Source organism: Ruditapes philippinarum, unplaced genomic scaffold (genome assembly GCF_026571515.1).
Source record: "Ruditapes philippinarum isolate M1 unplaced genomic scaffold, ASM2657151v2 ctg4186_1_1_1_1, whole genome shotgun sequence".
Lineage (NCBI taxonomy): Eukaryota > Metazoa > Mollusca > Bivalvia > Venerida > Veneridae > Ruditapes > Ruditapes philippinarum.
The window spans coordinates 124,804-196,892 of NW_026862349.1; the positions used below are offsets into that span (position 1 = coordinate 124,804).

A 72,089-nucleotide genomic window follows, 5' to 3' on the forward strand; every position below is an offset into this window, starting at 1 on the left:
CATGGCGCAGCTCAAAAATTTATGAGCTATGAATAGTGGTGGATCTAAATTTTTCAATCACACCTTAGTGCCTATTGTTAACTTACTGCACACAAAAAAAATCATTTTTAATTAAAACTCTTTTATTATGAGAAAATAACTACCCTTTAAGTAACCTTTACAGATGAGTCCTTGTTCATGCAATTGCTAATTCTTAAATTATTGCACTAAAGGGCACATCACTATATACTGGACTACATCAAAAAATAAATTTTTCATTTATGATTGAAAATAAAACAAGGTCTTCTTGCTGTGTCTTTAATTCAAAGGCTTACCAAGCTTAAAGTAGTCTAATAATTAAAAAAAACTGTACTGTTAAAGTTTTATGACAGAGAAAATTTCAGAAAGAAATACTTTAATATTATAATTATAATATATTTAAAGTCAATAAAATACAATTTGAGTAAATGCAATTATGCCAGTACTTATGAGTCAAGGTATTAACTGATCAAATTTGGCTTCAGCCCCTGATGGGGTTTAAACTCCTTCAGCCAGCAGCCCTAAAATTACTCAGTCTGCCGTGTTAACCATTGTGATTAAAATGGCCATGCTGCTTTTTCATGTTATTCATTTTCATTATAGAAAAAAACATATATACACTTGATTAAAATTTAGTAAAAATTTCATTTACATAATGATTTCAATCTATTATAATATAAAATTGTTCATAATGATGAAGCTAAAAATGACTTATTATGAAAATTTTAATTAAGCATGAATAAATATTGGAGGTATTTCGCTTTGTAATGGTAAAGATGGACTGATAAAATATGTAGGCATTTATTTAACAGACGACCATGACTGTACAGTATGTGTTTTATCTACTCTAAAGGTAGTTAATCAATGAATGATTTTATAAATTGCCACTATTGACAATTTGTTGTTACAGAAAAGACAATTTTATCTTCTTACATAGTAATTGACTAAGCTTTCAGATTAGATTTAAAATATTTAGCCACTTGTAGATTGTTTTTTTTTAAAGATGATTCGATACTTTAAATTTTTAAATAAAGCCTGGAGTTTTTTCGTCTTGACAGTCTTAAATTGGTAGTCTGTGTGTGCAGTATTTACTTTAATGTTTTAAATTTAGTTTGTCATTCATAATGCTTTAATGGTGCATGATGAAAGAAAAGTTAAACAAAATTTTAGGGCATTCTGAAACAGTGACTCTCTTCAGGGTTTAAGTTAAAATCTTGAAAGTTTCTGTCTTTTTTTCAAAGTTAATTTAAATTTGGAAATTTTAAAAAGGAAACTGGAATTGTTTAAATTTAAAATTTTTATGGTTTACTTTTATTTCAGTGTGAAAAAAGGATATTTATAGATTAAGAAAGAAATTTAAAAAAAATGGTCATAAAAACCCGGATTGGAAAAAAATCCGCGCTCGCACGAACGTCAAGGGGGTACGAATATCGGAAATCTCGACAAATATTACAAACAACGTGAAGAAGAGACTATTCGGCAGGCAGAAAATCAGGGTCTCCTGAAAACTGCGTCACAAGATTTTCTTTTACAGCATTGCGGAAAACTTGACGGGCGGAGTAGTGTTAAAGATATTTCACAGTTGAGATTTGTTAGGCTATGTGGTGTACATCTGAGGAAAATTGGAGACTTAAGTTACTGTATAAACCTTAGGATATGTATCTTAAATAATAACTTTCTGACAAAAATAGATGGCTTGGCACCCTGTAGACAGCTCATCAAGTTGGATGTGCATAGCAATCAGGTATAGGTCTGATTTTATTATTTACTTAAAATGGTTACAATACAAAATTATGAATATATAAATTCTTCATTTGTGTATTAAGTCCTGAATTTCTTAAATGAATGTCTCAAGTCTTGAGGACATGTCCAGCTTCCAGTTTTAGTACTGTCTAATATTTAATTTGCGGTTTAATCAAGATGTATTACAAGTTAAACCAACAGTAGTATAATGCACAAGTTATTCCAGGTTTAAAGCTGTTTGCCAAAATATTTCAATAAAACCAAACCTGAGAAAAATGTACTAAGATTTTAGAAAAAATAAAAAGGTCCAAGCATCAAGTAATAATTTACATGATATATTAATGTGCCATAAATGATTGATTTTTCAGTTACATTTATAATCATATAATTTCTACTGCATTAAGGGCCCACTAATGCAGTGAAGGCTATAATTTATTAGTATTTTTACCTCATATGGTAATTTATTAACATGAACTGTAAGTTTATAACCATATAATTTCTACTGCGTTAGGGCCTACTAATGCAATAAGGCTGTACGTATTAGTATTTTTACCTCATATGGTAATTTATTAACATGAACTGTAAGTGCTGTTTGGATAAATGTCTAAAATTGCTTCCTTTTAGTTATTTCACAATATTTTACTTTTAAATACATTTTAAAATTTTCATGAAAACTAGATTGAATGAATCTTGAAGTGTGCTGCTTTAAAGGTTAGTTATGTTGTAGTGAAAACTTTGTGTCAAAGACCCATATGGACATTACACTACATATTTATATAGAAAAGTGACAGATTGTCTTGATTTCTTATATCCGTGATGTTTTTTTTACTTTTTTAATTTTTGTAACACTTATATAACATACAATGATGATACTGATTATTGTAATTAGAGATAAAATAAAGGAATTTAAATGTTAAGTATTATGATAATGTCAATGATAAGGGGTGATAGTTATGCTCTGTGCATGGAAAGCTCACTCACTTTCAAGCTTTGTATGAATTTTATTTATTCTAATTGGCGAATAGACAGATGCCGTTGGGCTTAAACATTTTTGATTTGTATATATAATCTTTTCTAAAAAAGTATAGATCCTTGCAATGGCTTTTTCTCCATCTAATAGCAGGGGTTATTTATGTAACTTTCGCCACGGAAAATTCCTGACAATCATGCATTTTTTTCCCCTCTTTTGCAAACAATACTAAGGGCATCAGAGGCTTGACCCTGGCTCCTTCTGAAAAAAAAACACCCCTGCTATTTAGCCTCAATTTAGCAAAGATTATCATTCCTTAAATTTCTTGTTCTCTTTTGATTAAACACTGAAACATTTTAATGCATTTAAATTATTTGGATTCTTTTTCAAACTGTTGGATAAATGATAATTATGATGGTAAAATAAAATTATTAATTCCCTACATGTACCATTTCTGTGTTACATGTCAGTGTCGGAATAATAAATAAAAACTTTAAAGAAAACCTGAGTGCTCTCTGTTAATGAGTCAAATAGTCAGCAAAATTGTTGGCTACTGCAGACAAGTATTTCCATCTTCTTCTGCCCAAATTATGATCACTGTAGTTATATTTGCCTTAAAATCATACAGGATGGCCTGCTCTCATTTTTTTACTGGCAAATTTAAAAGTTAAAATGAACACTGCAAAATTGAATGACAAAAAATATTGTTTCTTCGTATTTCGATCTTTTAGTTTCTTTTTGCCATAATATTTTCTTTTATTATATCTTCACAGTCTATTATAAATTGCAGCTGTCAGATTTACCTGGAATTACGTTCTGGTCAGGGCTACGAAGTTTACGATTTCTCCATCTTCACGACAACCCTCTAGGAAAATATGAGAATTTACAGAATCTCGCAACTTGTCCGAACCTTAATGTGCTCACAATGTACGATACTCCGCTTAGTTTGAAACGTAACTACCGACATCATGTGGTGAACAGCGTCTGGTCTTTAAAAGTGAGTATGAATAAGTTATTTGATATAGTCAGTGAAACCTCTGCAGTGCAACAACTTTTGGGAGACAAAATACAAATGTATATTGGTTGATTTGTTCTAGAGAGGCGTTGCTCTAAGGAGGTGAAATTTATTGTGAAGTCTTACTTTAGGAAGAAATAATACTGTTTTTGTAAAGAGGTTATTGCTTTGTCACAGACTGCTCTGCAGAGTTTGCAATGTATGACATATTGTATAAAATTTCCAACTCTCGACAGAATTATTGAAAAATATATGACTTTTAGAAAGAGTTATTTATGAAACATTTCTTGTTCAAAAATAGTCTACTTATCAGTGGTTTCTAAAGTTTTTTGTTTTTTTAATTGAATTTTAAATTGAAATTCTCATCAATCATTGTTAAATATAATTATTAACACTGTTAAAGGGACTCCACTGAGGTTTTTATGACATGATAGCCATTCGGACTGAAAATATTTTTTCCAGAGAACTGTACCATTTCATGTAGGTTTAATAGACCACTTAAATCTTCATGCAAAATTTCAGATCATTTGTGCACTTCGTTTTTCTGGAATAATTATTCAAATTGTAAAAAAATGACCGTTTAAACGCTTTTCACTCAAATCGGGCTATTATTATCTTAGAAAAGCATAAAATACGATTTTCATTCATTTCAAAGTAAATTTCTTTACTATCTGTTTAAAGTACCCCAGCTCATTTATGTAAGAAATTCAAATGTTATGTTTCTTAAGGCTTATAAACCTCAGTGGAGTCCCTTTAAGACCAAACTAATTAAGTTAAATTTGCTAACAATTTTGAAATACACTGTAAAATGATAATAATGAGATACATATTACCGGTAATCTTTTTGTCCGTACATTTGTATTAAAGATCCTGTAACACATTTTTAGCTCACCTGTCACAAAGTGACAGGGTGAGCTTTTGTGATCGCTTTTCGTCCGGCGTCCGTCTGTCGTCCGTTGTCCATAAACTTTTACTTTAAATGACATCTCCTCATAAACCACTAGGCCAATTTCATCCAAACTTCACAGGAATGTTCCTTTGGTGGTCACCTTTAAAAATTGTTCAAAGAATTTAATTCCATGCAGAACTCTGGTTGCCATGGCAACCGAAAGAAAAAACTTTAAATATCTTCTTTTAAAAAACCCTAAGAGCTAGAGCTTAGATATTTGGCATGAAACATCTTCTAGTGAGTGTCTACCAAGTTTGTTCAAATAAAAGCCCTGGGGTCAAAATTGGCCCCGCCAAAGGGGTCATTGATTTTCCCTTTATGCATATAGTAAAAACTTAAAAAATCTTCTTTTAAAGAACCCAAAGAGCTAGAGCTAAGAAATTTAGCATGAAACATGTTCTAATGAGTGTCTACAAAGTTTGTTCAAATAAAAGCCCTGGGGTCAAAATTGGCCCCGCCCCAGGGGGTCATTGATTTTCCCTATATGCATACATGTATAGTAAAAACTTAAAAAGTCTTCTTTTAAAGAACTCAAAGAGCTAGAGCTAAGATATTTACTATCAAACATGTTCTAATAGGTGTCTACCAAGTTTGTTCAAATAAAAGCCTTGGGGTCAAAATTTGCCCCGCCCTGGGGTCATTGATTTTCCTTATATGTGTATTGCAAAAACTTAAAAAATCTTCTTTGAAAAAACCCAAATAGCTAGAGTTTAGATATTAAGCATGAAACATCTTTTAGTGAGTGTCTACAAAGTTTGTTCAAATAAAAGCCCTGGGGTCAAAATTGGCCCCGCCCCGGGGGTCATTGATTTTCCTTATATGTGTATAGCAAAAACTTAAAATCTTCTTTGTAAAAACCCAAATAGCTAGAGTTTAGATATTAAGCATGAAACATCTTCTAGTAAGTGCCTTCAAAGTTTGTTCAAATAAAAGTCCTGGGGTCAAAACTGGCCCTGCCCCAGGGGTGTCATTGTTTTTAACTATATGTGTATAGTAAAAACTTTAAAAAATCTTCTTTTAAAAAGCCCAATGAGCTAGAGCTTAGATCTTTAGCATGAAACATCTTCTTATGGTTGTCTACCAAGTTTGTTCAAATAAAAGCCCTGGGGTCAAAATTGGCCCCGCCCCAGGGGGTCATTGATTTTCCCTATATGCATATAGTAAAAACTTAAAAAAATCTTCTTTTAAAGAACTCAAAGAGCTAGAGCTAAGATATTTAGCATCAAACATGTTGTAATAGGTGTCTACCAAGTTTGTTCAAATAAAAGCCCTGGGGTCAAAATTGGCCCCGCCCCGGGGGTCATTGATTTTCCTTATCTGTGTATAGCAAAAACTTAAAATCTTCTTTGAAAAAACCCAAATAGCTAGAGTTTAGATATTAAGCATGAAACATCTTCTAGTAAGTGTCTCCAAAGTTTGTTCAAATAAAAGCCCTGGGGTCAAAACTGGCCCCGCTTCAGGGGTGTCATTGTTTTTAACTATATGTGTATAGTAAAAACTTAAAAAAATCTTCTTTTAAAAAGCCCAATGAGCTAGAGCTTAGATGTTTAGCATGAAACATCTTCTTATGGGTGGGGTGGGGGGGGCTTTATACAGGTGAGTGACCTCAGGGCCGGCCCTCTTGTTTTCATGGTTTTATTTGATAAATATGATGCTTAAATTAACATTTGTCAATATTGTCAGTTCCAATAAGCATTATTTATAAAGATATAACCCAATTTAACATTTTATGCAAATAAAGGGAGGTAATTAGAAATTTATTTTCTATAAATTGTAAGTCACATTTTTTTTCAATAAGAAATGAGTGCATATAAATAATTGATTAAATATAATGTGCACAAATATTTGCAGTACACATTTTACATATTCTTTGATGTTTGAAAATTGTTATATTTGCATAATTATATACATATATAATCTTTTGCAAGTGTGGTATACACACAGTAACAATATCAGTCACAAAACATACAGGATCTTTAAAAAAAGAATCCATAAATACATTGTGTTTATTACAAAATACTTTTATACAGGAAATTTCTTAATTTAAATTTAAATATACCGGTACATGACGGATTTTTAGAATGATAAAAAAAAAACAAAAAAAAAAACAAGAAAAAACATTTAAAGCAATAATTGACTGCATAAAAATTATTTTACTATATTCATGTCATTAAATAATGCAAACAAGGATATTCTTCAAAGTGCTTCACAGTGTAAAGAAAATCAAAATTTATGTTTTTTTTCCTGGATTTATAATATTGTGCATGTTAAATAAATAAAATATTGACTTACATTAAATTAAGTTATAAAGTACAAAATCAGTACTTTGAACAATTATTGTTCTAATATTTTATGCCAAATTTTACAAAATCCAATATTCACAACATCAAATTTATTATGAAAAACTATTATACAGATATCTATATTTTTCTATCTTTTTGTAAAAGTCAAATTGTTATTCATTGAAATAGTAGGTAACTGCTTAATACATATAATAGGTCTGGTGCACTACAAAGTGCACTTATGAAGTGCACTAGTAGTGCACTACTAGTGCACTTTGTAGTGTACTAGTAGTGCACATCTAGTGCACTCCTAGTGCACTTTGTGTAACCTTTAGTGTGAACTCAACTGTACTGTTATTTTAGGATAAGATTTATTGAACCTGTTGAATAAAATGTACGGGTAGACTGAGTCAATATGGCTTTATACAGTCAGTTTTTTTTAAAGTCAGTCAATAAAACCAATAAGCTTAATATATTACATATTTTATGTTTATGAAGTATGGAGGTTTTTAATATATTACATTTTTATGTTTATAAAGTTTGGGGAATTTTAAGTGCAGTAAAAACTTAGTGAGCTCATGGTTATATTTTTTGCACATTAAGCGATATTATGCTTTCGATTTCTAATTCTATTTTATCAAGTTTTTGTTTTTTTTATCTATGCAGTTCAAAATATCATAAACTGTGTGAGGTAAATCTATATAGTTTAATATATCATAAAACTGATGTATATTTATTTGATATAACTTTAAGAGTAGTTGTTGAAAGCATTTTTGTTAGAGAGGCTATTTAAATAGTGGAATGTTTCTAGCCCATAATAAAATTGAAGAATTGCTAATTTAACTGTAAATTCACTAGATTTTTATCATATCTTTTTGTAAGACATTGGTTCAACATCATAAAATCTTGCAAATAATTCTGTTGCAAATATTTTAGGCAATAGATATAGAAAATCTTATGCATAATATTTCAGACACTAGATATCTAAATTATGTGACTGTGTCATTATTTTCAGGAACAAGATAACTCAATCATATTTAGTTTGATATTTCATATATACTAAATAAAGATAACTAAATGGTACATACATACATGTGTATGTTTACTATTTCAGGCACTAAATAACTAAATAACTTAGTATGTGTAATATTTCAGGGTCTAGATGACATTTTATGAGTGAGACGAGGGTCTTTCCAATAGAATGGTCTGTAGTTGGACCAATTTTATGAAAAAAGATGTCTCGGTTGAATCACCTAATAAGGATATCTTCCGACCGTAATCAGAGTAGATCAGAATACATCGTCATTCAAAAATCAAACTACAGTCAAACTTCGTTTGCTCGAACTCGGAGGGTCTGTGCAAATTTGTTCGAGAGACCGGTAGCTCGAGCCAACCGAGGTTGAACTATTATCACATAGGAGATAGACCTAAAGGGTTTCCAGTTTATATCGATCAAATGATAAATACGTCAACATAATTGTTTGTTAAGGACATCAGTTCGTTGAATACGTCACTTCTTTTAAATCTAAAGAATTATTATTCCAGTGTTCACAATGAGTATTAATGGTATACTGTGTTAATCTGTAACCGGACAAGGCGCTTAAATGCTTTTTTGCATAATTATGCCCCTTTTTCGACTTAGAAATTCTTGGTTAAGTTTTTACGTTTAAGCTGGTATCTCCATAACAACTGAAGGGAATGGATTGAAACTTCACACACTTGTTCTCTGTTATTATCTTACTTGATTGGCACAAGTCCCATAACTTTGATTTGCTTTTTTGCATAATTATGCCCCTTTTTTGAATTAGAAATCCTTGGTTAATTTTTTGCGACTGTAAGCTGGTATCTCCATAACCAGTGAAGGGAATGGATTGAAACTTCACACACTTGTTCTTTGTGATTATCTAACATGATTGACATAAGTCCCAGAAATTTTTGGTTAAGTTTTTGCGTGTAAGCTGGTATCTCTTTAACTTAACTGAAGGGAATGGATTGAAAGTTCACACACTTGTTCTCTGTGATTATCTTACATGATTGGCACAAGTCCCATAACTCTGATTTGCTTTTTTGCATAATTATGCCCCTTTTTCGACTTATATATATATATACATACTATACTATAGTATATATATAGTATATATGTAATACTTCAGGCTCTATATGACTAAATAAATGTTTTATATTTCAGGCACTAGATAACTATGTTATATCAGATGAAGAGATTATTGAGGATGCCATGTTTGGAGGCAATATTTGCAGCAAAACACCAGGACTTCCGGGTCATGCTTTACCATCATACACCTGATGTAAGATTATACCTTGTTCTGAGTGTTCAAGCAGACTATAAACCTTGTTTAAACTATATCTATGATTTGTATCATAGTTTGGAGACCTTTCTGTTGAAAATGTGTCAGAGTTAAATCATATACATATACATGCACAGTGCGGTAACTGGAGTGCGGGTATTAAGTTACCCGCACTCAAGAGCATGCCCATTGATTGGCTCATTTTTGCTGGGGTTTACATTATTGTGATGGCACTGTAAGAAAGGGAAAGCGACAGAAATATCATATTCAGATGTTCGTTCATTGGTTCCTTTTTGCCGGGATTTCATATTGTGACAACAGGGAACGTGTTTTTATGTTTGACTAATAATTGATACAAAAGAGAAATAACATCAAAACACTCGGCAATTTGATTAATACTCGGGGGCTGCGCCCCCTTGTACAAATCAGATAGCCGAGTGTTTCGATGCTTTTTCTATTACTTGTCTTTATCAAAGTGTTTGCTTTTGGGGATTTAAAAAAACCAAACTATTCATAGTTAAAGGCCCATTATGCCTCAGAAATGCTTTTATCTTTATTTCTCAAAATCTTTAATTTTTATTTTTGATTTCCTGTTTTAGTTTTGAAAATTAGTTACTCATTGGTCATATACCTGAACAATCTTTTTCTAATCTGTTGCTTTTTTGTTATTAGTAGAAGTACAGTGGTTTGGTATTTTGTTAAAATGGAAGAAAAAAATTACGGGTTTATTTACATTTTGCTATTTTCATAATAAATAACTTAACATTCTTCAGGTGACAAGCATCTAAAATGCACTAAGCACCATTATTTATACACTATAAATAATATAAGTAACTTTTTAAAGAAGGAAAAATATTTTCATTTCTGAGGCATTAATATTTGTACCTTTATCTCAATGAACTTTTAAGATTTAATGAGTTAAGTCGCACTTCCTTTTAGATTTCAATTTACTTCTCCAATATAAACTTGTTGACTTGAAATATATATGAATTGAAAGTATTTAAATCTTAATGAGTACCCATGAAGTGTATGAATTACAAACAAGTTTGGAAATCAAGTGAAAAATGAAATCTTTGTATGAGACATTTTCTCATCATAACTCCAGGGTTTCTTAATTACATTTAAATTACACTTCTTTGAATGCTAGCTGAACAATAATAATCATTAACACCTTAAGCTATGTGAGTACAATATAGGGTCCAGTATGAATCTGCACAGGTGTTTTTCCCTTCTTTAGCAGGGGCTGTTATAGGGCTGCTTCCCCAAAGAAAAATCTTTAAAATCATGCAGTAAAGTTTCCCCTTAAATTTAAAAAATATCAAGTTTTTTCTTCCCCTTTTGCAAATATACCATGTAATTTTCCCCAAAAATTAAAGGCAAGACTGCTTTTTCAAACTGTGCAAAAAAGCCCTGCTGCACTTTCATGAAAATTGGGCTGATTCTATACTGTTTAGCTGCTTAATTTTGATATTTCATCCCCTAAATTTGCTAATGGAACATTCCTAATTCAAAGTTGGACAAGACCATTTCACAAAGTCAGCATCATAAGTAAGGCTTGAAGAATTAGCTTAAAATTCCATATGTTTTAATATAGGTATAATGATTTTGAGCAATATTTTGATTACTGTAAATACACTTAATTTCGAGGGCTTGAAATTTCGTGGTAATTTGTCACAAAGGACATTTAAGTGGGTTCTTTCAAATTCTTGGACTGTTTATTTCTCCAAAAAGTAAAATTGTAAATAATGCAATGGAAGATAATATGTTACAGCAAATGAAATGAAATGATCTTTAATTCGTAGATTGACTTATCCACAAAAACCACAAAAATGAGTTCCCCACGAATGATAATGATTTTGCAGTATATATTAGAATAAAATTATTTTTATTAAATTTCAGCACTATACATTTGAAGAAGAGTTAAAGCTTATGCACACTATAGAATGCCGTATCAACAAAATTCTTGCCCACCACTCCCCAGTCCTGATAGTCCAGAGACATATGAGAGGTTTCCTCTCCAGGAAAAGGTTTGCAAAATACATATTTACTTGTTACTCAGTCTAAGTCACATGAGGGCATATTGTCGTCTGCATTATGAACGAAATTTGTATCATTTTTGTGTGCATCTTTATAAATTGCACGGTTCACACTAGTACGATGAAATATTTTAAAGTCTTTAGAGAATAATGTAGAACATAGTTCAAATACATTGAAATATTTTAACGAAGGCCCATAACATTATTGCATAAATTATTATGTAGTCTGCAATGCAAGTAATATCTACTTGTATTTCCATTATATATAATATTGCTTACAGAAAAGAGAATTGACAAAATTGTTAAGAGATCCTGTAACTCAATTTTTTATGATTTTATATTATAAATACTAATGCTCAAATGGAGATCAAGCTCAATATCAAAATTGTAAGTTCTCAAAAGCATCATTTGTAAAGATATTACCGAATTGACATTTCATGTTAATAAAGGGAGGTAATTAGAAATTTATTTCAATACATATTTTACGTAAATCTTCGATGTTTGAAAATTGTTTTAGACGCATAATTATGTATGTAAAATTTCACTTAAGTGTAACAATGTAACAACCTTTAAGAATTACAATATACAGGATCTTTAACTACGTTGAGCTGAGACATAATATCCATGACATCATTATTTTGGTTTATTGACATCACATATCTTGACTTTTTAAGCATTCAGTTTTTATGCTGTGCATAATACGTCAAGTTATAAATGCATCTAGCTGTCCTGTCTCTTTAGTATGGGAACAATATGAAGCGTTTTACTTTTTTGCATTTAAGTAATTTACTCAAGTTTATTATATAATACATAAAAACGGTCCAATGGTTATGCTTGATATTTTATTCTTACATGTCCCACATAAACATGCTTTTATGGGGTTTATTTACTGCTTGGTTTAAAACTATTTAGAAAAATAAAAATGTTTAACATGTTTGAAAGATCCGCAATTTTTTAAAGTATTTTAACACTTTTGAACTAAATACCGTGTTACTGTAATCAAATTTCGCCTTGAATTTTTTTTTTCTGTAACATAATTTTACATGTACAATATATTGATTTGTTTTAGATATGGTTCACAAAGAAGAGTACCAAAAGTAAAATCGGCTGGTGGGACAACACTGCCTATAGTTCCCTCAGATATAGTTCCGCCTCCGCCTAGTTCTTCCCCAGTACCAGATTCAGGTCAACAGGTAAAGTGTTGTTGTTTTTTGTGTTTTTTCAGATACTATCCTGCCTTTAACTTTAGGGTGTCTAGAGAATCTTTAAATTATTAGAAAGTTTGCAGTCACTTAAGTACCAGACAAAACACTAAGTACATGACAGACATTCTTGTACAAAGCAGATGGCATATTTAACCCATAATACCAGTGTAGACCCAAATCACTCAACACAACTATGCACTGTTTATTGTTCTATCACTACTTTTAGTCAGTACTAAATTACAATTATAAGTCTTATAATTGGAATTTTCCCTGAAATAACAAAATGGTTTAGTACATATTGAAAGATTAACAAATTCTGTTTAAGATATTTGGTGAGAAGGTGAGGTAAGGACTTAATTAACAAGTCTTTTTAAGATTAATTGCATATGAGCCGCAGCACGACAAAACCAACATAATGGGTTTGCGACCAGCATGGATCCAGACCAGCCTGCGCATCCGCGCAGTCTGATCAGGATCCATGCAGTTCGCTTACAAACCCTATTACAAGTAGAGAAACTGATAGCCAACAGCATGGATCCTGATCAGACTGCGCGGATACGCAGGCTGGTCTGGATCCATGCTGGTCGCAAACCCATTATGTTGGTTTTGTCATGACACGGCTCATATCATGTTAAGGTCTTAAGACAACTGACAATATTTTCTCAAGCTGATAATGACACATTTACCCTTTCTTTTAGTATTTAAATGAAATTTCAAGATTAAGCAGATGATTCTTTTAGCAGACAACAATTTTACAACCATAGGAAGGCTTAACTATATTTATCCAGTCTGGAAACAGGAAAATTGTACCATTGATTTTCAAATGTTCTGAAAGAATTTTATATATTTTCCATATACATGTGTTTATATTTTTCATATTTATGTATTTATAATTTTTATACACATGTATTTATATTGTCCATATACATGTATTTATATTTCTATGTACATGCATTTATATTTTCCATATACATGTATTTACATTTTCCATTTTCCTGTATACATGTGTAAAATTTATATTTTCTATATACATGTATTATATTATCCATATATAATATATTATGCATTTATATTTTCTATATGTATACATGTATTTATATTTTACATATACATACATTTATATATTCTATATACATTATATCTATATTTTCCATATAAGTGTATTTACATTTTCCATTTTCCAATATACATGACTGTATAAAATTTATATTTTCTATATACATGTATTGATATTATCTATAATTATATAATATATTATGCATTTATATTTTCTATATCTATATATACAATGTATTTATATTTTCCACAAACATATATATATATATATTACAGGAAGCAATTCCATCTGAAGCGGGAACAACGGATTATGATCCTCAAAGACAATCTTCTGCTGCTCCAAGTGAGGCGACATCTTATCAGAGAAGAGAACAAGTTGAGGTGAAACTTGTTTAAAATAAACTTTCACATTTATTTCAACTGAATGAAAATGTAAAGAACTGAATGAAAATGTGAAGAATTTGTATAAAAAATATAAATGAAAAATAGTTATAGTTCTAGATCTATATGAATAAATTAAAAATTTAATGATTTTAAAACCAAAATAAATTAAGAAGCTTTAAAGATGATAAAACTTTAAAGATATTGTTTATATTGCACGATGTACTTTAAGCATTTAATGATGAAAAATTAATTTTGATTTCAATTTCATGTTCTTCAGACATTTTTATGACAAACAATAATTTTAAAAAGAGATTATTATCGCTACTTTAAAACTAATGTCAATTTTTATATGACAGGGTTACCAAGAACCGTATCCAACTCCGATGGGAATGGCGTACGATCCAGACAGTCTGTCAGAGAATCGTGAGGGATCTCCGCGGAAACGCAAGAACTTGCTTATAAACCTGGCAAAGCTTCAGTCTGGAACATTTTCTAGTCTTTACGAGGCCGAACAAATCGCTATAGAAACCGTCCTTCCTCAAGATTCCACGGAGAGAAATGAATTAGCTGTAAAGAAAAAAGGTAGAAAAAAGAAAGATAAAACAGTACAAAGGCGAATTGTAAAGAGTGTTAAGCAGTTCTTCGGACCGGTTGTTGATTCTGCACCGAATGCTGAAGTTGATACTCGCCCTGAAGAAGAAACAGAGGATTTGCCAGTTACAGAATACCGTCTCCGTGGATACAGACCAAATTTTATTTTCTTTGATCCAACCACCGAGATGATTTTAGCCAAACAAGAGGCAGGGCGACTTGTTAGAGATGCTGAAATCGAGCATCATAGAAAGCAACAAGAAGTACCAACACCAAGAGCCAAGCCTGCTAAAAAGCCGATGAACAATGATCAGAGAATTTTCGCCCGAGCTCATGGGACTATGGGCATGTCTTGTTTGTTTGCCGTCCACCAAGCTTATAAAGATAGAGAAAAGGCGGAAAGAACAGCTTCAAAGATGGAGCATATATTAAACATGAGGGATGAAAGGGATCGCGCAAAGGAGAGGATAAAAATGTATCATGACGAGAAAAGAACATCAGCTTTAAAACAACGGGATTTGGAGAGAGCCAAAACATTAGAACAATTAGAAAGACGGGAAATGCACCGACTGAACTATCTTGATAGGAGACATGAACTCAAAAATAAGTCGGCCGATTTGACGAAGTCATTTAAACAAGATTATACATTTATAACGGAGTTTAGTAACCAGCATACATCAGTATCGAATGCTTTAATGAGGCATGACCGACAAGCCAAGGTTGAAGATGAATTACAGAATAAGAGCGACTTTGTTCAGAACGTTAGTTCGACGGACCAGGAGCAGAAGGACATGGTAAAGAAATATTTGGAACATCGGCAACTCATGCGACAAACAGAATCTGCGATGGCTCGAGCTACACTCGATACTCGTATGCTACAGGAAGTAAATGATCGTATGCTGGAGGCTAAAACGCGTGTTGCTCAACAGAAGGCAAGAAGGGACACAGTCCAAGCTTTCTATCCACTGCCTGTGATGACCCCTGTTCCCACGGCAACGTCAGCTCCGCCTCAGTTAGGTGCTCATAAAATGCAGCACTTAGATGGCAACCTGTTTGTTAGTCATGGTCGTATAGGAAAACATCCAACAATGGTTCTATAAATGATATATTATAGGAAAAGTCTTAATTTTATTTCATTATTTGTACCATAAATTTCTTTTGAACTTTACAGAATCGTTAACTGATATTCTTTACTTCTAAAATTTTCATTTTATAAAATTAAAGTCTGTGATATTTTTTAGTATGTGTTAATATTATTTGTACAAGAAAATTCAAATAAAAAATGTGTATTATACAAATGATGTAATAACTAATGTAGAGCTCTTTTTTTGAAAATTCATACCTCATGCAAGTTAGTCAAAATGTACTAATGCTAGCATACTCAAAGCATTTTAACCAAATTATACCCTGCTGAAATTTCTTATATGGACTTGTCCTGAGCTTCTATTTATGGGGCAGAATTGACCATTTAAAATTTTAGGGAGATCTAGTAGGCCAGCCAACTAACAATATTGAGCCTGGTGAGATTGCACAAATATAAATACGCTGGCCAAGCCTCTTTGCTGTGGCAATTCTTATCACTTTAGGTTTAAGCTGAGTAAAGGTTATTTTTCAGTTAACATCATAAGCTGACCTCAAGTAAGTTTTACGTCCTGTTACGCTAACAATATCTGTTTAACAAATTTATGATTGCAGACAATGTTTTACTCCAAGTCTTTTGTGTTTTAATCAATGAATTTCAAAAGTCTCTCAAATAAAAAGTGACAGTTAAAATAATAAAATGTTATTAATGTTACAAGATAATTAGACAACAGTAATAGGTTGCCATTAGAATCCAGGAACAATCTGACTTCCAATCTTGCATGCATGTTTCAGAATAATTTTAATACTTATTCCACTGCTCACTTCAGAAGCCCGTAAATTTCATAACAGTCTTTTTCAATTTCCTTTATAAACCTTTTTTTAAACATTTAAATATGATTATATAACCATTTACTATATTTAACAAAAATTTGTTATATAACATAATTTCTGACCAAATATTGTTTTTTATGTGATATAACCACATGTATTATATATTCCTATATGGGTAACATGCATCTTAATATTTAAGTTAATCTATGGTCATTTCATATAAACTTTAGTCTTGCATGACACATTGTCCGCAAAATGTAACAGTTTTATTTCGCCACAGTCTGATTTTGTAACACGGGAGGTATATATGACCTGACAACTATTTTTTCGTTAGAATGTGACTGTTACACAGTGGATAAAAGAAGTCAATTTACCATTATTTTAAAGGTTTTTCAACTCAATGTGTACTAATACATTTGTATTTTGCGATTTCAAGCACCTACTTCCTTAATTGACTTCCGGTCACTGAACCTTTCTTGGAGTGACTTTATATTTTAACTTTAACCTTTCTCATGCGGAAAATCATAGGAAATACATGTAAACGTATTTAGCTTATGTGTATTATATACATGATGTAGCACTTCACATCTGATTTGCCCCTCACCGCTGTTGGTTTGAATCCCGACAGGAACTTTGGATTCTTCCATGTAAGGAAGCTATCCAGCTTGCTTACGGAATGTCGGTGGTTCTACTCAGGTGCCTGTTCGTGCCTGAAATAATGCAGAGAGGGGCACCTGAGGTCTTCCTCCACCAGTAAAGCTAGAATGTCGATACGACCGATACTGTGTCGTTGTGACGTAAAAACCCAAAACAAACATCTGATTTGTGATTATATGTGATTTATTAGTGACGGTTATTGGTATCTTATTACTTTATCAATTGGCATTCTGAGTCTAAATATTGAACAGCTTCATTATAAGGGAGTAACATATATATCTGTTTAGGTAAAAACAAAATTACAGATTAAAAATTTTGCATCTTAATAAATAAATAATAAGTCTTTGCAGTGTTTATTGCATGGCTTATAATTTTACACTGATTTGGAGTTTGTAGTACAGGAATTGACCATGAACGCTTACAGAAACATGTATTTTGTATATTAATTAAGTACATTATACTGTAAATTCACTTAAATTTGTGGTCATGAAATTTCGTGGTTTTGTCCAAAAGGACTGCATGGGTTCTTAAATTCATGAATTTTTTGTCTGTTTTTTTTTTGTGGGGGGGGGGGGATATAAAAAATGTTCAGCAAATGTAATAAAATGTCATTAGTTCTTAAATTCCTGGATTGACCTATCCACGAAAACCACGAAAATTAGTGCCCCACAGATAATAATGGTTTTGCAGTATTTGAACATACAATATAGATCTACTAATAAACTAATTTAGATAATGCTTATATTTTCTCTGTTAAAATTAATTATCAAATAATTATAGTTTTTGTTATGAAATATTTATGAAAAGTTTTACATATTTATTTTTTTTTCAAGATTTTTTTATACATTTATAAATTTTTATTTGCAATATTGTTTTCAGATAAATGTATATTACATTGTAATTGTAATGTCATAAAAAAAAATATAAATAGAAAAAGTGATCAATATTTTGTTTTATCTTTAACTGATGAAAATTATTTGTCTGAAATATAACATTTAATATTTGATGCTAACCAGTGAAATACTCACTAGTGGTTTTTGTCAGTGAAATAAAATTCATATCACTCACACAGTGTCTGATATAAGATTTGTGTATATATCTGCATTATACAACCAAGCTGTTAGAATATCTGACACAATACCTGCTTTAGGTCACAACTGCACATCGTTGCCATAGTGAAGTAACCAGTTAACTCCTTAAATAGTTTAATGGGAGTTAACTGGTTACTGCACTAAGGTGATGACATGATTTCTGGTTTCAATCAATCTTATTAATATTCTTTCTATCAATGTCATATATACGTCATAAGACTGCCTTAAAGGGGAGCTGTGGCCTAATGGTTAAGGTGTTGGTCTGCCTATCAACCCTGAGATTGTGGGTTCAAGCCCTAATCTGGTCACAACCATGTGTCTTCAAATGACGTCAGTACTGGTTGGTTCCAGGAAGCAGACTCAAAAGTGTTTAATGTAAGTTGCAAGAGCTTTGTTTGGCAATCAAGCTTAAAATAAATATGAAATGCAGCCTAAATAGTAGTTAACCAGAATTCGGCAAAAGTGCATTCTTCCAACCTGTGCATACAAACTTTTATACATGTAGTTTTAACTTCACAGTGCACTACCTAGGTCACAATAGATAGGTCATCCTGTTGCACTTATTTTCGAAGTTGTAACTGTAAAAGTTTGTTTGTATACCTCCAGATTAGCTGGGAAAACCCGAACTATAGTAAGTCTATTCTTGCATATCGTACTTGATTTTTTAGTGTTTGCATAAGTTAGTGCTAGAAAATGGACCTTTCCGGTTTTTCGTAGCGGAACATTTAGCCACGCCTTTTCCATTCATTGCTAGGTCAACTGCTCACAAACAGTATCACAAACATAAGCACGTGCTCTTTTGTGCCAATTTTGACCCCAGGCCTATAATTTGAACAATCTTGCTAGAGGTTCACTACACAATGTTTTATGCAAAATATCTACCTATAGCATTTGTCAATTGCGAGAAGAATTTTTTTTAAAGTTTTTACTATATACATGTAAGGAAAACCTATGACCCCCGGGCAGTGCTAATTTTTACGCTAGAGGCAAAATTTGAACAACTTTGGTAGAGTACCTATACATGATAACACATACCAAATATCAAACCTCTAAGCCTTGAACCTTCAGACAAGAAGGTATTTTAAGTTTTTACTATATGAACATACAGTGAAAATTAATGACCCCCGGGGCGGGGCTGATTTTGACCCCAGGGCTTTAATTTGAACAATCTTGGTAGAGGTCTAGATTTTTTAAATTTATTCTTAAAATTACTTTTGGTTGCCATGGCAACCAAATTTCTGCATGGAATGAAATTCTTTGAACGACTGGAAGCTATAGTTCACTATATAATCTATAGAAAACACGTACAAACACACACACAAACACACACAGGTGAATCGCTATATGCCACCTCATCGCAGATGCTGCGGTGGCATAAAAAGAATAATATATGGATTTTTCAGACAACCCTCGTATAATCATAGAGAAAGATTCTTGTATTAATTAGACATATTTGTCATAGGATTAACCCTGCTGGGAGCAACTTATTTTACACATGCACCCTGTTTAGACCAAAATCAACTGGCACATTCATGCCGTCTGATCAGGGTCTACACTGTCAGTGCATGCTTAGAAATTTTCCCTAAAATGATGAATGGTTACGTCCAGATTGTAAGATGAACAAGTCCATTTAAGATATTAAGGGGGGTAAGGATTCAAATATGTTTACAAACAAATTATAATGTCTAGAAATAATACAAGTTTATATATTATTTATTTACACAATTTAAATCACAACATGTGCTACAGTATAGTATACATCGAACATATGGCATGTATGGAATGTTACATTATAAAAACCATTGTATAAATTTGGATTTCCCTGTTGAGAAGGAGTTTTAAATTCACAACTGTAAGCATTTGTATAACTTTTGAGACCTTCAGTTAAAAACACAATTTAGTTTCGAACAAAATTTGCGAGCACTTGACTATATCCTTAAAATAGCTCCGTTATAACATATAAACAATTCTAACAGACTACATTTTCTTACACAACAATATATGCATAACATATCAATTTATGAAATAAAACAAAGTTGACTAGGTTAGTTAACAATTTGTGTATAATTTGATCTGTATTACCTTCTGCAAGTTCTATAACAGTTAACCTTTAAATTGAGCTGTTTGAAACATGCTACATTGTACATATGTACATATTAATGAAAACTTTTTTGGTCAAATGTGAAGAAGAAAAAAAAAAATATTGTGTATTTTCTTTTAGAGGTAATAGCATATTAGCATCAAAAAACATTTAAGAATTCACATTTCAATACTTGAAGTGATTTTTTCTTTTTTTACAATGTTAACAAATAATTGCTTAAATACAACAAACAAGACTTTTACGCTTGAATACCATAGAACTGAACTTTCATCTACTGATCCAAATAACACAGATATTTCTCTGAATGACATTTGTAGACCAAAAATTCTCCTACATTTCTATAAGCAATCACAAAATGTATATGTCATGATATTTGATATTCTTTCACCCCCACCCCCTCAGCTTACTACATGTATATACTTTAAGAAACAAGATTTTTATATTTTTAGGTTTCAAAATTAAGGTTTGCTACAAAAAGGACATATTTTGTTTTCCTGAATATTTCAAACTCCATAAAATTTGCTAAACCTCCCCCCCCCCCCGAGTCACTCAAATTCTATCACTATAACTCTTGAATACACATATTCCATTGGTCTGACCTAAGTAATATTTTAAAAAAAAAGACTATTGTTTTATAATCTAAGATTGATGTGCATTTCCGGTTTGATATCGTACACCATTTCTAGAAGACTCTGTAGAGCTTGGTTTTTTTGTTTCTGTACATTCTGTTCAATTGTGCGTATTCTTTCTTGAGTATCTTTGTCAATCTGTTTCTCTCGGTCACCTCGAGATCCCAAAACCTACAAAACAGGGAAAGTTCCTCATATTAATAACAGCACTGAGCAACAACACGATATACGTTTGGTTTATACAGGATTTATTTTTGTTCGAGGAACCTACAAGACACACTTTCGAATCCGTTCCTGGAACAAACCAGTACTGAGCAATGTGTGTAAAGTTTCTTGCTCAAGGAAACAACGACTTGTCCCTGATGGGTTTGAACCCATGCGGCTAGCGATTGTAAGATTACTAGTCTGATGTTTTAACCACTCGGCCATGCTGCAACTTTAAATTACACATTAGTGATACTTAGTCTTCCCAAGGAGGCAGGAATTCTATATGCAGTATAATACAACATGGCCCATACCTATGGTTTAATTTTAGTGGCACATTATGCCTGAAGATTTTTTTTTCTTCTTTAAAAGGGCAAACATGAGTTTAGTGATCATTTATTAATGGATTTTAAAAGTATATTAGGTGCTTATGACCAGAACGGCAGAAGTAGTGTTGAATGTGAAATAATTTGTCATACAGGTTACTGTAATACACAAAATATAAACAACCTGAAGAAGTGTTAATATAGTACCCGAAACCGGTAGTACCAAAAATAAAGTGTTTCAAAAATGAAAATAAAGAGTTTGGGAAATGGAAATAACAGCAGTTTGGGGGTTTAATGGTCCTAAATTGAAGGTATTTCCATATTAACCAAAATATTCACAGGGCGTTTATAACTTTCGTTCAGTCCAATCTGACTCAAATTAAGATCTTCTTATGTTTTATATATAGATTGTAGCAGTTATTTCAGAGCTGGTTTTAGTCAGATTGTATGTTCAGTGTACATCTTGCAGCTAAAAGAAAACAACAGAATTTATACATACACTTTGTTCATATCTTTTATAATCACTCTCCCTTTTATTTCTGTAAGCTTCTATTTCAGCCTGGGCCTCTTCTTTAGCCTGCTTCAACCTACGTCCTTTACCTGTAATATATAACATGTCTGGTGTCTTTAAAATTTGCAAAAAGAATTAGTCATTCAGTCCTTTGTTGTTAAACAATAAAGTTTGCAAAAGATTCAGATTCAGTCATATGCTGATAAACGTAGGCAAATGTAATACTACTCAATGTTGGAGCTTACCATTTTCTTTTAGCATTACAATTTATCAAGTGATCAAATCATCAATAAAGTAAAATAGTTTTAGCAAGAAGTAATAGATATACCATTGCTGCGTTGACGATTTCTGGGTTTGCGTAAATTATACCATAATCACGTGACCTTTCTTATGCCTTGACCTCACGAGACGAAGTCGAGTGTTCGTCTCGTGAGGTTGCATAAGAAAGGTCACGTGATTATGTGACCTTTCTTATGCCTTGACCTCACGAGACGAAGTCGAGTGTTCGTCTCTTGAGGTTGCATAAGAAAGGTCACGTGATTATGGTATAATTTACGCAAACCCAGAAATCGCCAACGCACCAATGGTGTATCTGTTTTAACCTATAGCTCCGCCCAGAAACACTTACTCCTTCGATCTTAATTTGCATAGCAGAAATGACGTAAATTGAGCTGTCAATCAAAATAACATGACGCTACTGTTTTAACCTATTGCTCCGCCTAGAAAAACTGAAATTATACCATAGTCTGGGTATGGTATAATTTATGGTTATTGGAAATTATACTTGGAAGAATTTTACATAAGAAGCGCTGAAGAGCTATAGGTTAAGTTAAGCACACCCCGGAAAAAATGCTTCCAAGTATAATTTCCAATAACTATAAATTATACCATACCCAGACTATGGTATAATTTTCAGTTTTTCTGGGCGGAGCAATAGGTTAAAACAGTTACGCTTCATGTTATTTTGATTGACAGCTCATTTTACGTCATTTCTGCTATGCAAATTAAGATCGTGAGGTCAAGGCATAAGAAAGGTCACGTGAATATGGTTTAATTTACGCAAACCCAGAAATCGTCAACGCAGCAATGGTATATCTATTACTTAAGCACACCCCGGAAATTTGAAATTGGTTGTGATCATTGAAAGCACTGTCATGAGATGACGACCTAATTGAGCTAAGAAATAGCAATTTGATTAGTAGTGATACCAATTTAGCAATCATAAACCAGTCATGTCATGAGTTAAGTTTATTCTTAACTAAATTATTGAAGGATCAGCAAATGTGTTGGTTTTTACCAAAAAATGTAAGTGTTTATAAGTATGGTGTTGGAGCGTTTTCAAAACATTTACTGGTGGATATTTTTGGTAAATGATGATGATTATGACACCTAAAATGACATTGTGTTCCCAAAATTTTAATAATGTGTGTAACCGTCATGTGCCAGGATGATAGCCTCAACCCTTCTCATACTACCAGTAAGGCGTATTAAATGCGATTTTGAGGTAAATTTTGTCATTCTTGGCTCAGAGCTTGTTCCAGTTGCTGCAGGTTGACTACAGGTGGTTCATACCATTGCCCCTTTCAATTCAAAATTTCAGTTGTAGTTAGTCATGTCAAAATTGAGACAAAAATCTGGGTGTGCTTAACTTATTTCAAGGTATATATAATAATATATCGCAAATAAAAACTTCTAATATGTTAATTTGTCTTCTGTTGGTGTTATATTGACAGCAGAATGACTGATAAGCTTGGTATTTAAATTTTCTGTAAATTATATTTTGATACCATTACATGTATTATGAAAATAAGCATTGATCATTTTTCATGGCATCAATTGTTTAAACCATTTAACAGCTGTACTGGCATGCGAGCAGTTCCCGTACAAAAATCACAGTTACTTAAACATTATTTTTTATTACGCTCACTCACCACAATTAGAATGTTACACATCAATATTCAGCTCGTCACACAAATGATGGAAATTCCATGATGTTCTAAACATAGAATAACCCTTACTTATGAGGCCTCATATGGGGTACCGAAATTATCCATTATTTTGTATGAAGAGAAGTAGTTCCCGTACATAAAATCTAACCCATTATAATTATACAATTTTATTATATCGGACCTATTTTTCATTTACAATTGTTGAACAGACCATTATCTAAGAGATAAATAGATGTAATTCAGGAAATAGAGCGTAGACTAAACGCGGGTATCAATTACCCGGTACCATTACCCCAACGCATTCACATGCAATAGCATGCTTGTATGCATGATATTTTACGCATCAAAGCATCAAAGCCATGAAATTATTATATATAGTAATATTGGTCAACATTCTGATAATTAAACAAGTTTACATCACATTGCCTACTTATTTGTAAACAGGTGGTATTAGTGGAAAACCCTTTAACAAGCCTCACGTGTAAGTATTTTTGCGCATGCGCGCAAGGACGGAATCCCCCAGAGAAAACAAGGTCACGTTTTGACGACGCACAGGTGAAAGTGATTTAAAATGAGACTTTATATACGAACTGCCAAACGGACACTTAGATTTTGTCTCGTTTATGTATCTGCTTGATTTGAAATGAATTTTTGAAGAATGCAAGTAAGAATCAAGCGTTGAAATGAAAAATACGGGTACTGCTTCTGTACGGGAACTGCTCGCATGCCAGTATATTATTGTTCATTAGAATGTAAATTTTGGATTTGGAATTATTTCATAGCCAAAGGAAATTAGACTTTCAATTAAAAAGTGTTCGCATAAAATAACTGACATTAATCAACTATTATAGAGAGTAATGTAGCCACACAGGAAACAGAATAAAAATTCGTGAATCATGGGTCGAAACATGCTTCATTATCATCTGATCATAACAGCATAATAATAGAACTTTGTTTATCAACTGTCAACCTGTCAAAACCCGTATTTAACTAAGTAAGGTTCGATTTGAAAATGTCGTCTCGTCACAAAACTACTTACGCTTTCTTGCTTCAGCAACTTTATCAGCGGCACGTTTCTCGGCAGCTAAAAGCTGTTGAATCCCAGTAGTTTGACTTGCCATCTTTCACTAATAACCCGGAAGTGTCATGTGAGGGTGAAAAGTAGGTCACGTAGCAAGGCACATCTATTCCATAACCGGAAACAAGTGCAAGCTTAAAATGATGAATACCCCTAAATATTTTCCTTGAAAAAATGTAATGTACTGGATACATAGAGAATAACAGGTTACTGTCTTTTGAGAAAGGGTTTCTCAGACGAGGTTAGATATGGTCCTGGAAGGGGCGAGGCTTGCCGAGCCCCTTCCGGACCATATCTAGCCGAGTCTGAGAAATCCCTTTCTCAAAAGACAGTAACCTGTTATTCTTTTTATCATGCCTCTATTATGACTTTGCATCTTATTTTTTTAATTCGGGGCGCTAATTTCTGAAAGTACGGTAACCACAAGAGGGTTATACGCCAAAAAAGTAGTCCGAGGGTTTTTACCAATACTTTTATAACACAACACAAGTTTTGGTACAATTTGCTTTAACAATTTATTTACTGTGTATTATCATAAATATTCAGCAAAGTCAATTAAACAATACCAACAATAAACATCATCAGTGCTGATCTGGCGTAGGAACAAAGTGTTCTCAAGTCACTGACTGAGAAAGGTTGCTGTTCTCAGACAGGCTTTATCAGGCAGTTGTCATAGTAATGGCATGATAAATATCAGGAAAACGTTCCGTTTGACAATAATTGTCTGATCAATGTTCTGAACTTATGTTATGACATAATATGTTTTATACATTTTAGGATAATTTATCAGACAGATATCTTGTAAGTTTATTTAGAATTATTTTTGTGAAGCCAAGGCGACCAACAAATAAATGTTAACATACTGACATAAAGACAAGATGTCACGAAATTGAAGAACAACTAAGAAACGACTGGTAACTAAACGTGTCTGACAAAAACTGTGCAGATTACGCGCAATGTTGAATATTTATAGACGGCGTAGGAATACAAAAATTCAATGAACCTAAACAGTTAACCCAGGTAAATACAAATGAAGTCACCAACCTTAAATATAGATAGGGAAAATCCTACGCCAATCCATAATTAAAAGATTTTTTATGAAGAAAAAGCTATAAATCTTCAAACCGGAAACGTGTATAGGCAATGGACAGCATTTTTCCCTCAAAATCTGGAAAATATGTTTAATGACAAAGCCCTGGCCACACTAATCATCTTCAACATATCACCAATTGATTTTCACTTAAATTCAATGTATCAACAAAAAATAGATAATGCAAATAAAATGTTAAAACAATAGATTGGTGCTGATTTTCTGGCTTTTTTGACATAAAAATGAAGGCGCTGACTTTATCCACTTTTCTGGGGTTAAACACTTATTTTGGGTACCTCACTCATGCAGGACAACTTGCATAAACTTTATAGTGGACATGTAGATATATAAAACCATGCCTTGGTAATCTTATTGATATGAAAGCTCATAACCTTTTTTAGACAAAAATATATTCAAATCCTGAAAAGAAGGCATTCGCCTGACGGATTTGATCCCTTGAATGATAACAAACTTTTGTTAATACAGGGTGTCAGATTTATAATTATTTTATGTTTTCACTTACTAACGAAATTTCTGTGTACGTTTTTCACCCCATGTTTGAGCGTTTAGTGAAAAAAAAAGTGATTTTTTTCTATACAATGTTTACTAAGCATATAATCATATGAATGATATAAAAGTATTATGTTGAAAGTACGTGTATCGCTATTTTATTGTACTTTTTTCTAACTTATGCAATGCATCAAATTGACATCATATATGACCTAATCAGCTTATAACGATGCCACCTTATCAAAGACTTACAAATTGCTTGTTTGCCGACACAAATAGTTTACATTCAAAAGAATCGTTACTATTAAGCATTAGATTTTCTTTTAGAAATAAATTTGTATCCATAGATTCGTATCAATGCTTTCATTGTTTTAGCACGGTGAACTTGAAAAATACTTAAATCAAATATGTTTATTCAAGCTGTTTCTTGTAAAATTAATTGTTTGAGAAGGGTTATAACGTGCATATATGTCCAAACGAAATATAATAATTATATATGAAGACAATAGTAAACGTCGCCGTGTTTGTTGCGTATACAAAAATAATAAAAGAAAGGTCAATTTAACTGCGTGATAAAACACGGTGCGACATGTTTCATTATCTAGAATCAAAAGACAATGGTAACCATTATCTGGGTCACACGTTTATAATTAACAGTGACACAGCCATGATCTAGCACTGAAACTTAATGTAAAGCTTATTGTGGTAAACGATATATTCATTTTGACATCATTTTATGTAATTTCAAATTCAATGATAAAAAATTCTGCAATTTAAATCCGCCCAGCTTACACGATTAAAGATTTAGATGTTCGTATCACTTTATAAATGTACATGTACTTAATCGTATCGTCAATGTTTGCCGTATCCCCCAATGACGTCATCATAGGGTAACAACTTGAATCCAATCTTAACTGAAAGGGTCTTTAGAAAAATATAAAACACTGTCTAAAAAATGCATTTTTCAACAGAATAGAAACAATTACGTAACAATCCGTCCTAAAAGTCTGGAAATTTGGATACACCTATAGAACTATGAAAACAAAGTCTCAAAGTGAATAAAAATCAGACTCTCTTTGATTAGGTCTCTTCACAAGAGATAGGGCCTAATGTAAAGGGCAACATCCCTCACATCCCTAGCACAAGCTTAAGACGTATTCAATCTTCAATTTAACAAACATATTGGAATATTAGAATCAACTATCCCTAAGGACTAGAAAAATGTAACAAAAATGTCGTCATATGACATTTAAAGGGTCGTAGCTTAAAATTCAACAACCTAACCACTGCACTTTTAATTATCTCTCATGATCAAAGTGTTGGCGGTTTAGAAGAAACACGTACAATTTATGTGAGTAATAAGTATTGGAATAGTGTAATATTCATAGAAAATGACTTTAACAGTCAGTTTTCCTACATCTAAGATTCGAAGGTAGTCTATTATATATTTAAAAAATAAACGCTACATTTTCACCTAAAATGCAACGGTGCACCCTTGACATAACAGCAACCTGCATCAAAATGAATATAAACATAAATTTGAAATTATTAAATATATCAATGACAGCATTTAAATTGTAAAACCTGCAAAGGATAATAAACATATACGCAAAATTTAAGTGAATATCGATATTTTGGTGGATTCTTTGCCCGATTTCATTGAAAAGTGTTGCAACGCTTTTCAATATTTTCTCATTGTGCACAATAAAATTGATAATTCCTGAAAAAAGTACGGATGAAATTTTGCACACCAGATCGAAGTCAGTTCTCAAGGTCTATTACGAAGGAAAACATTTAGTGGTGTAACATCAATTCGTTGATGAATTTAGTAGACTTCAACACGTAATAATGAGAATCGAATTCCATTTCTATAATTAGAAACACACATATATACATGACGTAGAGCGCACCGACCGATTTGAGAAGCTTAGCAAAAAGATGTAAAAGTTGCATTCTTTAAATAACTTCGTTTAGTGCGTTAGTGTTCAAGGTAAAGTTTTCCATATCGCACTGAACGTCCAGACCATTTAGTATTTTCGAAAATGAAGCTTGTCAAATTGTTATGCTTTATATTTCTACCGTATTTTTAAATAAAATTTGTTTGTGTACAGGTACGCAAGTCCTAGTCATGCTGTAGACTACCAACTCGTGCTTCTCCCCTAAAATTGCTCAAGGCTACTTCACCTGTTCAAACTTTACAAGAGCTGACAGTTATCCGACGCGTAAGCTAACCCCCTCTTTACACGTTACGCGTATATTCGATCACCCCCCCCCCCCCCCCAAAAAAAAAAAAAATGTTCACAAAGAAATACATACTTTGTCCTTTATTTTTCCAAATTTCACATCTTATTTCAAGCGAAAAGGGGAGGGAAGGGCGACGAGATATTATACTATTTTCGTGTCTGGGCAATATCTCGCCTCTAAAACTAAAAAGCGACATTCTGACCAAGAAGGAATATATCTAATAAAATCAAGGAGAGAAGCTTTGGCACATCAATATATTTTGACAACCTGTGCAATTGTTAAATAAAGCAACCAATTAGCTAGGGATTAAAACTATAGTTACTGTCTACTAATTTGAGGAGAAGATGTGTATAGTGGAACCCCATTGTATCGTGCTATTCATTGTATCGATCTATTTACAAATCTTAAGATATTTTGCAAAATACGTCGTCTACTGATTATTAACATTTACAACAGTGTCACGAAAATCTTTCGCATGTATTTTTGTGCTGTAAAATGATCAAAAACATGTTTCCAGTACTGTAAGACATTGTAGATAATAAATAGACTTATAAATAGTGTGTTTTCATTAATAGTACATTTATTCTCAGTTAAAAGTTCCTAAATGTATGCTGACATTTTAAAACAGACATCTATGTTTCTAATTGACTGAAACACCTAACATAAAGATGGTTAAGGCTTCCCAAACTTTGGGTAACTGAGCGATTCTCACAATGCATCGATATAATGGCGTGACCTAATTCTTCAACCTGTTTGACATGTCTGTAAAAATCTGTATAATCCAAAGCTAAAAACTATATATCAGTGATGTTTGCCATGTAAATATTATGGCAAAAGGATCAAAATAAAGGTACAAAATAAATATTCAGGGAGATTTGAATTTTTTGAATGCAGTTGTGATTTATGGGTAAATAGATCGATACAACGGGGTTCCAGGCTAACTGTTATCAGCCAGTTATAGCTCATATTCAGTAAACATCTTGAGGTAAAAAAAAATCCCTGGTTTGAGTCCCAGTCAGGCTGCACATTTCCAACCCTGTGACCCCTACTTAGTGCTTAGAAAGCTTGCATCACTGCGTTGAACTCAGGTCAGAAACATTTTCTCTGCATTGTACTACAGTTTTGGGCTGGACATTTGACTATTAAAAAAAGTGCATATTCTGCAGTTCTGAAAAACTGAATAGTCAACATGTTGGCCTCAAAAATATTACATCATCTTAAAATATATATCTTTGTTTTCATAGTTTGGTCAGTTTTTAAAATCTGGCTGAGAACTAGGCAACTTTTAAGTTGGGGGAAAAAGTTTTTATTCAGTTTTATGCTGCATAAAATAAAGTATTGTTTGTTTTTTCTCACTTTACTTTCCACAAAAACACTGCTACCCCAAAATTTTTTTTATTTACAATCAAAAACATTTTTTTATTTTGGAGAATTCATATTTTATTTTTAAATCAACGCAGTTATTTTGGAAAAAATTGAGCCGCGTCACGACAAAACCAACATAATGGGTTTGCGACCAGTATGGATCCGGACCAGCCTGCGCATCTGCCCAGTCTGATCAGGATTCATGCTGTTCACTTACCAACCCTATTACAAGTAGAGAAACTGATAGCAAACAGCATGGAGCCTGATCAGACTGGGCGGATGCGCAGGCTGGTCTGGATCCATGCTGGTCGCAAACGCACTATATTGGTTTTGTCGTGACGCGGCTCAAATCTTTTTACCTAGCAACTTATATGGGTGGCAAGAGATGTCTGAGAGATTAATGGATGAAGCAATTATACGTCAATCACTCAATGCCTGAAGGCATTTTGCACACAACCTGCGATAATATCCTAGCTAGAACCTTGGGTTGCAGGAGGGAAACAAAAATTATTATTTTAAAGTTCTGGTAGGCCTCATTGTACTGTAATATTCAGGTTCTCATATCTTTCGTAATTAAAATGTTTTCACCTGTTTTCAGATTCTGCGTCCACCGATAGGCAGCAAAGATGGCTGAAGCCGATATAAATCCACTTTCCCTTCAGGAAAAACTCATTCGATACCTTAGAACTGGAACAGAAGGATCTTTCTTTCTGCCAGGCAAAAACAAAGTGTTTAGAGTATTCGGAAATGTGATAAAAGTGATGATAGAAGCTGGTCAGGGCCCTGAAGCTGTGGAATCTATAAAACGTGTTAATTCGGAAAAGTCGTATTATAAACGTGAACCTCTGTTGTATTTTCTCGCCGTAGCAACTCACTCGAGCAATGAACCTACTAAAAAGGCAGCATATCTAGCAGTAAATGAAGTGTGTGAAAATCCATATGATTTATTTATGTGGTTAAAACATGTAAAAGATTTAAGTCAACTGACTAAAGGCTGGGGGGCGGGACTTCGTAAAACTGTCACAAAGTGGTATCACAGTAGGGATCCTATGTTGATAGCAGAGTTTGTGACACGGTATGTTTCTGTAGGAAGATGGCATCATAAAGATGTGTTTAGACTATCACATATGAAGCCAGAAAATGACAGTAAGTATTAGTTTTCAAGCTGAGACTTGTTTTTGGCTATGGATGTTTGGCTGTCCTAGCTATAAGGACCAAAAAAATAGTTCTGTTTCTGGCTAAGGACAAAAAAAAGTTCTGTTTCAGGTCCTCGACTCCAAATAAAAGGGTAGGTATGTAGGATTTTCTATTTACATATACATATTTTTTTTCACATTTTGCACGTGCAAAGAAAAGATTTGGGAAAAGTGAGAACTTTAAGTCAAATAAAAAATTCTTAAACCAGAAGTTGAAATACAAGGTTAGGTAGGAAAATATGAAATGGATTTTTTTTTTGCCTAACAAAAGGCTTGTCTTATTATCTAATCTATTATTAAAGATAAGCTTTAAGGATGAAAAGCAAATGAGTCCCTTAGATGGCTTGCACAATGTCAAGTGTGATGTGGATGGGGCATGATCTGAGATTGTTAATCATAATGTTTAGTAAATGTAATCTTTGAAGGAGATTAATCACTAGTGAGGGAACTATCCTGTTACATTTGTAACTCATAGAAATTTGGTGGTTCTACTCTTTTCTTAGAAATAAAGAAGAAGTTCACAAGCTGTTCCGTCCTAGTAAGTTGAAATTAAAGTTTAGAAAAGCTAGAAAATTGCCATATGACATTCACAGTATTAATATGGCCAAAAATCCAACTAGTATATAAATTCAAAAAAGAAGATAGAACTTAAGAAATACCACACATCAATAAATAAACTGTTACACAGTTTATAAGTGTGTAACATTTTTCATGAGAAGATTCACACATCTGTAATAATTGTTCATGTTCCAGGTATGGGTTTCATCATAAAGGTTGTATGTAAAGGTTTACAGAAAGCTAAGGAAGAATTCAAGAATCCGTCAGAAGACGTGCAGAGATTAATAACTTATTTTGATGCAGTCAACTTTATCAAACATTCTGATGACTCATTCGCTGTGGCAATGAAAATGGAAGAAGTAGGACTTCATAAAGAACATATTCCAGTCCCATTATTGTCTTCTAAAGAGGTACATGTAATATCAGAAAATACTTTTTGTATGGACATATTTGATTTCTTTTATTTCTGAGACTCTTCTGGTTTTAATACCCGTTCCTTGTAATAGGCTTGTTTGGTCTTTGGATTTGTAATTGTCCAATAAGTTTAGTAGTCATTTACAATTTGTTTTTGGCTTGTGACTTCCAAATTGTAATGCTTTTTCTTTTTAACGTACATAATTTAATTTCCGATATCTGAGATTTTTGCACCCTCTGACGTCCATATTTTGCATCTTAATGAAAGCTCTGAAAGAAAGATTTGAAAAGGCCCCTAAAATACTGCTTTTTGGGTTAAAAGCATTCTTGACATAGGTAAAGAAGCAAATTTAATTTACGTTCATAGTCAAACATACACATACTTAATTAATACTCGGGAACTGTCAATTGATCATTTTGCGTCATATGGCAGGGGATATCCTTTCAACAAGTTTGCTTGTTTCATTTATAACCTGATGAGGTTGGAAGTAAAAGTCATTCAAACGGTTCTAATTTTGATTTGTTTTTTTTTTCGGTAATATTGGCAGATATGGAACAGCTTATTATTGGGAATGTCAGTGAAGGAGGTGATATCATCGTTACCGGCTCTTGCCCGTAGAGCTTTTCTAACCATTCCAGCAGAGGGTGGAGGTGCCGATAAAGTTGTTGAAGACATTCAGAGAAAGGTTCTGCAGAAAATCAACGACTCCAAAGCCATTGAGGACGAAAAGTAACTTTAATTATCAAATTTACACGTACAAAAAACATTTGTTGTCATTTACTACAAATGGTATGTTCCCTGTAGAAAAAGCTTAATGATTGTTTGCTGATTTTTGATTGGTGATCAGTCAGTTAACATATCAGTAGTTGAAATTGATACAAGAAAATGCAAGAAATTTTAAGGGGGTGTGCATGGTAAGGTGGTTAAGGTCTTGGACTTCAAACCACCTACCTCTCAGTCTCACCTCTATGGGATCAATTCTTGTAAGAAACTTTGAATTTGTTCATGTTTCATAAGCTATCCAGCTAGCTTATGAAAAATGGGTGGTTCTAGACTATTCTGGTGCCGACATATGCCTAAACAAGCTGCATTAGTATTTATTGACAGACATATAGAATAAGCATTGAGAAGCAAAAGCAAAGCAGCTGAAAAAAATAGTAAGAATTGTGTTTGCTGAGAAAAATTATTTTGATATTGCATCATGAAACTTGCATGCATTGATGAGATTTATATAAAATACACATAATACACGTAATACTATTCAAGCAAGTATGTATATTTATTGGAACTTTAATTTTCGGCTGTATTGCTTCTCATTGAAAAGGTTATTTGTAAAATCGAGGTGACTTTTATATATTCATAATAAACTTTATGTTTTTAAAATTGTGTGCTTTGAAATAATGTAACAATAATTATTGTTTACAGAATAAGTCCATTCTTTATCTACATTGCTATACGAAACTACGTTAGAGTTTTCTCAAGGCAAGAACGAAGGGAAAAAACCCACAAAGCAGGTTCTGGTGTGAAACGGGAACTTGCATCTAATACAGATCCCACTGAGTTACAATCTGCTAAAAAGAAGAAGAAGAAAAAGAAGAAAAAAGATAAAGGTATATTGTAGGTTATGTAAACATTAAAAAATATTCCCAATCTAGAAGCTGGCAATTTGAAAGAAAAAGTACAGCATTTTCAATTTTGGTGTCTTGAAATACCGTTACATACTGAGTTAAAGTTTTATCCTCAAATTTTCTGAATATATTTATGTTTTATAAATAAAAACAGAATTTTTTAGCCTGTCCATGTATTTTTGATATAGCAGAAAAAGCTGAACAGTTAAAATAAGATTTATTTAGATTTATTTTAACAATTGCGACACCTTGAATGCTAGCATATTTTCCCAAATTGGCAAATTTCATGATAACTTTTTTCCCCAAATTGGAAAATTTTAAGACACAAATTTCCCAAATTTGCCATTTGGAGTTTTCCCCAAATAGAGGAAAAAAGGCCTGTGATATTAGTTATGAAGATTTTTGACAGGTTATATGGCCTTATAAGTGGTTATATTTCAAACAAACATTTATACATTGCCATACATTCCAGTCTTATAATAAACAATATAAAGATTTTGGACAGGTTATATGGCCCAATATGAATGGTTGTTAGTTTATTAAATCTGCAATCAGGCAGTGTTATATATAGTACTAATAGCAACAATTGGTTATATAACCCAATAACAGTAGCTTATACAATTAAATAAACAAGTATTAAGTGGTAGCATGTACGAGTGGTTAATGCATTGGACTGGTAATCTAATGATCGCTTGCCCCACAAGTTCAAAGCTTTGTCAGCAGTAAGTTATTGTTTCCTTGAGCAAGAAACTATACACCAATTGCTCAGTACTGGTTGGTTCCAGGAATGGATTCGAAAGTGTGTCTATAAGCTTATAGCTTCCTACACAACCAAATTTTAAAAAAATTCTGTATAAACTTAATAATACAGTAAAATTTCTTTATTTGAGGAACTAGCATAAATACCACATAAATTCTTAGATGCCTTTTATATAGATAAACATGTAAACGTCCCATTATCCAATGAAAAAGTGACTTTACAAAGGTGCAGTTTGAAGTAAATATGATTAAATAAACTAATACAACAGTTTTGAAGTACAATAGCCAATACATTTATATCAGAGGATAAAGTGCAAAATTTTCATATGATGGTATTTCTGGGAGTAAAAAAGGAATGATAAACACTTGTTAGATATAAAGTTTTGTTACAGCTGCATTTCCCTTAATGAGCCAAAATATTTCAAGAAATCATACTTGAGAAAAATGTACTAAGATTTTAAGAACAGTATAAAAAAGAATTCAGTTTCAAGTAATAATTTACAGTTATGTGCTATAAATAATTGATTTTGCATTACTTATTTCTATATTTCTACTTTGTTACTAAGGCAGTTAGGGCTATTTTTGCATATTGTGGACCTCTTTATGATAATTTACCTTGACTGTTAGTGCTATTTGCTGTGTGTAAAATTCTTTGTTCACCTCACAATATATTACTTTTAATTACATTTTCAAAATTTTCATGAAAATTGGTAGGAATCTTGAGGCATGCTACTTTAATTTTCTTCCTTCCTGAAAATGTTGACTTACCTGTATTCTTGCAGCTTTAAAAATACAGATTGTTTATTTTTCATTATTTATGTAATGTTTGCAGTTCAAAATGATGTTGAAGCAGAAGAACAGCAACAAAATGAGGAAGAAACTAATGTCACAGATAAGGCTACAAAAAACAATCCAGAATTATTCGAATCCATTCACAGTGCTTTCAAAGTGGCCGTAGAGGTTGGTATATTATATATATATATACATCTCTCTATAAATATCCCTGAGTGTTGATGCTTGATGAAATTGCCATTCCTTGAAAAAAATGTTTTTATAATCTGTTGATAACATAATGTTTGATTCAGACACTTATTTATTTATTGCTTTATAAATAATACATGTATCTGGCATGAGTTTCAGTTCTGATAGGAAAATCAGACCCTTGGATACCATCCCATCTTAGTTTACTAGTCTTGAGTTACTACCTATTGGCAGGTATCCTTTGGATGGATATTTCGATATGAAAGCAAAACACATGTCAGATATTTCTTCTTGCATATTCTACCATATTTTAAAAGGTTAATCTCAGTATATGAAGATGTCCAGGAAATTAATGTCATTTTCCCCTTTATTATGTTCTTACAGTGATCAGGGTGTTAACTAGCCATGAATCCTGAGGGTCATTATACCCCCAAAAACGAAGTTTGGGGGGGTATATAGGAGTCACTCGGTGGTCGGTCGGTCGGGCGGTCGGTCGGTCGGTCGGTCGGTCGGTCCAGACGTCCGTTGCATTTTCCTTGTCCGGAGCATAACTTGAAAACTAATGGTTGGAATTCAATATAACTACATACAATGGTCAAGCACATTGAGAGGAAGTGCAGTGCACAAGAACCATAACTCTATCTTAACTAATTACAGAGTTATTGCCCTTTGTTACTTTTCCTTGTCCGGGGCATAACTTGAAAACTACTGGTTGGAATTCAAAACAACTTCATACAATTGTCAAACACAATAAGGGGAAGTGCAGTGCACAAGAACCATAACTCTATCTAAAGTAATTACAGAGTTATTGCCCTTTGTTGCTTTTCCCTTGCGTTTTTTTTTTGTCCGTTGCATTTTCCTTGTCCGGAGCATAACTTGAAGACTAATGGTTGGAATTCAATATAACTACATACAATGGTCAAGCACATTGAGAGGAAGTGCAGTGCACAAGAACCATAACTCTATCTTGACTAATTACAGAGTTATTGCCCTTTGTTACTTTTCCTTGTCCTGGGCATTACTTGAAAACTACTGGTTGGAATTCAAAACAACTTCATACAATTGTCAAACACAATAAGGGGAAGTGCAGTGCACAAGAACCATAACTCTATCTAAAGTAATTACAGAGTTATTGCCCTTTGTTGCTTTTCCATTGCGTTTTTTTTTTGTCCGTTGCATTTTCCTTGTCCGGAGCATAACTTGAAGACTAATGGTTGGAATTCAATATAACTACATACAATGGTCAAGCACATTGAGAGGAAGTGCAGTACACAAGAACCATAACTCTATCTTGACTAATTACAGAGTTATTGCCCTTTGTTACTTTTCCTTGTCCGGGGCATTACTTGAAAACTACTGGTTGGAATTCAAAACAACTTCATACAATTGTCAAACACAATAAGAGGAAGTGCAGTTCACAAGAACCATAACTCTATCTAAAGTAATTACAGAGTTATTGCCCTTTGTTGCTTTTCAATTTGCATTCTTTTTTTTGTCCGGAGCATAACTTGAAGACTAATGGTTGGAATTCAATATAACTACATACAATGGTCAAGCACATTGAGAGGAAGTGCAGTGCATAAGAACCATAACTCTATCTAAAGTAATTACAGAGTTATTGCCCTTTATTACTTTTCCATTGCTTTCTTTTGTCCGGACCATAACTTGAAGACTAATTGTTGGAATTCATTATAACTTCATACAATGGTCCGGCACATTGAGAAGAAGTGCAGTGCACAAGAACCATAACTCCATTTTGACTTATTACAGAGTTACTGCCCTTGTTTCTTTTCCTTGTCCAGAGCATGACTTTAAAACTACTGGTTGGAATTCAAAACAACTTCATACAATGGTCAAGCACAATAAGGGGAAGTGCAGTGCACAAGAACTATAACTCCATCTTGACTAATTACAGAGTTATTGCCCTTTGTTACTTTTCCATTGCTTTCTTTTGTCCGGACCATAACTTGAAGACTTATTGTTGGAATTCATTATAACTTCATACAATGGTCAAGCACATTGAGAGGAAGTGCAGTGCATAGGAACCATAACTCCATCTTGACTAATTACAGAGTTACTGCCCTTTGTTACTTTTCCTTGTCCAGAGCATGACTTGAAAACTACTGATTGGAATTCAAAACAACTTCATACAATGGTCAAGCACAATAAGGGGAAGTGCAGTGCACAAGAACCATAACTCCATCTTGACTAATTACAGAGTTATTGCCCTTTGTTACTTTTCCTTGTCCAGAGCATAACTTGAAAACTACTGTTTGGAATTCAGTACAACTTCATACAGTTGTCAAGGACATTCAAAGGAAGTGAAGTGCACAAGAGCCATAACTCCATTTTGACAAAATACAGAGTTACTGCCCTTTGATACTTTTCATTGTCCGGAGCATAACTTAAAACGTACTGGTTGGAATTCAAAACAACTTCATACAATGGTCAAGCACAATAAGAGGAAGTGCAGTGCACAAGAACTATAACTCTATCTTCAGTATTTATAGAGTTATTGCCCTTTGTTCTTTTTCTTTGTCTTTCTGGACTTATTACAGAGTAATTCAATTAAAATTCATCAATGGCCAACCACATTGAAAGGAAATGCAACATACATGAACCACAATTATCTTTAATTGCCCACAACCATAACTCTATGTTTCAATTCTTTTACAAGGTATTCTGTTACTAGTAACATCCTCATTTCCGAAGCAGACTTGTGGGGGTATTAATCACATTTAGTGATAGTTCTAGTTTTGACCAGTATTGACTAAGATTTACCAAGTACAAGGTCAAATCGTCATGATTTAACAAAATTTGACCCTCCAGTAAAAATCCTGAGGGTCAAATCAGGTCTGAAGGGTCAAAGAGACATTTCAAGGGTCAAACGGGCACCCTGGTGATGTATTAATTATCCCCCGCCGATGGAATCGGGAGGGGGATATAGTTTTGGCGTTGTCCGTCCGTCCGTCCGAATTTCGTTTCCGGAGTAGATCTCTGCAACTACTGGCTGGAATTCAACGAAACTTTATTGGAATCATCAATATCAAGAGGAGATGCGCATATAGTCGGCTTGTTCCGGTCAGACCCTTTAACTCAGAGTTATGGCCCTTGATTAGTTATGTAGTATGCATATAGAGTAAAAATCGTTTCCGGAGTAGTTCTCTGCAACTACTGGCTGGAATTCAACGAAACTTTATGGGAATCATCAATATCAAGAGGAGATGCGCATATCGTGGAATTGTTCTGGTCAGACACTTTAACTCAGAGTTATGGCCCTTGATTAGTTATGTAGTATGCATATAGAGTAAAAATCGTTTCCGCACTACTTCTCTGCAACTACAGGCTGGAATTCAACGAAACTTTATGGGAATCATCAATACCAAGAGGAGATTGGCATATTGTCGGCTTGTTCCGGTCAGACACTTTAACTCAGAGTTATGGCCCTTGATTAGTTATGCAATATGCATATGGAGTAAAAATCGTTTCCGGAGTAGTTCTCTGCAACTACTGGCTGGAATTCAACGAAACTTTATGGGAATCATCAATATCAAGAGGAGATGCGCATATCGTCGGCTTGTTCCGGTCAGACCCTTTAACTCAGAGTTATGGCCCTTGATTAGTTATGTAGTATGCATATAGAGTAAAAATCATTTCCGCACTACTTCTCTGCAACTACTGGCTGGAATTCAATGAAACTTTATGGGAACCTTCAATACCAAGAGGAGATGTGCATATCGTCAGCTTGTTCCGGTCAGACACTTTAACTCAGAGTTATGGCCCTTGATTAGTTATGCAGTATGCATATGAAGTAAAAATTGTTTCCGCGCTACTTCTCTGCAACAACTGGCTGGAATTCAACAAAACTTTATGGGAACCTTCAATACCAAGAGGAGATGCGCATATCGTCGGCTTGTTCCGGTCAGACACTTTAACTCAGAGTTATGGTCCTTGATTAGTTATGCAGTATCCATATAGAAAAATATTTGTTTCCTCGCTACTTCTCTGCTACTACTGGCTGGAAGTCAATGAAACTTTATGGGATACTAAGAGGAGATGTGCATATAGTCGCCTTGTTCCAGTCAGATACTTATAACTCAGATTTATGGCCCTTGATTAGTTATGTAGTATGCATACATCTCATTGGCATTTCCAGATTTTACTATTTAAAACAAAGTTATGGCTCTGTTATTGCCCTGAATATTTATCAAGTTCAAAGAATATTACTGTTTATGCCATGATTAATATATAAATAAAGCCTTATGTCTTCAGTTGTTGTGTTAATAATAACCAGTACTCGGCGGGGGATATAAATTCAACAAATTTGCTTGTTTACAACTTCATTTATAACAGGGAAATGATGGCATTGTAAGAACACAGTTTCATTCTTAAATGTTCCAAAATGACGTCATTTTGGGTGCACACGACTCTTCTGCCATCCCTGTGCCAGATTTTTTCTGATTATGCAAGATATAAATGTGTATAACTGAGTTATTGCCCTTTGTAATAACAATATTGTTAAATATACATGTATGTATAACCATTATGATGCTGAATACCTTAAATGGACTTGTCCATCTTTCAATCTGGTCAAAACCAGTATTAATTTTAAGAAAAAGAATCAAAATATATCTTGTATCGAGTCTGACTGAATAGTGAGCAATGCAAATGTGCTGGCTGATCTTTGTCTGCATTGGTCACATAGGTAGATTCAGTTGCTACTAGCATGAGAAAGGTTTAAGTATATAGCAATTAGATTTTACAGTCTAATGTTGGCACGTTCCTAAACTTTACAGGATTTACCCCTGATTCAGGGTTTTTATAATTAACAGATTGTTGATCCATAGAATTGTTTAAAATGCTGTTTAAATCTGTCATATTGTAAGCCTGTAGATTTAGATATCTCATTGACCCTTGGCCAAATGGGATATTTTAGTTGGCACATATATTGCCTTAGATAAAAATTATAAGTCAACTGGCTTTTCTTTCTCTTGTGTTTCATCTGGTGTTTATATTTTGTTTATTTGTAGAAGAATCTACCATGTACAGGAAAGAGATATTTGATTGCCGTTAAAGCGTCCGTCAGCGAACTTGGTAAAGGTATTAGGGGCACGCCCTCTATATCTGCACTAGAGGTCATGGCATTGATGGCGACCTTCTACAAGAAGAAGGAAAAGTCGGCAGATCTAGGCTTCTTCACCGCGTCACTTACCCACTTAAACTTTCCCAAAGAGATGGAGAATATCATAGCCGAGATTGGCCAGAGAGCTGCACCAGTAAGATAGTTCATTGTTTTAATAATTGAGCCGCGTCATGACAAAACCAGCATAATGGGTTTGCGACCAACATGGATCCAGACTAGCCTGCGCATCCGCGCAGTCTGATCAGGATCCATGCTGTTCGCTATCAGTTTCTCTACTTGTAATAGAGTTGGTAAGCAAACAGCATGGATCCTGATCAGACTGCACAGATGCACAGGCTGGTCTGGATCCATGCTGGTCGTAAACCCATTGTGTTGGTTTTGTCACGGCATGGCTCAATTATGATACTTAATTATTATCATATTTGATTGGGATTGACTTCAAATCCCTTACCTCTCTCCACTGAAGGTTCAAGTCGGATTCTTTCATATGAGAAAGCTGGCCAAATATTTTTCAGAAAGTGAATGGTTCTACTCGGGCACCTGTTTGTGCTTGAAATGATGCTCAAAGGGGACACCTGAGGTCTTCCTCCACCAGTAAAGCTGGAAAGACTCTATATGACCTATATTGTTTTGTATGTAAACTACTATAAACATGTATATTAGATAAGTAAGAATATGCTGTGGAAGGTATGTGAAAGAATTTTGAAACTTAACACTAAGATTTAAGAAAATCTACATTAAAGTTACATGTATATAAAATGGTTAATGGTAGACTTTAGAACAATATGCTTTAAAACTGGAATCCTTTTTGATGTGTTTCAGTTTGTTTGTTTTGTTTGTTGTTTTTTTATTTTGTTTGGCAACCAAAAAAAACTAAAGATTTTTTTATAAAACTTCATTGTGATTATATGTATATGTATACATACTTATAGCTTCATTTTTGTTAAATTTCCAACAAAAGTGTGATATTTTTTTTTATATTTTTTAAAAGAAAAACGATGTATTTTTGGTTTTTGCCATGTGTGTGGTATTAATCATATCTCACTAATAAAATTCATTGCTGTACAACTTGGCATTAAGTGATGAAATCATTATTGAGTCTGTTGTACTAAATACTTCTTAAATTAACTGAGGTATAAAATTGAGCCACGTCAAGACAAAACCAACGTAATGTATTTGCAACCAGCATTGATCCAGGCAAGCCTTTGCATTTGCACCGTCTGATCAGGATCCATGCTGATCGCTTACCAACTCTATTACAAGAGGAGCAACTGATAGGGAACAGCATGGATCCTGATCAGACTGCACGGATGCGCAGGCTGGTCTGGATCCATGCTGGTCGCAAACGCACTATGTTGGTTTTGTCGTGATGCGGCTCAAATTATTTCAAATGCTGTATCTTAAGGTACCAAATCTGGCATGTGACCCAGCAGCACCAATCACATGGGCTCTGGAGAAGAACAGAAAGTATGATGTGTTTTTATTGCTATCTGACGGGACAGAAACACATGGCGAGGTGAAAGCCGAGGATAGACTGAAAGAATATCGAAACAAAATGAATCTCCCCGATACAAAGTATGTTCAGTTTTTCACTACACTTGGTTATTTATAAAAACTTCTTAGATATCATAAAAATACAGTAAATTCTACTTTTCACATACCTGTGCCCCTTTTGCGACTCCGTAACTATGGTATTGCACGGTCGTGCATATATTTTGGTTTGACATCATGTGCGTTATACAAACAAAGAGTACAGACTTGCTAAATGTTAGCGTTGCACTATAGGCGCATCAATGAGAAAATTATTCTTTTTCATTTCATAGTCTTTATTTTGGGTATGTGATAAATAGAATATTATATTCGTGTAGGTTCATTACTGAATTTATTGAACTTGTTGGATGAAATAATATTATGCCAGATGTTCGCATAATATAATTTTATTCAGTTCATTCAATAAATTAGGTGAGCATATTATTTTATTGAAGGAGTTAAAAAAAATAATTTAGTTTTAAACTTACACTCATTCAATATCCTTTATAAGCTTTATGATGTTGCCTTGGGGAGTTCCCGACTCTTGTTATCAAATTGATTGCCTCTTGGATATAACAATATCTGGATATAACAATATAAATACGATGGTCCTTTGGCTATCATTATAAGAGGAGTTTACTATAAATTATAATTATGCTCAAGCTACTGTAATTAAATAATTTCTAAGAACTACAGAAATGTACAAAAGAAGATGGATGATCTGTTTTTTTAGCTCACCTGTCACAAAGTGACAGGGTGAGCTTTTGTGATCGCTTTTCGTCCGGCGTCCGTCCGGCGTCCGTCCGTCCGTCCGTAAACTTTTACTTTAAATGACATCTCCTCATAAACCACTAAGCCAATTTCATCCAAACTTCACAGGAATGTTCCTTTGGTGGTCACCTTTAAAAATTGTTCAAAGAATTTAATTCCATGCAAAACTCTGGTTGCCATGGCAACCTAAAGAAAAAACTTTAAATATCTTCTTTGAAAAAACCATAAGAGCTAGAGCTTAGATATTTGGCATGAAACATCTTCTAGTGAGTGTCTACCAAGTTTGTTCAAATAAAAGCCCTGGGGTCAAAATTGGCCCCGCCCCGGGGGGTCATTGATTTTCCCTATATGCATATAGTAAAAACTTAAAAAATCTTCTTTTAAAGAACCCAAAGAGCTAGAGCTAAGATATTTAGCATGAAACATGTTCTAATGGGTGTCTACCAAGTTTGTTCAAATAAAAGCCCTGGGGTGAAAATTGGCCCCGCCCCGGGGGTCATTGATTTTCCCTATATGCATATAGTAAAAACTTAATAAGTTTCTCTTTAAAAGGAAAGGCTTGCACAGTTGTGTCTTCATCCAAACCCTTTAAAATTTTTTTTTTTTTTGGTTTCAATTTATTATCACATTTTTTTTTTTTGAATTACGGCATTTGTTTATCATAAAGGGTTTATTTAGTTTTTTTTTTTTGAAAACCGAATATTTTTTGTCAAAACGATTTGAAATCTATTCTCTATTGTATAAATCTAATAAAGATAATGATCAATCGTAAAAATACTAACGTGATACTGAAGGAAAACAAGTGTGCACATTTCATTTCGTCTTTTCGCAGTGAAATCATTCCTTTGCTTTATAGACAAGTAATTGCACTAAAATACTTCGTTACGTGGTACCAATTAATAAGCATGTATCAACTACTGTAAAACACTTATTATTCGCGAGAAATTTATTTTCGTTAATATTCGCGAGTTTTCTAAGACGCGAATTCATATTTCTCGCGAATATTTCACTTTGTCTATACACTTGTCCGAAAATGAACACTATCCGAAAATGCTTTCATATGGATATATATCTGCGGGAAAGTATCAGAACCAGTTCTACTTAAATCATGTAGCTATTCAAGTGTTGCAGCATACATGGAAAAAAAAACAACAGAAAATACGATTTTCAGAATAACTGTTTCGGTATTTGGTACAAATAATTTAGCACCTGCGAGTTGTTTGTAACATATCTATTTATTGTATCTTATTGTATTGTACTACAGTTTAAGCCGGAGGGTAAACATAATCGTTTACTACAGGTTAGGCAAATTACAGTACCGTGTAATTGATATTCGTCTGCATGCCTTTGAATGGCTAATCTGTAATACATGACAAACACAGTGAACACATATCAAATAATTATCAAACTTTATTGACACATTTTTAGACAGACGGTTTCACTAAACAAGAAGATTAGCAAGATATCAGAAAAATCGATACAGTTATAAATGCATTCGTCGCACAATAAACGACGCAAAGTTAGTAAACGGACAGGACAGAAAATATCCGAATGACATCTGGTTTCCGGTTTCAAATTTTTCGGGAAGACGCGAATTCATGTTGACGCGAAATAATTATTTTGGACATTTTGCCTCAAATGCACGAAATAAGGTTCTCGCGAAAAATAAGTGTTTTACAGTATGTTACACGATCACAAATTTATAGACGATGCGCTAGGTGGCAAGGTTAATGATATGCATGGGCTATTTTTAGATTACCTCACCAAGAAGTTGGATCTAAATATAACTCGATCTTTGAAGACGGAATACTACTACAGACTGCAGTCACCATTCTCTATTGTATAAACTAATACAGACAAAAAACAATTATAAAATAAACTAACTTTTGCGTCTTGAAAAACAATTGAAACGGAACAATTTCGTTTATAATTTATTACGGTTTAAACCAATAAATCAAGTAAAATTAGAAATCCTATTTATATAAACAAACTGGGATTACCGAAGTAACTAAAATAGCTTAGATTTCCGTAATATTACTTCGTCTGATTCCGCAGTATGACGGAATTGCCCGAATTGTCACGATTGCAATCGGAACTACATCGGCTATTATCATTAATCTGAAGAGTGACGGAAAAGGCCGAAAAGTTGCGATTGGCACGATTGCAGCTGGTTTCTTGTTTCATCATGCACCAACAGATGTAAGCAGGAAACCACCTAACCGGAACAAGTTTTCCATATGAAATGGCTTGCAGCCGTGGCTGCAAGCCAAAAATCTTCTTTTAAAGAACTCCAAGAGCTAGAGCTTAGATATAGTAAAAACTTAAAAAAAAATCTTCTTTTAAAAAGCCCAATGAGCTAGAGCTTAAATGTTTAGCATGAAACATCTTCTAATGGGTGTCTACCAAGTTTGTTCAAATAAAATCCCTGGGGTCAAAATTGGCCCCGCCCCGGGGGTCATTGATTTTCCCTATATGCATATAGTAAAAACTTAAAAAATCTTCTTTTAAAGAACCCAAAGAGCTAGAGCTAAGATATTTAGCATGAAACATGTTCTAATGGGTGTCTACCAAGTTTGTTCAAATAAAAGCCCTGGGGTGAAAATTGGCCCCGCCCCGGGGGGTCATTGATTTTCCCTATATTCATATAGTAAAAACTTTAAAAAATCTCCTTTTAAAGAACTCAAAGAGCTATGGCTAAGATATTGAGCATCAAACATGTTCTAATAGGTGTCTACCAAGTTTGTTCAAATACAAGCCCAGGGGTCAAAATTGGCCCCGCCCCGGGGGTCATTGATTTTCTTTATATGTGTTTAGCAAAAACTTTAAATCTTCATTGAAAAAACCCTAGAGTTTAGATATTAAGCATGAAACATCTTCTAGTAAGTGTTTACAAAGTTTGTTCAAATAAAAGCCCTGGGGTCAAAACTGGCCCGGCCCCAGGGGTGTCATTGTTTTTAACTATATGTGTATAGTAAAAACTTAAAATAAAATCTTCTTTTAAAAGCCCAATGAGCTAGAGCTTAAATGTTTAGCATGAAACATCTTCTTATGGGTGTCTACCAAGTTTGTGCAAATAAAAGCCCTTGGGTTAAATTGGCTCTGCAACGTTGGGGGGGGGGGGGGTTGGGGGGGGGGGCCTATATACAGGTGAGCGACCTCAGGGCCATCATGGCCCTCTTGTTTACTATAATGTAGATACATGTAGAACCTTTATTTTTTATCAAAGAAAATGAACAAAGTTAAACTTGAATGATTTCTTTTTACAATTTCTATGGAAAATTATGATAAAGATGCAATGGTAAATCTATAAAAGTGATTTTATCAGCATAACGTACTTCTTATCCATATATGAACTTTATATGAGCCGCGTCATGACAAAACCAACATAATGGGTTTGCCACCAGCATGGATCCAGACCAGGATCCATGCTGTTTGCTTACAAACCCTATAACAAGTAAAGAAACTGATAGCGAACAGCATGGATCCTGATCAGACTGCGCGGATACACAGGCTGGTCTGGATCCATGCTGGTCGCAAACCCATTATGTTGGTTTTGTCGTGACAGGGCTCATATACGTGTGAAAATATGCTAATATCTCCCTTAATCTTGCAAGAAACTTTGTAACCATATAAAAGTTTGGTGATATATATAGTTTATTCTGTCATATATTGTATAATACATTTAAATTTTCTCCTGGATTTTTGTGGGTATTTTTTAAAGGCACATTATGCCTCAGAAATGAATAAAATTTCTTATTTTTAGAAAGTGTAAACATGAATTTAATAATGTTTAAATAATGGTTTTAGAGGATGTTAGATGGTTCAGGTAATTGGCCAAGAAGTATTTTTGTAGGAAACTGTAGAAGTACATGGTTCTACTCCGGCATGTTTGTGCCAGAAATAATTCACTTTGGGGCCTTCCTCTATCAGCAAAGCTGGAAAATTGCCATATGACCTTTGCTGTGATGGTGGGATGTTAGAGAGTTGCACTGTGAGGCATTGTAATTGATAAAGAAATTTGAGATTTATTTCTATTTCAGAATGATACTGTGCGGTTTGAATGCACCAAGGTTGGATTTCGCTAAGGCTCCAGGAATGTTAGATGTTGGTGGGTTTGATGCCACAGTTCCAGACATTATCAACAAGTTTATCACCGATCAACTCGACCATTGATGCTCTATTCTTACGTTGGATAAACTTTTAACTACGCCCTTGGCTTCTGCCCATGATTTTTTGAAATTGCATCTCAAAGCTGACTTAAAACCAAGTACAAGTTTGTCCTAGTCTGCCCTGTCCAAGGGTGATAACTTTTGCTGGAAGAGGACTACTGAGTGATCTTGATATATACAAAATTACCTCCCTTTGTTTTTATTTTCTATTTAAGAAAACAACAAAAAAAAACAAAACTTCTCTTACTTATTTTATTTACATGAAATTTTGTTTAAGACACTAGTCATTTATATATGCCCTCTTTCGAAAATGGGAAGTGTTTGTTGTTTTGATGCGTTGGACAATACAAAAAATCTAGGAAATGTGATGAAATTATACAGAATGCAAAGATAGCCTCAGTATGGATAATTGAGTAATGCACATTCTTTATTTGAATATATTCTTGATAAGGCTGACCTATATTCTTTGACTTGAAAATTATTTTTACCTTACACTAAACTATAAACGCTTCTTCAGTGGTAAAATTTAATATCTGCAGTCTATGTATTGTTCCAGTTATTGTTATTTTTGTTTAAGTCAAAGTCACTAAATCGAATAAAATATTCCATATACTTTATTTTATCCTTTTATCTAGTATTAATAAATTTTTCTATACTTTATTTTATCCTTTAATCTAATAAAGTAAAAAATTGAAGAAAGAATTTTTAGTAAAAAAAAAACCCAAAAAAAACCCAGAAAATAAAAGATAAAAAAATATGTAGTAAAAATATACAAAATTTGGTTTGCATGCTGCATGAACTCCTCTTAGCACTTGCTTAATATGAACATTTTGTTGTGAGTAAAATTATGTAATAGGCTGAACTTTGATCGATACTTTGGTTGATTGAATGATTGATTGATTGATTGATCAATCGATCATTAAATAAACAAAATGTGCAGTTTGCACTTAACCCTTGCTGAATTTATATAATGGACATGTCCTGCTTTGAAATTCGGCACAGTCCATTGTGTGAGTGGGAGGGGTTTCCATATAAACTGAGCATTCAACACAGAATAGAGTACTGTCATACTGCTCAGTAGAGCAAGCTGACTGAACTCTTCACTTGTGGCCAAAACAATATGTTAGTGCTGCTAGCACCTGTAAGTCTTGTCCTTTGATGTGCAGGATTTGTGTTTAATGTGCAGGATTTGTGTAATGGATTTGCCCCCGAATCAATATGGAATAGTCTTTTCAAAGTTTTAAGGATTTTACTATGAAAACACAAAAAAGTAGAGCTACCAACAGTATAGAGCCTGGTCAGACTGAGCTCTCATGCAGACTGGCCTAGCTGTAATCTAGACAATAATCACTTATGGTTCCAGCAGGTTAGGGGGTAAAGTTGTAGACTGCTTGGATTTTTTGCTTTATATTTGTATCTTTTGTGTTTTGTATATTTACATACAAAGTTGGTACTGAGAGGGGGAGTTTGCTATAGCACATACAACAGTGTGGAGTTTTTATATACTTTCGGTAAGAAGGGTTCTTTTGGTACGTAAACAGCATATATTTTTAATAGAGTAAAAAATGTTCAAATATTTTGTTACATCTTACAGTGCTGTTACACTATTAGAGATATTTGTTTTTGATTTGCAAGAAAATATATGAGCCATGTCATGACAAAACCAACATAATGGGTTTGCGACCAGCATGGATCCAGACCAGCCTGCGCATCCGCGCAGTCTGATCAGGATCCATGCTGTTCGCTATCAGTTTCTCTACTTGATTTAGGGTTGTAAGCGAACAGCATGGATCCTGATCAGACTGCACGGATGCGCAGGCTGATCTGGATCCATGCTGGTCGCAAACCCATTATGTTGGTTTTGTCATGACACGGCTCATATTTGTTTATGACTTGCAAGGGAAGTAATCATGTTTCTAAATGTTGTATTTTATTACCTCCCTTTTTAAATTCTGAAACAAAACGATTATAATAATCATGTACTGTTGAAACTGTATATTTTTTTCTTGCCATTCTATTTTTGAGTAACATACATGTAGTATTTAATTGCCAGTTTTGGTTAACTGTAACTTGTTTTAATGGTTCTTTTTAAAATCGATAAATTTTTTTGACTGTTCAAAGGTGGTTGTGGACTGTACAGTGTTTTCAATTTAGATGTTGTGTTTGGTAAATGTTACTTTCAAACATTGCGTTATTATATTGAACATAAATTATACATATGTGTAATGCTCATATGCTATTTAACTTATATCAATGAATCAATTGTGTAAATTGAATTGTGTGAATAAACGATGCTTGTGTTTTATTTTTGTAACTACATGTAGAAGTTAACCATGTATTTTATATATGACCCTAAATGGAATTGTGTATATCTATAGGTAGTTGGATGTGCTAATAATAATGATTATTAACTGGTTGTTGATTGCCTTGTACAGAAATAAGTTTGTTTTTTTCGCAATTAAGTTTTTCGAGTCTGGTGATGTACCATAGGTAAAATATGGCTTAGCTTAAGTCTTATTTAGCAAAGTGCCTCTAGAGTGTCTTTATCGGTCAATGTAAGCCTATCTAGTTAGAAGCAATATGCTCCCAAAATATGGTTATGGTCCATTGGTTAGCTATATAGTTATTAAGCAATATACCTCCCAAATATTGTTATGGTCCATTGGTAAGCTATATAGTTATTTAGCGATATGCCTCGCAATTGTGGTTATGGTCCATTGGTAAGCTATATAGTTATTTAGCAATATGCCTCCCAATTGTGGTTATGGTCCATTGGTAGGCTATATAGTTATTTAGCAATATGCCTCCCAAATATGGTTATGGTCCATTAGTAGCTATATAGATATTTATCAATATGCCTCCCAAATGTGGTTATGGTTCATTTGGTAACTATATAGTTATTTATCATGTGCCTCCCAAATTTGGATATGGTCCATTGGTAAGCTATATAGTTATTTAGCAATATGCCTTTCAAATGTGGTTATGGTCCATTGGTAAGCTATATACATGTAGTTATTAAGCAATATGCCTCCCAAATGTGGTTATGGTCCATTGGTAAGCTATATAGTTATTTAGCAATATGCCTCCCAATTGTGGTTATGTTCCATTGGTAAGCTATATAGTTATTTAGCAATATGCCTCAAAAATGCAGTCATGGTCCATTGGTAAGCTTTAAAAATTTATATAGCTATGCATATCTTGAGTGTGGTTATGGTCCATTGGTAAGCTTTATGAAATTAAATAGTTCTGAATCTCTTGAGTTTGGTTATGGTCCATTGGTAAGCTATATACAGTTATTTAGCAAATAAATGTGTGTCTAATATGGGTCATGGTCCATTGGTTAGCTATATATTGTTCTTTATGTTTCTTGAGTGTTGTAATGGTCCATTGGTTAGCTATATAGCTTTCCCTCAGTTATATATGCCCATTATGTGTTCATATAATTTTACATAGGAATGATCTTTTATTTAAAGAAAAATATGATATATTGGCTTGTTTCATTTAGGAAGTGGCAGAACTTAGCTTGTATACATGGTTGCAAATGGGATAGTTATTTTTTCGCAGTTTACAGATTACTAGAGTAGTTTGTTTAACAAGAAGAAGAACAACAAGATTATTTACTAAACAGACATGTGTACTTTAAAGGGACTCCACTGAGGTTTTTTAAAATTTGCGGAAAGAAAATATTTTTTCGAGATTAATGTTCCATTTAATGTACAATTACCTGTGTGCAATATTTCAAATCTTTCGCTAACTCCTTTTTTCCAGAATGATTAAATTGGTCCAAAATCGAAAAGCATTGCAATGATTTTCACTCAAAATGGACGTAGAATGGCACAAAAATACGATTTTCAGTTATTTTTTAGTATAATTTGTAATTATATATTATCGTTTGCAAATCTCTCTGTTTTAAGCCTCCTAGCTGATCTATGTAGAAATTCAAATTTTGTTTTTGGTCTTTTTTACCTCAATGGAGTTCCTTTAAAGTCTTTTATGTTAACAAACAATTGTTTTCTTGATGTTTTAAGTTTGACTGTTGTTATTAAATTTTCGAGTAAAACATCAAAATTTTGGAAATGATTCTAAGGCACATTATGCCTCAGAAATAAATAAATTGTAACTTCTTTAGAAAGGGCAAACATAAATTTTAAAATGTTTAGATAATGGTTTTAGAGAATGTTAGGTCCTTATTACTTCAAGAAAGTAGCAAAAGAATGCTGAAATAATTTTTCATAAAGAAGTAACATGTTAACAAAGTTGTATTTTGACTTTCATACATAATACTAAATAACTATAATTGTACATATTGTCATAAAATACTGGTTCTGGCAATTGGTCAGTGCGTAACTTTTTGGATACTGTAAAAGTACACCAAAATAAAAAAGCTTTCGAGAATTAGAAATAAAAGCATTTCTGAGGCATAATGGACAGGTCCTTTAAGATCAATAATCGTTGAAAGTCTGTCAATGGCAAAGAGGTACATCTTGGTTTATATACTGTGAAACCTGTACACAGTGACCCTCTGTAGATCAACTATCTCTTTATAACAGTTTAAAGTTTTACCAAAAAGTAAGATATCACAGTGTATACGGACCTCTCTACAGCAATACCTCATGGCAACAGCCAAAATCTTTGCCTCCCAAAGGGTGGTCACTCTGTCGAGGTTGTACTGTATGTATAACTCTCTATTAGTGAGTTACTGTATACGAGTTTTCCCATGTTTTCATATATCTTTAGGATTAGATCTTGGTAAATGTTGTATGTATGTATGTAGGTGTTGTAATAGCCATTTACATAAGTAGTGTATATTGTTTAAATCGAAAATTTTATCGAATTTTTATCGAAAATGTTAGAAAATCATGCCGGCTTGTTGAATTCAATGTTATAGTCTAACCACCAACGTACCAACCAATGTGATGAGAGTGTGAAGCCACTTGCTAAACTGTGCAAGCCTAAGTTCTATGAACTCATACTGCAGTTTAACAGTATGTTATATAATATTATGTACATGTATTGCCATGGTTACAGTTTGTGATGTAATTACTGGTTCAGTATTGATCTAGTATTGATTTCGAGACAAAACCAAAAATAATTGAACAAATTTGAATATTGATTTTTACCCTGCTGAATTTCTTAATTCTATTTTTTCGGAACTGTTAATTTAGAATTATCATTTTTGGGGATATCATGATGGAAATTTAAAGTTTGTCAGCCAACAGTATAGCAGAAGATTTTGAAGTCTGCTCCTATGTACATCTATATTGTTTGAGAAGTCTATAATTAACAAGTTTTGTTCCAACATTGTAAAGGTTATAGCTAAATAGGCACTGCATGAGGCCCCGTTGCTATTTCAACTGCTATATATAAAATATTTAGTGTACTTTTATTAATGCAAAATAAATCTGGAAAAAACCACATACACTTTGTGATTTTTATGTTTTCTTTGTAATTTCCCATCTATTCTGGTTATAATAATGATTTTTACTTAAATACTGTTGAACGGGCATAAAACCCATCATCATCGGTTACACGGTATATATTCCGTACATACTACATTATATATGTAGTATGTACGGAATATATACCGTGGGTAACCGATGATGGGTGAAATCCAGTCCGGCTTGTAACTAAGTCATGACTGGACAGATTTCAAACTGCTTGGCATTTGGCACACCGCAGCGAGAGTAAGCCTTCAATGTCAAGGTTGCACTGGAGGTCAAAGGACTAATCGATTCATAGTGATCTCTAAAATATGTAATACCATGAATAAATTATGTTAATTCTAAACAGAATAACGAAAAACTACTTCTTTATAAATAGATTATACAAGTTTCTTAGGTGAGTCGAATTTGGACCTCACACACCAATCTGTCGGTAATCAGTGTTGATTTTCGTGAATATTCAATTCTAAACATGACATATCCTATTTCGGCAAAAGTTTTCGGATTGTGGCCGTGCTTAGCTTTGTGAAATAATTTAAACGAAGCCTGTTAGAAATTCTGATTATTTGTTTTGTTTCTGTACCACAAATAGGTGATCTCCAACGTTTCACTTATACCTTGAACATTTATTTTAATCCAAAACCAAGTAACTGATCACTGATGGTCAACAACTTTTTGATCAATGTGTGCAGGGTCCGTTTTAGGTCAAATTCCTACGCTTTAAAATGCTAACCGGCAAAAAGGCGATATAACGAAACAAAAATACATTGTACTAGTAGTTGGTGACATATTTTTGAAACAAATTTGTATTTGCTGTTTTACATATTATAACGGATTGATCTATCGAATATTCAATTAAGTGCAATATTTCAACGCACTATACAATGTACTTGAATAGGAGGGATAGAACATTCATGTGCATGTATTTATTTAAAAGTAGAAGAACTTGAACTATATTCATTAAAAAAACAACAAGAAAATTACTATAAATGTGATTAATTATTATCGAACATAATCGTCATTTCTTTCGAAGAATTTCATGAATAATTCAGGTTCAATTTCATGCAAACAACAACAGCAATAACAGCAATAATAAATATTAATTTATTGTTGACCATATTCACAAGACAAAATATCATTGGTTATTATACAATCTATCAAGAAACTGCGTATTTCCCAGACCGCGCTTAGCTGAGAGAATTATAGAATTCTACTATTGTCCTCTATTTATTGATTGCACAGGCAAATGTCAGTTTATTCGTAAAAAATTTACCTTCTTAAAGGGAAAATGTTTTCACGTTCATACAGAAATTTAAATGCAGGTCCTAAAACTTAACTTCGAAGATTTTTCCTTTTCCTGTGCGTTTTGCTTCCTGTCACATGTTTCAAGAACGCCGGAATCGAAGTGAAGATACAGTAGCAGACGACAATCAGCCTCAAACAGTTCATCGTGAAGATATATCCTCGTTGCTCTGTCAAATCATACGTTACGTCTGCGCCGCCGAGATATCTGCGTAATTTGCGATATCCTCCAAAAACCAAAACATCTGCGAAGAATAGTTGTGTCAGAACTGTTATTACGTCACGAAGAAACTTCACAGTTAATTTCTTGTACAACGCCGGTAGAAGACAAGTTAACCACACCGTGTACACAAATAGCAACGTAAACGTGTCGTAAAACGTCTCTAAAGTTTTCCAGCGAGATCCCGAGACAACGAGTGCGAACACTGCACTAAATAATATTTTCTCCCAGACTTTCAATGAAATTGCTCTTTTGTATCCGAATTTAAATATGTCCATCACTGGCAAAATCATTTTAAGCTTGCAACACAATGAAACTTGCACTAATTAGATTTTTACCATAGAAAAAATTCTTCAAATGTTTTGACAACAATATTGGTAATGACGTCAATGACGTCATTATATTATGCTTCAAAACTTGGCGCGAACATTCACGCAATCGCGTCAAAATAATCATATTCATGAAAGAAAGATTTTTGACAGAAAATTTCCGCATGCGCACACTTATTGTCTTTTTTTTTTATATATATATATAAATATCCCTTGTTATTTCAGTTATTATATAAAAAAAGCCCTGATGATGACTTGAATGCGGGGTCACACTTATAAGTTTCTTCGCAAAGCTGCTCACTTGAGTGTAGCCTGGGATTCAGGCGTTGATATTTTTTTGCTTATTCATAACTTACGCGCTATTTCATACTCGATCGTCATAGATAACACAACATCTCTGGTTTTGATAGTATCGATTTGCCGAACAGGAGCACATAAAAAATCGACAGACTGGAACCCAGGCTAACTTGAGTGATAAGTTGCACTATTACTGTTTTAAAGGTGATACTGCTACCGCATTACCAGGCAGTACTTTTGTTTTAATAAAAATGTCATCCGTAAATCCCATTTATTAGTTTATTTTTGTGAAAAAGTCAGTTTTCAAATCTAACTCATAACTATCATGAACTATATAAAGCCAGAACGTAAGATATTGCATTACAATGAAAATTTAGCTTTGAGAATTCATAAAGCATAAATGAATTATGTATTATGTATTATTATTATTATTATTATTATTGAAGTTTGTATTTTATGGTTACTTACATTTTTGAAGTTTGTATTTTATGGTTACTTACATTTTTGTAGTAAACTAAATATAAATCATACATATTTGTGATTTTCAGTTTTAAAAAAATACAATGAAATACTTGACAAACCTCTTCTTCTTCAATTCTGTCGACGGCACATCATTTCTAGCATTTAAAGAAATTTACCGGAATATTTTTAGTTGTGTCCGGAACCAGGGACTGGACATGATGTTATCAATTTGTAACAGATGCTCCTTAAAGTGGCGTTTCGAGTATATCAATAACGGTTTATCTACGGTTACTTTAAAAACAATTTACTCTTCAATGATATTGCCTAGAGATCTCTTTGGCTGTTAGTTATGAAATTATTATACAGCGAAGAGAAGCGCACCGATTCAGTCTCATTTGCAACAAGTACAAGCACACAATACACCTTATCTGCAATGGGCATTAATTCAATAGAAATAATTGTCGAATTTAGGAAATTGACCTTTCTAGGGCAGTTTAATATGCCGCCTTCCGCGTAGATTCTTGGCAAACAAAGTATTTCTCAATCGTTTTTTTTTTGTTCTCTAAACAATGACAGGCAATACATAGACTTTATACCGGATTCCTACAACTTGTAACAGAAATATAACCTCCTGATTGGTAAATAAATTTGTAGGAAACTACTGAAGTAAATTTACGGTGGTGCGTGCGACCCGCCCCTCCTGTGAAAGTTATTGCCAGTTTATTCAAGATGAAACGATCATTTTCATTGGCTGAAAAAGTCGTGACCACAAGATAATAACTCGTGGTAACGAGATAGTAAGTCGTGGACACAAAATAATAATTCGTGGCCTTAAAATAATAAGTCGTGGACACGAGATAATAAGTCGTGGCCACAAGATAATAACTCGTGGCCACGAGATTATAAGTCATGCAACAAAATAATAACTCGTGGCCACGAGATAATATCTTGAGGTTTCAAGATAATAAGTCATGGCCACAATCGTGGCAACGAGATAATATATTGAGGCCACAAGTTAATTACTCGTGGCCACAAGATAAAAACTCGTGGCCACGAGATAATATCTTGAGGCCACAAGAAAATAAGTCGTGGCCACGAGATAATAAGTCGTGGCAACGAGATAATATCTTGAGGCCTCAAGATAATAAGTCGTGGCCACGAGATAAAATAAAACTGAAAATGTCAACTCTATGCCACCGTAGTTTTACCCTTATCAAATTGCTCCTGTCAACAACCAGGTCATCTTAGCTGAACATCATTTTAATGAAAAATCATAGAACCATACATCAAAATAGTATCACCATTTATAAAAAGCATCATATAGCAAAATTGTTTAACCATTTATAAAAAGAACATCACCATAATAATGTATATGTTAGTGTTCATCCGTGCTGTTCTACAGAAATTAGAAACTTTGACGGTAGGGATCGAGGTGGGTAGGTAGGTAGGTTTTTACCGTAAATATCTGCCAATTTTATCGTGAATATTAATGAGGCCAAATAAAGTTTGACACTAAATATGTTAGTATTCATCCGAAGCTGTTCTACAGAAATTGGAAACATTCTTCGGTCGCTATCGCTCTAATTTCTGTAGAACAGCACGGATTAACACTAACATATACATAGTATCACCATTTAACGAAAGAACATCAATATATAGCAAAATAGTATCATCATTTATAAAAAGAACATTTCCATATAGCACAATAGTATCATCATTTATAAACGAACATTACCATATAGCAAAATAGTATCTCCATTTATAAAAAAACATCACCATTTAGCAAAATAGTATCACCATTTATAAAAGAAAATCACCATAGGGAAAAAAAGTATCACCATTTATAAAAAGAACATAACCATACATCAAAATAGTATCACCATTTATAAAACGAACAACACCATATAGCAAACCAACAGCATCATCTATCAAAAATATATATAGCATCATTTATCAAAACAACAGCACCATATATGAAATGACACCACCAGGTACCAAAATACCACCACCATTTATCATTACCGCAGCACCATATGTCAAAACCACAGCACCATTTATTAAAACCACAGCACCATTTATTAAAACCACAGCACCATTTATCAAAACGACATCACCATTTATCAAAACGACATCACCATTTATCTAAACCACAAGACCATTTATCAAATCGACATCACCATTTATCTAAACCACAAGACCATTTATCAAATTCACAGCACCATCTGTCAAAACCACATTTATAAACATTTTTTTTAGAATCTGGCATTCTTAGTCGGCTTCTGATATCAACACTTCCGATATCCAGGAATTGTGCTCCCACGGAGCTTTTAGCGGTTCTCGAGGGGAGAAAAAACAGGGGAAGACAAAGAGGAGGAGGTGGACGGAGAAGAAAAAGGGAGAGGAGACACGACATTGGCGTCTGATTTGCTGATCACAGGAGGTTCACATACCAGGTCTTGTGAATTCTGTTTTGTTTCTGCCTGGTCAGATTCATTATCGACTTAAACGGGGTCATGTTTTAGGACCATAAACAGGGTCGCTTGTCCTGGAATTTGACGGATGTTTCTTTTCATTTTGACAACTAACAACACACAAAAAATTAAATTTTGCCCCGAGTTGATGATTTTTAAAATCTTGATCTAGAACTTAAAAGATTTAAAGTCGTTTTAAAATATAGCTATTTCAAAGGAAACGATTTAGAAAGGATTGGTCTTAATCTTTAAGAAAAGTCTTAATAATCTTTATTTTCTGAGAATTTATAAAACGATAAGTTGTTATGAGCCTAGTTTGTAGATAAATTAATGCTGAGCTTTTCGTTTATCTCTGTGCAATAAGTTTGTTAACGAGTAACTTAAATTCCTATTACACATATATTACGATAATAAATAATAGAGTGACGCAATCATAGTTTACACTAGTAAACAGTATGACGCAACGAAATATTTTGTAAACAGAAATGGAGATCTAGATTTATATTATAGCGATAAAATCATTAAAACTTAGATTTTCTCAACTTTATTTTTTTACCTTCCGAATTTTTTAATACGCAATTGCGTATTGTGCGTAATGGGCGCTACGCCCTTGTAGATTACATATCTTCTTAAAAATGAAATGATTGTAATGACTGCTTTAATTAATTCCTTTAAGAATAATCAATTCCCTACCATTTGGTACCAAGATATTGAAAATTGGTGAAAAATGTTGGAGTTATGGAGTTCATATTAAGATGAGTTCTGAAAAATGAACGGCGAGTTGCATACCTTTACTAAATAATTATATAAATATCATTTTTTTTATTTTTTGAGAGATGAAGGTATTTGAGTTGAAGGCAAATACCTAATATTAAAACATGTTTAGAATGAAAAATACTGCAGTTTACATGGTTTTGAGAGGTAGGAGGGTTGTAGAGTGGGTGAGGTTGTGGGGGTGGCCCGGGGGTAGTGACCAATCAAGTTTAATCGAGTTCATTTTTCAGCACTCATCTTAATATGAACTCCATAACTCCAACATTTTTCACCAATTTTCAATATCTTAATTGGTACCAAATGGTAGGGAATTGATTATTCTTAAAGGAATTAATTAAAGCAGTCATTACAATCATTTCATTTTTTAAGAAGATATGTAATCTAGAAGTTACCGCAAGTGTAACTCGACAGAGACCTGACCGCTGGGTTTTTGTCAAAATTACCCGACTTAACGTCAGTTTATTCGAAATGAATGAATATTTTTTGTATTGCGCATACCTTTACTAAATATATAAATATCATTTTTTTATTTTTTTGTGAGAGATGAAGGTAATTGAATTAAAGGCATATACCTAATATTAAAACAGGTTTAGAATGAAAAAATACTGCAGTTTCCATGGTTTTGAGAGGTAGGAGGTTTGTAGAGTGGGTGAGGGGATGGGGGGTGGCCCGGGGGTAGTGACCAATCAACGCGCCGAACACCTATGTCCCGGTACTCCTATGCTTGAAAATATGTCTGACAACAATTTGCAATTTAAGTATGCCCACTGATGTTCAATTTTAAACAAATCCGACTAAATGTCGACAGGTTGGTTTTTTGTACTTTCGGTTTCAATAAATATATAATTAATGTATTGTTTGCTATTGTACCTATGAATTCACTTATTTTAGGTAGACTTTTACTACATATATTGGAAATAAACTTGTCAACAACTCCAAGCATTAAATTACTATTTGTTTACATGTTTAGTTTCTTAGCGAAGGTTAGACCGAAAAACCGCATCCGTTCTGTGTTGTTCGAGGTCCTTATCCGAAGACTGACGGAAAGGGCCGAGTAGTTGCGAAGATATTAGGATTTTGGTGTGCGACGTCTAAATGTAGGCGGGCCGAGAAGCTGTATTAATTTATTCATACGTAATATCTATAAATAGACAATGGAATTTACTTGGCTCGATCTAGAGCGAGTTATGTACAGGACTGGCTTTTATCAGTTGTTTTACTCATAGGCACTTGGTTTCGGGATAAAATAACCCTTTGAGAGGTTTGTAGAACTCAAATATAATTGAATGTTACAATTTTTTTAACGTAGATGTCCCTTTTCTAAAACCGTCATTTTCCCGATATTACTAAAAAAACACGTGTTTTTTTTTAGTAATATCGGGAAAATGACGGTTTTAGAAAAGGGACATCTACGTTAAAAAAATTGTAACATTCAATTATATTTGAGTTCTACAAACCTCTCAAAGGGTTATTTTATCCCGAAACCAAGTGCCTATGGTTTTACTGTGAGTTCATATTGACATTTGGTATGAAAACAATGATGGACCTTGTGCACAATTGTCATATCACTTGTTTCAAAACACTGTGAATGGATTAAAGAAGACACGTTTCCGTAAGTAATAAATTGTACAATGTCTATCTTGTGGATGAGGAAGTAAGTCACTCGTGTACAGCGTTCATCGGAAATAGTCACTATAGTCCAACTAATTAGACTTGTCAAAGAGACACCGAGATAATTTTGGACGGGCGCTGTCTTTTTCCAAGTCCAACCACGAACTGCATTTTTATGCACGGACGCTTCCCAATTAGAAGTTGTTGGGAGCGAAAAATAGAAAAGTTTCAAAGAAACGGTCTACATTACCTGAAAGAGAATCGTTTTTTATGCAAGGTTCCAAATTATCATACTTCAAATTCGAACAGAAGTCTAAATATTCCACTTTAATTTTTTTAATCGTTGAAAATTATTGAAAGCGGCCATATTGGAAAGCGGTGTCATGGTAAAATTGTAAACACTGTTAAAATCCATGGTGTAACACAGGTATCGGCGGCAATCGATTGTATTTGCCAAGCTTTATTATACAATTGGTTTATGTTATTTATATGAATTATTGCAGGAATAACTCTTTTATTCACACACAAATATTTCAGCATTAAAAAGAGAATGTGTAAAGGAAATTATGATAACCTTACTTAGAAATTAAATAGTTTATGATGTCCGATGTCAGATCATACTGCATTTAAGTCCGTTTAAATTGTCAAATTAGATATTATTAAGTTGGATTTTTTAACATCTGTGATCATTAGGGGAAATTTCTAAACTACCTTTTTATTTTATAACCCTGCCATGATTTCCCACATACGAAAATACAATGTAATTGTAGGTACATCTTAATGAATTATAATTATACTATTCATGATGAAGCAAAGAAGAATTTCAATTTATATTACACTCCATATCAATTTCTAGTTTATTATCTTTAAAAGAAATTGAGGACGGTTGTGTATGGGAAGAAGTTCAAAACAACCAAAAATAACTTTAAAACTCTGAAAAAAAATCTTAAAATTTCAAACTATAAAATGGAATTTCAGACAGTCCTCAGTAAAATACAATTGTCGCACAGATTTGACGGGGTTTATGATAAAAACACAGCAAGCGGAAATTTAGTGACCGTTATTTAGATGTTGAATAGCATTACAATGTAAGACAGATGGGAGAAATGTTGGAACGACTGTCGCAAAAGGCACCAAAACCTCTGATACCCATTAAAAATTCCATGTTATCTAGTTCCCGTTGAACGGCACCTCGAATGTGTCACATTGAAAGTTCCATGATTACCGCCGTATTATGTACACATCTGTGGATGTTGATTAAAAAATTCAACATTATTATGTTTAAGTGATCAATTCTGTTTAAACCGGCGAAAGGGAGCACTTGAACCTACCAGAGCCGTCTTTGGCACTCCTGTGTATTTATGTTTCGATTTTGCAGTTTCAGGCGTTTTTGGTGGGTTTTTTTGGAGGGTGGATACATGAATGTGGATAAGTTTTTTCTGTTTCTTTACATTTCTTTGCTTGCTTTCCGAACCCTGTATTGATAATCATTATCTGTTTGTTACGGTTCGGTATACATGTATACAATATGATTAACAAGATGAACAAGGAAAGGCGGCGTTCAATGTACGCAAACCCCACACGACCCAGGAACATGAACCATTGGCAAGGAGCCCAGGATCCTAAATTAAAACGGGAAAGGGCGCAAGGGAGAGCACGGTCAGGCTTATCACTAAAATGTAACTGAAGAAGGAAATCAAAGAAAATAAATAAATGAATGATTAATAGGACCACTAAGTTAACGAGCACAGGGGAAGGGGATAGGAAATTCGGGGAGGGGGCGAAATAAAGAAATAAAACTAGGGGCAAAGGGAAGATACTTACCAGAGACGAAAAAAACAACAAGGGACACAAACAAAAGTGTCACCAAAACAGTATGAAACAGGACCACTAAGTTAAGGGCACAGGAGAAGGGGATAGGAAATTCGGGGGAGGGGGCGAAATAAAGAAATAAAACTAGGGGCAAAGGGAAGATACTTACCATAGACATCAAAACAACAAGGGACACAAACAAAAGTGTCACCAAAACAGTATGAAACAACAAGACATACACCTTATACATTTATAAGTCTCTTAATCTGTTCATTTGAAAATTCTGATCTTCTCAATGACTTTTTTTAAATATCCTCTTCTTAAAATTTATTTCAATTAAAATATGTGACCCTTCCTTTATAGTTACACAGCATATGGCTGGATCACAATAAAGTTCCTTTTTAGTAAATTAATAAAGTATGTCAAGAAGACATTTAACTTTATCAATAGGTTTTAATATGGTATTATATATCGGCAATCGGTGAAAAAAGAGCTCTTGAAATATTATTTGTACAAATACTGAATAATTTGAAGTGTATTTCAAATAGTTTCCTTCAATATTTCTTTTACGTTCTTAATTGTCATATAAATATGCATGTATAAATGAAGTCAGTATTTTATTCGAGAGTGACATTTGGCAGTCATTAGCAGTAAACAAGAAGGCAAACCACTAATTGATAAATGTTGAGTACAAATGTACATGTATTAAAATATTTTAAAAAATATTAAACAACAGTACTTGTACGGAACCTATTTGCGACCATTGCATTTTAGGTTAAATACAATGATACTTTTCAATAGTATTTAATAATGCACACATTTATTGAAAAAATAATGAATAGATTTATTTCCCCCGATATTTTGTTTAATTTAATCTTCATGCGTAACCCACACTTACCTGCTATACACACTGGTAGCTACTACCAGCTTTCACAGAATCGATTTTTTACGATGACGTCATAACATGTCCGCCGAAGATAGAGTAGACAGTACAAATTTGAAATAAATCGCATGTATGCGTTAAGACAGGTACAATCTAATATTTTTTCTAGGAGAAGTTAGTACTAAAATTTATATTCTATTGATCTTTAGAGGTAATTGAAGTTACTTTCAGGTTTAAGCAGTAAAAATCAGTCCAAACTATCGATAGTGTTACCGGTAGATTTTCCGTGCGTAAAAATGACAGTTAAAATTAGGCGTAACGGTTTGACAGTAAGAAAAAAAAGTCTGTAAAATGGGTCAAACCGTTCACGCCAAATTAATTAGGCTATAGTCACTAAAGACATCGAAAACAAAAGTAAAAAGGTTTACTTTTTTTAAAACTGGTTTTCAGACAATTTTTACATGTATGAAAAAAAACCGTATACCATGAAGTCTCAAAAAAGTAAAGATTGCAGGCTCCAAAACATACACTCTCATAAAACCTTATAAATCATAATTAAATAAATCTTACCGTGACTGACTTTTCTTTTGCAAAAAGTGACACCCAAAATTTACTTTCGGTTTTAATTAAATCTTGACTTTCATATTAAAATGTGATGTATAAATGTTTATTTTGATTGCATCTAGAAAATAATTCGATATTCTATTGAATTCCACCGGAAAAGTCACGGTAAGATTTATTTAATTATGATTTATAAGGTTTTATGAGAGTGTATGTTTTGGTCACTTTTTGCAATCGTTGTCATCTTGGTGAAGGGATCGTTGTGAAGGTGTGCTACCACTAAATTATCAGATAGTTTTATAGCGTTATTCTCTCATATAAACTGGTATTCATTTGTGTTTGAACGTGCATTGCGCTTGCGTAAATTGTGTTATAAGCATAGAAATTGATATTTAAAAAAAGTTGGATTTTTTTCATTCGGGCATCTAAATTATTTTTTAAATTTATATATTGTTATAATAATAATGACTAAATAAGTTTTGAAAAAAAATCATTTGTGAAATTCATTTTAATGAATTCGGTTATTTCCAAACCATAAATGAACATGGCTTTTTTAAAGTTCATTGGTTAATTTGCAAACAAATAAAAGTTCATTTTTATATAAATGGTTTTACCAAGGTGACTATAGGTTTACCCTCCGTCCTTCCGGGCTACCGAAAAGAGGTGGGGGATGACTTAAACTGTAAACAGAACACAAAGAAAAAAGTTCATTCCGTAACAATAGAATAAGTGGCCCTTTGCCCTCTATTAAACATAGAACGTCCGTCCTTCGGCCGTTTGTGTCAGAACACACAGTTTTTGAGGAAACATTTTCAAATTTTGTATAATGACTTGTAGATCATGGTTAAATATGTGCAAGTCACACTTATCATTATGCTGTTTTATAAACTACATTACATTATTCACGTTGCTAAAATAACGTAATATAGGTACAGACTAAGTAAGATTTGAGGCGAACTACTCCTACAGTTCTCTAGCAAACATTTTAAAAATTTAGTATATGTCTTTCAGGTGGGTTGAAGGTGTGCAGGCCATATATTTACTGCTAAATTTGTAATTACGTTACTCTCTTTTTCGTTATCGAGCAACATAATACATTTTCGCTACAAGTTTATGTCACAAACTTCTCCCACCGTTTTTGAGCAAACATATTCAGATTTGGAATATGTCTTGCAAATGGGATGAAGCTGTGCAAGACTCATTTATTTTCACTCTGTTTTGTAATTTACGTTACGCCATTTCCGTTACGATATAACATAATAAAACTGCTGTGTAAGTTTGTGTCGCCAACTACTCATACAGGTTTTCATCGATCATTTTCAAATTTAGTTTGTACGTAAAGATGTGCAAGACACATATATTTTCATCGATCTGTTTGGAACATATGTTCTGGTATTTCCGTCACTATATAACATAATATAGATGCAGTGTAAGTTTGTGTCGCAAACTACTTTTTCATGTTTTGAAAAAAACATTTTCCAAATACACTTGTATGTCGTTTAGATGGTTTCAAGATGTGCAAAAAACATTGTTTTGTCGGTCTGTTTGTACTTTTCTTTGCGCTTTAGTCAACTCCAGGTAAGTTGGTCACAGTGTTAACTATCAATTTGTTGGCAGGGGTAATAAAGTCACATTTAGTGACAGTTTTAGTTACATTTAAAGGCACATTTATTGTCGGCTTACACGTTATTACACTGTAATGTACAAAAGAAGATTGTGTTTGTTTAGTGCTAAAAAGATGAAATAAAGTGCTAAAGAAAGAAGGAATAGACTATGAATGTGTATAGATAGGTAGAATGTAAGAGGTTAGAAAGGTTCATTGATTTGTAAAATAAAATACCTCACCTATAAATTTGTAATAGATTGATCAACTACTTTAACACTTTAATGTTGAATATTGATATGTAAATGTATTTCTTGTATGTTCATGAAGTAGACTGAAATAAACTATAAATTTATCTTTAAATCAGTATTGACAGAGTTATTGCCCTTGATTCAGTGGAAATTGGCTAATCTGGTACCTTTTGAGACAGGCGTTTTAGATATTTCATGTGGCATTCTTTGACAATGTATCCAGTCAAATCTGGTCCCCGAAGAAATAGACGTTCTATATGTTTCATGTGGTAAACTTTAACAAAATATCCAGCGCAATCAACAGTACCTGTTGAGATAGACGTTCTATATATTTCATGAGCAATCCATGATAATATCTCATGCCTAATCTGGTACACGTAGAGATATGCGTTCTTGATGTTATATTTGGCAATCTTTTACAAAGTCTCCAGGCAAATATTATGCCTGAAAATATAGAAATTTTATATACTTTATTTAGCAATCTTTGAAAATATCTGCAGCCAAATCTGTTACATGTACAGATATGTATTCTTGATGTTTTATGTGGCAATGTTAGACTATGTCTCCAGGCAAACCTGGTGCCTTTAGATATAGGCGTTCTAGATATTTCATGTGACAATGTTTTCAGGTAAATCTGGCACCTTTTGAGGCAAGGTTCTAGATATTTCAAGCGGCAATCTTTGAAATATCTCCATCGAAATCTAGAATATGTAGAGATATGCGTTCTTGATATTTAATGTGGCAATCTTTGACAATTTCTCTTGTCAAATCTGGTACCTGTAGAGATAATAGTTCTAAATATTTCATATGGCAATCTTTGACAATTTCTGCAGCCATATTTGGTGACTGCATGGATAGACGTTCTCTATAATTCATGAGCAATCTATGATAATGTCTCAAGCCAAATCTAGTATGTGTAAAGATATGCGTTCTTTATGTTTTATGTGTCTTAGGGAATGTATCCAGCCTACTATGCTACCTGAGTTTAAGATATAACATGTGGCAATCGTTGGCAATAACTCCTGGATAAATTTAGAGATACGCCTTCTTGATATTTTATTTGGCTATCATTGACAGTGTCTCCAGTCAAATATGTTTCTTTTAGAAACATGCATTCTAGATATTTTATGTTGCAATCATTGACAATATCACCAGCCAAATCTCATACATGTAGAAATAGGCGATCAAGATATTTCATGTGGCAATATTTGGAAGTGTCGTCACTGAAATGTGGTACATATGGACATTGACGCTCCAGGTATTTCATGTGGCGATCTTTGACAATGTCTTTGACAGGCAAATCTGGTATATTTTGAGACTGGCGTTTTAGATATAACATGTGACATTCTAGATAATGTCTCAAGCGAAATCTGGTACATGTAGAGGTTATGTGTTCTTTGATATTTTTATGTGGCAATATTTGACTATGTCCTCCAGCAAAATCTAGTTCCCGTACACATTGAGGTTGTAGATATTGTAAGTTGCAATCTTTGGCAGTGTCGCCAGTGAAATGTGGTATATATAGAGATTGACTCTCCAGATATTTAGTGTGGCAATCTTTGACAATGTCTCCGGGCACATCTGATATCTTTTCAGGTAGGTTTCCGATACGAATGTGGCAGTCTTTGCAATATCTCCTGTGAAATCTAAAACATGTAGAGACGTGCAGTCTTTATATTTAATGTGTCAATCTTTGACAATATATCTAGACAAATCAAGGTACCTGTAAAGATAGCAGTTGTATAGATTTAAAGTGGCAATCTTTTGACAATGTGTCTCCAGGCAAATCAGGCACCTTTTGAGGCAGGCGTTCCCGATGAAATAAATGTGGCAATTCTTTGAAATATCTCCAGTGAAAATCTAGAATAATGTGTAGAGATATGCAGCTTGATATTTATGTGATCAATCTTGTGACAATATATTTTAGACACAGGTTCAAGGCACCTGGTAAAGATAGCAGTTGTAGTATGATATTTATATGTGGCAATCTTTGGCAATCTCTCTAAGGCCAAATGGGCGGTACAGAGGGTCATGATTGAGATAAATTGCGCTCTTGATTTATTTCATGTGGCAATCTTTGATTGACGATGACTCCAGTAAAACTTGGTGCACTTTAGAGATAGGCGTTCTTGATATTTCATGTGGCAATCGCTTTGACAATGTCTCCTATCAAATCTGGTACATATATGAGCGATCTGCGATTCTTGATATTTCATGTAGCACTCTAGTGCAAGACATGACCTTTAAAGATAGGGGCGTTATTATTATTTCATGTTGCAATTTCTTTGACAATGTTCTCCTTTCAAAGATTCTTCTGGTTCTTTAGAGGATGGATGGCGTTCCTGATATTTCATTGAAGGCAATCTTATATAAGGTCTCTAAGTTCAGCAGCACATGATGCCGGTTATTAGGAAAGAGTGCCAGAAGCGTTTTGTTTTTTTTCACTGTAGCAATCTATTGACAATGGTCTTGCAGTAAAAAGTCGTGTACTAATGTATGAGACTGACTTGTTTTAAGACATAACTTGTGGAGAAATCTTTAAAAGAATATCTCCCAGCTCCCCAGAATCTTGGTACAATTTGCGCAGATATGTCTATATTTGATCGTAGGATTCTGAATGAAAATACGTTTATTTTGGGACAAAGGTGGTCTCCTTCAAGAGTGACACAATGGTAGATATCTGGCTTTTTGTAAAAAATGCATTCTAGAGTATTTCATCGTCCGCATGCTTAGTATTGAACAATGGTCTCCAGAGTAAAAGCCTGAAAATACTGGGTAGAGGTCTTGAGAAGAGTAATGCGGAGATTACTACGATTCAGAGATATGCGTGGTTCTAGAATGTGCATTGTGGCAATGTTACTATAGATAAAGTCTACCGTGCTGTCAAATCTGGTACATATGGAGATAGAGATCATGGTGATCTCTTGAGATATTGTTATGTTAGGTCAATCTTCCTTTGAAAAACTAAGTGGTTGGATTCGCAGGTCCAAATTCTGGGTACATGATAATGAGATATCCGTGTCTAGAAGCTATTTTATAGATGACCGTGTGACAAGTTCACGCTTGGTGACATATGTGTTCTTTTTCATAATCTGGTGCATATAGAGAATCAGGCGCTCTTGCTTATTTCATGGGTACGGTCAATCTTTTCGACTAATGTTTTCGAGCCTAAATCTGGTACCTGAAGACTGGCGTATTAGTGATAAAACATGTAGCCCATCTAGATAATGTCTTAAGTCAAATCTCGGTGCATGCACAGAGGACTGGTGTTCTTGAGGCAAATGTTTAGGCTTATGTTTCCAGCAAAATACTGGTTCCGGTACAGATGAAGGTTGTACATGTTTCATTAGGTATTCTTTGACAGTATCGCAGCTAGTGAAATTTGGTTACATATAAGGATAGAAGTTCCAAAATATTACATGTGGCAATCTTTGACAATTTCTCGAAGCAAATCTGGGTACCTGTATGGACTATTGTTTTAGACATAACTTGTGGCAATCTTTGACAAAGTCTCCAGCCAAATCTGGTACATACAGAGATAGATGTTCTATATATTTCATGTGGCAATCTTTGACAATGTCTTTTTTTCCAATCTGGTACATTTTTAGATATGCGTTTTTGATATTGTATGTGTCAATCTTTGACAGTGTCTCCAGTCAAATATGTTGCCTTTTGAAATATGCATTCTAGATATATCATGTAGCAATCTCTTGACAATGTCTCCAGCCAAATCTGGTTAATACAGAGATAGGCGTTCTATATATTTCATGTGGCAATCTTTGACAATGTCTCCTTTCCAATCTGGTACATTATTATATATGCGTTTCTGATATTGTATGTGGCAATCTTTGACAGTGTCTCCAGTCAAATATGTTGCCTTTTGAAATATGCATTCTAGATATATCATGTAGCAATCTTTGACAATGTCTCCAGCCAAATCTGATACATACAGAGATAGGCGCTCTATATATTTCATGTGGCAATCTTTGACAATGTCTCCTTTCCAATCTGGTACATTTTTAGATATGCGTTTCTGATATTGTATGTGGCAATCTTTGACAGTGTCTCCAGTCAAATATGTTGCCTTTTGAAATAGGCATTCTAGATATATCATGTAGCAATCTTTGACAATGTCTCCAGCCAAATCTGGTTCATACAGAGATAGGCGTTCTATATATTTCATGTGGCAATCTTTGAAACTGTCTCCTTTCAAATCTGGTACATATAGAGATATACGCTCTTAACATTTCATGTAGCAATCTTTGACAATGTCACTAGTCAAAAATGATGCCTTTAGAGATAGGCGTTCTAGGTATTCCATGTAGCAATCTTTGACATTGTCCCCAGCCAAATCTGGTACATATATCGATAGGCGTTCGAGATATTTCATATGGCAATCTTTAATAGTGTATCCAGCCAAAGCTGGTATATATTGAGATAGGCGTTCTAGATATTTAGTGTAGCAATATTTGACAATGTCTCCTATCAAATCTTGTACATATAGAGATTTCCTTTCTTGATTTTCCATATAGCAATCTTTAAAAAGGTATCCAGCCAAATCTTGTACATATAGAGATATGCATTGTAGATATTTCATGTGGCAATCTTTGACAATGTCTTCTTTCAAATCTGGTGCAATTAGAGATAGGCGGTCTTGATATTTCACGTAGCAATCTTTCACAATGTTTCGAGCCAAGTCTGGTACCTGTAAAGACTGGTGTTTTAGATATAACATATAGCCATCTAGATAATGTCTCAAGCCAAATTAGGTACACGTAGAGGTATGTGTTCTTTATATTTCTATCTGGCAACGGTTGTCTATGCTCCAGCCAAATCTGGTTCCCTTACACATTGGAGTCCTAGATGTTTCATTAGACATTATTTGACAGTGTCGATTGTCAAAATTTGGTACATATAGAAGTTCCAGGTATTTCATGTGGCAATCTTTTACAGTTTCTCTAGTATAACTTCGTGCCTTTATAGGTAGACGTTGTAGACATTCCATGTGGCAATCTTTCACAATATCTCGAGCCAAATCTGGTTCATTTTTGAGGCAGGCGTTCTAGATATTTTATGTGGCAATCTTTGACAATGCCTCCAGTCAAATCTGGTACCTGTACGGACTTTTGTTTTAGACATTAAATGTGGCATTCTTTGACAATGTCTCCCAATTTCAAAGATTGTCACAATTCATGTCTAAAACAATAGTCCATACAGGTACCAGATTTGACACAAGACATTGCCAAAGATTGCAACATGAAATATCTAGAACGCCTGTCTGTATATGTACCAGATTTGGCTGGAGACATTGACAAAGATTGCTTCATGAAATATCATGAACGTATATTTCTATATATACCAGATTTGATAGGACTATTGTCAAAGAAAACCACATGAGATATCTAGAACGCCTATTTCTAAAGGCATCATGTTTGACTTGAGACATTGTGAAAGATTGCCACGTGCAATATCAAGAACGCAAATCTCTATATGTACCAGATTTGATAGGAGACATTGTCAAAGATTGCCACATGAAATATCTAGAAAGCCTATCTCTTTAGGCATCATGTTTGATTAGAAACATTGTCAAAGATTGCTATGTGAAATATCATGAAATCATATCTCAATATGTACCAGATTTGAAAGGAGACATTGTCAAAGATGCTAAATGAAATATCAAAGATTGCACATTAAATATATAGAACGTCTATCTCTAAAGGCATCATGTTTAATTAGAGGCATTGCCAAAGATTGCCACAAGAAATATCAAGAACCCAATATCTCTATATGTGCCAGATTTGGCTGGAGACATTGTCGGCTGGAGACATTGTCAAAGATTGCCGCAAGAAATATCAAGAACCAATATCTCTAAAGGCATCATGTTTGACTAGAGACATTGCCAAAGATTGCTACGTGAAATATCAAGAACGCAAATCTCTATATGTACCATATTTTATAGGAGACATTGTCAAAGATTGCCACATGAAATATCTAGAAACCATTTCTCTATATGTACCAGATTTGGCTGGAGAAATTGTCAAAGATTGCTACATGAAATATCATAAACGCATATCTCTATATGTAGCACATTTGATAGGAGACAATGCCACATGAAATATCTAGAACACCCATCTCTAAAGGCATCATGTTTGACTAGAGAGAATGTCAATGATTGCCACTTGAAATATCAATAACGTATATCTCTATCTGTACCATTTTTGGCTGGAGACATTGTCAAAGATTGCCACGTGTAATATCTAGTACGCCTATCTCTAAAGGCATCATGTTTGAGTAGAGACATTGCCATAGATTGCTACGTGAGATATCAATAACGCATATATCTATATGTACCAAATTTGATTGGAGACATTGTCAAAGATTGCCAAATGAAACATCTAGAACGTCTATCTCTATATATACCAGATTTGACTAAAGACATTGTCAAAGATGCTAAATGAAATATCATGAATGCATATATCTATATTTAACCAGATTTGATGGGAGACATTGTCAAAGATTGCCACAAGAAATATCAAGAACCCATAACTCTATATGTACCAGATTTGGCTGGAGACATTGTCAAAGATTGCCACGTGAAATATCTAGAACGCCTATCTCTAAAGGCATCTTGTTTGACTAGAGACATTTTCAAAGATTGCTACGTGAAATATCAAGAACGCAAATCTCTACATGTACCA

At 33.6% G+C, this 72,089-nt stretch overlaps 3 protein-coding genes and 1 pseudogene across 3 annotated transcripts in view; 3 read left to right on the top strand and 1 right to left on the bottom strand.

Annotated features, from left to right (window-relative positions):
* The first annotated feature begins 454 nt into the window (after positions 1–454).
* Positions 455–18,121, top strand: LOC132718769 (uncharacterized; annotated as a pseudogene).
* A 2,813-nt stretch (positions 18,122–20,934) lies between these two features.
* Positions 20,935–25,133, bottom strand: LOC132718774 (V-type proton ATPase subunit G 1-like). The gene is made up of 3 exons (XM_060702504.1): positions 24,977–25,133; positions 21,977–22,077; positions 20,935–21,118 (listed from the first exon to the last, which is right to left on the bottom strand). The coding sequence occupies exons 1-3, from the start codon at positions 25,056–25,058 to the stop codon at positions 20,951–20,953; spliced, it is 351 nt and encodes a 116-aa protein (XP_060558487.1). The 5' UTR covers positions 25,059–25,133; the 3' UTR covers positions 20,935–20,950.
* A 3,338-nt stretch (positions 25,134–28,471) lies between these two features.
* LOC132718775 (RNA-binding protein Ro60-like) lies at positions 28,472–48,076 on the top strand. Its single transcript, XM_060702505.1, has 9 exons — positions 28,472–28,605; positions 30,823–31,370; positions 32,174–32,388; positions 32,941–33,122; positions 33,819–34,003; positions 35,613–35,740; positions 40,792–41,037; positions 42,310–42,479; positions 47,246–48,076. The coding sequence occupies exons 2-9, from the start codon at positions 30,851–30,853 to the stop codon at positions 47,376–47,378; spliced, it is 1,779 nt and encodes a 592-aa protein (XP_060558488.1). The 5' UTR covers positions 28,472–28,605; positions 30,823–30,850; the 3' UTR covers positions 47,379–48,076.
* A 12,097-nt stretch (positions 48,077–60,173) lies between these two features.
* LOC132718765 (uncharacterized) overlaps positions 60,174–72,089 on the top strand; it is a 25,541-nt gene continuing 13,625 nt past the window's right edge. The window contains exon 1 of the mRNA XM_060702490.1: positions 60,174–60,282. The gene's annotated coding sequence lies outside the window, so the exon portion shown is untranslated. The remainder of the gene's footprint in view (positions 60,283–72,089) is intronic.

Excerpts from the sequence above, each read along its gene's own strand:
- LOC132718774 (XM_060702504.1), bottom strand. The coding sequence starts at position 25,058 with ATGGCAAGTCAAACTACTGGGATTCAACAGCTTTTAGCTGCCGAGAAA. Across the intron at positions 22,078-24,976 it reads AGTTGCTGAAGCAAGAAAGC|GTAAAGGACGTAGGTTGAAG; the intron begins GTAAGTAGTTTT and ends TATATATTACAG. Across the intron at positions 21,119-21,976 it reads ATAAAAGATATGAACAAAGT|GTTTTGGGATCTCGAGGTGA; the intron begins GTATGTATAAAT and ends CCTGTTTTGTAG.
- LOC132718775 (XM_060702505.1), top strand. The coding sequence starts at position 30,851 with ATGGCTGAAGCCGATATAAATCCACTTTCCCTTCAGGAAAAACTCATT. Across the intron at positions 31,371-32,173 it reads TATGAAGCCAGAAAATGACA|GTATGGGTTTCATCATAAAG; the intron begins GTAAGTATTAGT and ends TTCATGTTCCAG. Across the intron at positions 35,741-40,791 it reads CTTTCAAAGTGGCCGTAGAG|AAGAATCTACCATGTACAGG; the intron begins GTTGGTATATTA and ends GTTTATTTGTAG.